The following is a 72,089-nucleotide window of genomic DNA, read 5'->3' as shown; positions in this document are numbered from 1 at the left end:
TGCCTGCTTCAGTATCTTCATGTGTGGAAAATTCTCTTTAACACGCGCCCCGGTGATCGATTAAATGCCTACGCTCGGGTGGGGGTAAATTTGACCCCTGAGATCTCAAAAACGAACAGAACTAGAGACACAAAACTCACAGGGTGTGCTAGCAGTACGCGAACTCACTTGTGTCAAAACTTGAGATTCTTGGATCCAATCCTTCGGGTCAAGTAAGGTCAAAAAGGTCAAAATCCAGATTGGTGTTCGAAGTGACCCATACCTTCGTCATGGAGCACTTCAAAGAGCCCCATGACGTAAATGGCGTATTCGGGAGCATATTGTGGCGCGAGGCGTATCTATCCGCTGCGGGTCACAATTTTTTAGTGCAGTTACGTCATTCTTACGACTTGTGTATTTTGTAATCCCGGGGGCGCGATTGAATAGGTTAGCTTCAGATGTCGCGCGCAGCGTGATAATCCGTCCCGGACCACACGCTGTTTTTTTCAATGTGCGAGTATTTTTTGGCTGTTACGTTTGGCCCAAGTGCTCGATCCGGACATGCGCGCCAGGACGATCAATAGGGAGCGGCCCTTTAAAAGCACCGACCTCGTCGGAGAAGACAGGTTCGAACAGTGTATGGACACGTTCAACCAGTGCATGGGCACGTTCGGACGGTGCATTGAAAGGGACGCGGTGATCGGAGACCATATCGGCCTGGCGCGCCGACGGCCGGCATTTGGCACCTACACCTCAGAAGAAGTAGGCCCGGCGAAGGAGTCACCGACCCTTCAGCGATTCTGAAATCCCCGGCCTTGTTTTCTCTTTTTAGGTAATTGAGAATACGTGTTCTGTGGGCCTTTTTGAGATTACCTACTCGCACATAAATTCTGATCCGTTATATCATGTGCGCTCCTCTTGTGCTTGCATCGCATCATAATGATTAGCATTTCTAATGCACAAACATGTCGCTACTTTGTGTTATTAAACGGCGCGCTCCCCCCGTCCGGTATTGCTCTATATGCTTAAATGAACAGTCTGTAGGAAAATAGCAGACCAATGACAATATGAGCCTAAATTTGGCGCCATAAGATAGGACGCGCTGTGGCCATGGGCGTGTTTATACGTCAAATTAATTGTCTTGCATAACTCGCATACTGCGCACACCTTAGGGCGAGTGTGAATTTCATGGGTTTTGTGAAATTATTGTATCACTATCGGCTAAATGCACCACAGATGCTTTGCGTTATGACTCCTCGGAGCCGATGAATGATTCCGGCATTATTCTGTGACGAGACAAGGTGGGGGCTACGCGGTGATGCCACGATGAGCCTTACACCAGGTGGCTGCTATTTACTGGGGATAAATTCCGATGTATGCGTGATGTATGGCTGTACAGTTCCGCTCATAATTAGGGGGTCCGTTCGTTGCACATAACCTGGGCAGACTGTGTGTAGCGACCATACTATAGGCCTCCCTTTATTATAACCGGTGACAAGCATGCATGAAATGGTGTGGATGTTTGAATGCTAGCTGCGGAATCTCAGTAAAGTGACGTTTGTCGCCCGTGTTAGGACGAAAGCATCCGTTTCGTAAAAGCCAATGCAATGTCGGTGCGCCAATGTTTTCGCCACCATTTGTAGACCCCCCTGCTAGCCGGTTTATGACAGGGCATTGATACGGGGGTAATCACCTACGGATCAATGCAGTGGGCCATCTAGCTAGCAGCCGTCATAAATAATTACATTCATGATTATTCTAAGCAGATACGAATATTGCCGGTAAACATATTACTCCCATCATTATCTTTGGAAAGGTATCATAGCATCCTGCCTAGCACAACGTCATATGCGAGTGCGTAACTTCAAAAACCGTACGTGAACTAAACCTAAATCATTGAGTCAGACACGGCTCTTGTTGCTTTTATCCAAGCTGGGCTTCGGGAATCACGCGATTCCCGTTTGGTGTCACTGAGAAATCCGTCGGGTGAACATGACAAATTTTTCTGAAAGCAGAAGAGCCAGTGGCCCTGGTTACGCGGACAGCAAAAATCAAGTTGAAGGAAACGACGACGATATGTTACCAAAAAATCACGCACAACATGATAGTGACCATTTGTCCATATATTTCGTAATTTTCCACAAGATCCAGTGGCTTTTTAGAAGTTACACGTCATCATTGATAAAACGGGCATAAAAGAGACAATGTGAAACCTAGTAAAAATAGCCTGACACGTCACACATCGGTCAAGGGATCATCTCGGTGAATCACACTACCGCATTCACATTGTGGCATCCACACACATCGAACTCACGCACGCACCCACTCATGTACCAACATTCGCCTCACTCGGTAGAAACTCCACAAGTTGGCGCTTGAAGCGGCCTAGACTCTGAACATTGCGCAAGTCGGGCGGCAGGCAGTTAAACAAATCCGATGCTCTGTGGCTAAATCGGCGAGTGCCTGAGTTGTTCACCGCTCGGGCGCCTCAGCTGGTTGGCCTGTCGCGTTTCATGACTGTGCTCAGCACGTGCGAACATCGCAGCTATATCTGGTGGCTGACCCGTGAGTAAGACTTTTTTGAGCACGCACAGCGTATGATATCTGACGAGCTAATCAGCATTAAGCCATCGTAGATCCCTGACAACATCCGATATTTGGTCACACCTTCTCCCTCCGCTCACCACCCGCGCACAGAAGTGCACGAGTTTTTGCACGCGATGGAACTGGGTGGCTCCGTGAGAACCATACAGTGCTGCACAGTATCTAATGGAGGAAAGAACTAGAGCTCCGACAATGCGAACAAGGGTGTCTCTTGGGAGTACATGCTTGGCATGGGACAGGGCCATCAGAGCGCCCGTCGACCTGGCAACAAGCTGATCAATGTGTGGTTTAAATGTGAGATTTCTGTCCATCACCACACCAAGGTTTTTGCCAGTGCTGCTTTCAGTGATGACAGCTGACCCGAACTTGACATGCACAGGGGGCATATGACGCAGCATTGCCTTCGTCCCAAAATCCATTGAACTGTGTTTTTGTTGCATTGACTTTCATAGAGTGGTTGTTAAACCAGTCCAATACAAGTGACAAAATACTCTCCATGGTTGCGACAAGCTGTTGCATTGCACTTTTCTTTCCAGTAACCAAAATCTGTGTGTCATCGGCATATTGGTAGCACTGTAAGCGCCTTCCGAATATAACGCCTACTATCGGTTTAGTATGGTGTAAGTGGGGTATGCCGCCTAAAGTGAAGCGATAAAACTCAACAAACGTAACTAACGATGTGACTGGAAAAACCGCGCGTGACATAATGGTGGCCAGTATGGGGATGCCGCCTCTAGGAGTGGAGAGAAGAGATCAGTCAAGAAACCTAACTAACGATATACCTTCTGATTCAGAAAATCTCACCGCTCAACGAAATTTACGCGTCGCTCTATTAGTAAGTAAGTAAAATATCGTAAGTGAGTAGTAGAACTTGTTTCATCATATCTGAACCTTGCTCCAAATCCGGCAAATGTACGATATTCCCTTAAACTGGGTGCCGTTACCTTTGTAATTCGCTGACGGTTGGCTGGCAAGTATTTAGCTAGACGGTCGCCAGGTTTCCGCATGAAATAGATAGCGTTAATCGGAGGAGTGTAATATACACAACAGCTACTAACCTTATGGCACTCTATCGAATGCACACAGACAAACAATCATCATGTCAAATCATGTCTAAGTCATGACAGACTGCCGTCTACTCAGCACAAAAGGTTGGCGCTGGCTGAAAAGTGACGTTGGTGTGTGTGCCTGCAACTAGATCCATGAGGTTTCACTGATCGAACGACGGTAGGAGGTACTTTGAGTTGGTGTCATCGCCATTAGGTAGTTTGCCGGGACGTGCGCAGGGACGTACGCTCTCCAATTTTCTGGCACGGGGGGGGGGGGGAGAATTTGTGCAATTGATTGGGGGGGGGGCCAGCTGACTTAAGGGCCGCTCTAAAGGGATGACGCACTGGAGGAACGCACCCATTCCGATTGGAAAGCAAAGGCGCCCCTCTCAAGACAACCGAAGGCACTCTTCTATGGCAGTCATGGCCGGTGGCGCGTAGTTTGGGTTGTAAGAGACGGGGGACAGGGTTTGTTTCGAAGGACTTAACCTTTTTTTTGTCATTTCACTTATTGGATCAGACGCGTCTGCTTTGACTGGTATCACCAGTTTTCTCGAAAGCCCTCTGAAAATCCCATGATTTTTACTTGAAGAGCCTTTCCTGCGTGAGAACTCTCAGTGGTTTCCATGATAACCACTGAAAAATTAGAACATTCCATCTGCGTTGTTCTCAGACGCATGTGTTCGTTAATGTTTGCAACACGCTAGCTTGTCAAAGTTGTTGTGTGATAAATGCCACGAAAGCTTGAAAAGCTCTTTGGAGTGAAAAACATCCAAATATGAGGGTTTTAATCCGTGAATCGAATGAAAACGCCATACCAGAGCTTTGATTTCCTCCTCATGGCATCTAGTGCAGCGGTTGTTGTTTTCGAATCGCACGTTGGCTTTGGGAAACGGGATATTACGCGGTCTGAGTGACACATTGCTTTATACTTCAACCAGTGTGTTTTCCCGGTAACTTGCCTTGCCACCCGCTGTGCCAATCACAAATGCTCATTTGTCCTGACGTCATTCATGCCAGTAGAGATGCCGCTTTTTAGGTCCGCGTTCCCGTCACGTGCGGATTAAGACAGCTCAAACATAGTACTTCAAACCTGCGAGAGCTGTCAACAGCCCCCAGCAAATTATGCCGTCATCATGATGACAGCGGTTGTCATGACAGCAGCCGTCACAACAATTGCGGTTGTCGCGAACTCGGGATACACGCTGGGGTTACCAAGAAAGGAAGACGTGTGGTGATGTTACAGAGCGTTGACAGCTTCACGTGAACTCGAAAATAATTGCGCTTGACATCCTTATTAAAGTTTCATGGTGCAGCAGTGATGCATCCAGTGTTATTATTAAACTAAATGGTTTGAAGTTTCACCAGAGTACAGTTTTGCAATATGCCCCAAAGATGAGATAGCCCTGTTAATACCTAAACTTTTGTTGGTCTGATGGCCCAAGGCGTGTTACGCTTATTACACCATTTGCCCGCTCATCAGTCAAGATTTTGATCTGGCGGTGAGGGTAACACCACTTTGTATTACGAGGGGAGATGTCCTCTTGTGTTGGTATGAGCACTGCCTCCACACGACGAACATATATGTTTTGTGTCTAAGGGGCAGATAACATGCAGCTACTTTGACGGATCCATTTACGTAGTGTGGGGGCCAAGCTATTCAGCCAAATTACACAGCCTAGTCCAGTTTTCGCTACTGTCCTTTGATATAGGACGTAGCACCCTCGTGTAAACAGTGCTGTTTATTAAAATTACGATTTTCACGTGACTCGCGTGCGGGTTGCGGAAGTTTGGTCCGAATTTGGCGTCACACCACATTTCTTAGCTGGCGTATATTATGGTATTTACAATTTTAATGAATAGCATAATCAAAATCAACAGTGTTGAAAAATTTCCACAGCTCGTTACAGACTAATCGCATTTGAACAATACTTGCGTAAGTGTGAGACAAAAAGCAAACTGCCTCAAGTAGATAAGTAAAAATGCGCTGTAAAAATAGTGCTGAAAATGAGTTCGAGATAACCGTGGCCTGGACAATGCATGTGCAATTAGTTTTTCCACATTTAGCCACATGCACGCATATCACTGAATTGTTGCTGCACGCCTGAGGTGCACGTGAACTTCGGTTGAATGGAAGTACGACATATCATGTAAATTTCATGATGCTAGTGCCTAATTAGCATGACAAAATAACAAACGCTCAGCCTACAAAATAACTGTGACTTAAATGCGTAAGACGGCACGTTATGAAATGGCATCATTCTCTGTCCAGCATGGTAAAATACTTCTTTCTTGTATTCTGAAATTTTGATAAACGCAAAGGTCACAGGATTACCGGTGAAGCTCAGACATTCTCCTAACATGGTCCCAAAAGCATAAGGGATGCTAAAGCAATACCACTGTTTCGATTAAATGGTGGCATGCATTTATTCGAGCTTAATTATGCTTCACTGTCGTCTAGGTCACAGGTGATACCTCTCAACAGAACGGTTAGTTACGGGACAATTCATATGCATCGTCCGTCTCCGAACCAGTTGGCTACAATGCATGAAATGGTTGCAAAAAGAACTACATTGCCGCGTAGACACACCAATGGTCACGGCGGAAGCCCGACCTTGGTTGAGCGCTGTGGTTTTCCTGACAACATTCGTGATGTGGCGAACCGCATTGTGGTAATTTCGCCTTCCAGAATCAGTGAACCTATATGAAGTAAGCATTTAGTGAACCCATCTCAAGCTCAGCAGAGGCCCATTTGGCCTTTGGCTTGATAGTGTCAGCTTGGTCACAGGACGGCCGACGGTCGTGTCGTCGCATGCCACGGCAAAGGTCACTCCTCACTATTGGAGTATGGGATCAAGGTCAGATAGATCCGTTGAGCGTGCGCTGCAATAATGGGATAGTGGGCCCAGAGTGCTAGCAATAAATCATGTTCATCCAGGGAACAATATGTTCAGGCTGTAGAGAGAAAAAGCGCGTGGGCTTGCGTTTGACAGGCAAAACGACAGAAAAATTGTCGGACATAAATGGTTCTCCTCCATTATCTTAAAATAATCCCCAGTTGTGGTTGTGGCGTCAAGTTACCCTACTGCATGGCGACGCCACTATCAGAAACAATAAAAAAGTAGCCCGTGCGTGGTGGGCCAACTTTTACCTACGCTTTTGTTTTACCCCAGCCAAAAAAATCGCAGGTTCCAAGCCAAATTTGGGGAGGCAACTTAACATGCACATGCTCAACCCTCATAGAAGCACACAAATCCACACTCGTAGCTGACATCGTCCAACGACGAAAGCAGGTACACTGGCAATCGATATAAAGCCGATAAGAGAGGCAAGTTAACACGCCCCAGGGTGGGCGGATGAATGCCCTTCGCCCGTGTAGAGTCTCAATTTGACCCCCTGATATCTCAGATACTAAGAGAGCTAAATATACCAAATTCACAGCGTTTTAGCATGCACGTGAACTTATTGTATCAAAATTAGAAGTTCCGACATTATGAGCCTCGGGTGGAAGCGAGGTTAAACATTGCCCAAACTCCAGGTTGGTGTCCAAAGTGCCTCCAGAACCTAGGTACCTGTTGTAAGCAAAAAGACACTGGTGCTCTTTTAAGGTCAGTGACCTTGTTTGACCTTTCAACGGTCATGGTGATCACAATCATACAAGACTGCTTTGAGGTTTGCAATCGAATAAATGTCAAAGATTACTCTGGGTAGTATTTTCCTAAAACAAAATGTTGGCATGGGTCATTTTAGGTCAGTGGCCTATTTCGACCTTTAAGAAAGCCATGGAAGATAAATAATGCGGTTCCTGATGTCAGTAAATTGGAAATGAGCACTAGAAATTACCTTATACAACAACCCCTAGGGAAACAAAATAGGTTGACTTGAGCGTAGTCTGACTTTCCTTCCCCAGGTGAGGGAAATTTATATCACGTGCCGTGTTGCCCAGGAATTATCACAGAGATGTATGGCTATGTCTAGCCCTCCGCTGTGACATCAGACTGAATGATTTCCTAGAAATTGTCTTCGCTGAATCCATGGCCTGATGTTTATCTGCCGTAGACCAGTGACCTTACAAAGCACATCCAAAAGTTTCTTCAAACATTCCGCTATTCAGCTGTCTACAGCTATGCAGAATTTAGCGCCGCTACGTCGCGCCGTTCGGAATCCATTCTGGAAAAACCTTTTGGGCGTCAAATTGACCCCTACCCGATTGTGCGTAAGTAAGGTAAACGTAAATTGTCAGTTGAAAATACGTACATGACATCACTTTGTGACAATGACACTTTACTTTCTTCTGTGATATGGTCGGAATTTGGGATTCAGTGGACTAATAGGCACATCGTGTACTTAGGGGTCAAGAGAACTATTCAGCTAACGATCTAGTTCAGCTCAATTACCCAGATAAAATAGAGATTCTCAGAAAAACGTCCATCAGCACATTCCTGTGATTTAAGGTGCAAAGTAAGACTCCCGTCCTACAACCTGAAGCCTATATCAACTAGAAAACATCACCACGGTCCTGGAAGCAGCGGCCGGCGAGCATTTGAAATACATGGAACTATACTAAGTCAGATTTCATACAATACAAACTCAGATTTATTTGGGAGAAAGTACAGAATTAAAGGGAAAGCACAGCACTAAAGCCTCGCCGGTGAGGGAGCGGGTTTACAGCGACAATCTACATCTTAACGTGAACAGGGGTGATCGCGGCTTAGCACCGGCTCAAAGGTCAAGAGAACTGTTACTCATGTAAGGCGGAATTCACATTTTGACTACTGCCGCGTGTGCACGCATTCTTCTGTAAATATTGCTCGCATTATACCCCACTCTCCCTACCCCTGTTACGATTCCTGCTCTTTAGATCGCTTGCCACAATGTCGGCCGGACATCCAGCGATGGTTCAGCAGACCGCGCGGGGCATGCGCGCGCACGGGCCGCGCCGGAAGAGCAGGCGAGGGCCCTGTCGAAAACAAAACCATTTAGGGGTGAGACATCCGGGTGGGAGTGTAGCAGGTGGGCCGACGACGCTGCGTCTCACGCCCAGGTGCTAGAGGCATGTCTGGAGCAGGGAGAAAATCTGCTACCGGGACATCAAGCGGAACAGCGCCCCACGCCGCTCGCGGCCGCGCCTCAGCGGGACCAAGCCGGGCTCATGCAGAGTAGAGAAACGGACTAGAGCAGAAGTGATCAAGTAGAAGGGCTGATCTCGTCCAAGGAGGAGGTGCAGTCAGTCAGAAGGACTCTCGTAACACAGGAACCTTGCTCACAAGGCGTTGGTGAAGGTGCGACTCGGCGGCGTCTCACAGGCTCTCATAAAGACTTTTCCAAATTTGTCGTGTTCCATGAAGCCGGCTAAGGATCCCAGTCATAAGTCCCTAGAGATTGGCACGTGGAAGACAGGTCCCCCTCACAGGTAAGGACGCTACCTGGGCAATTTCTGAGGGTGAGAGCCACCCTGCTTTCAAGGCAAAGGCGCTTGGTTTGGTTTGGTTTGGTTATATATACATATATATATATATATATATATATATATATATATATATATATATATATATATATATATATATATACATATATACGAGATCAAGTCAATGCGTTTGTGAGAAAGACCAGCACCAAGGTAATGGTTTTTGATGTTGTTTGATGATGGTAATTGAGACCAGCATAAAGGTAAAGGTTGTGTAATAACACAACCATAGATTATGTCATATCATATCTTATATATCATTTCACATCACATCATGTCATCATATCACAGTATGTCATGCATACTATCGTGAGGATAATCGACATTAAAGGGTGGGGGCGTCAGAGAACTGCAGAAGGTCTAGATCACGGCAGCGTCAACCCCCCTTCCCCCGCCTCCCGCACCCTCCCCCCCACCCCCCCCCCCCCCCCACCCCAAAAGGCCAAAGGAGACTAACGACCTGACGGCGACCTGTGTGAACTCGACAGCACCGCCGCCCACGACCCGGCGTTGACAGGGATCCGCGTCGGAGTCACGCAGCTGCAGGAGCTGTCCGGACAGCTGTCCGGAGAGCTGTCCGTGTAAAACACGGACGTCACCCCTGAACTAGCCGCTTGCGTGGCATTTGGATCGGCGCCCGCGGTCGCCGCGTCACCGCGGCTGTCGAGGACAACTGTCAGAGCTTCCGAGCGGCTGCACGTGTCAAAAGTTCGGTGACCTTCGCAAGTCAATTGGACCTAAAAGGTCAGTGTGGGTGTATTTGGATGTCAGCCTTAAGTGTAGGTGGGTAGCAGAGGTGATGATGGACTTGAGTCTGTTACCCGAAATATGATGTCTCAGATCATAACATAATTGGATCTGTCTCGTGGCGAGGGGGTTTAGGCACCTGCCCTCGCGAGATTTCTGGCTCCGATGCGAACTCATTGGACAGCATATTTGCTTTCACCATAGTGTTTTTGTGTTCTGGTCATCCCACGTCATTGAGCAAGACGCCTTTTATTTAAGACATGAGATCCTTGAAAAGTGGTGCAGGATTCCAGACGAAGAATCTTAAAAAAGCAAAAAAAACCAGCAACGGGGGGCGGAGTCGTTCACCGGTTGTGCTGTACACCTTATGAGGAGGATTCCTTCGCAAGGTGTTTGATCGGACGGCATCTCCCGCAACATTGCGATATTGCTGCCATTGCACATCCTCCATCCGACTGACATGGAAGATGTGAAAATGTCGCAAGAAAAGAGCGTGTGTCAAGGCAGCCCAACGCCGCCATGCCACAAGGCTAACGGATTCTGACAGAGGAGAAGATGAATAATGTTGCTGGCAAAAGTGCGGACCAATGTGTGAAGACGGTCGTGCGCTTTCGTGCACAAGCCATGGATCTCCTGTCTTGAGGCGTTTGTGATGGTTCATGACACCTCAGCAGCCATTGCAGGTAACTCCCAACTTGCGCGCCGCTGAATCAATGAATCGGCTTCAGCCTATAAAAGGCTCTCGAACTTGATGAGTGTGCGCGTCGGTTATCAACTGAAGAGCGGACGTTGTCCCCGTTTGTTTGTGACCCAGTGAAGGCAGCTGACGCTCCGACGAAGAGGTGACATCTGCGCCACGACGTTCCGACGAAGAGGTGACATCTGCGCCATGACGCTCAGACGAAAAGGTGACGTCTGCGCCATGACGCTCCAACGAAGAGGTGACATCTGCACCATGACGCTCCGACGAAGAGGTGACGTCTGCACCAGAATTGCCGATGCTGCACGTACTATTTCTACTCGAGACACGCAGACACTGCAGGTAGTACTTCTACTAAAAGTTTGCTGTGCAGGCTCAGACCGACCCTGACTCCGCGGGACGACTGTGGAGCCGTCGGAGAAGATCCTGCCAGTTACCACTTGGTGTTTTCCAGCTGCGTGAACAGAGAGCATATTTTTTCGCACATGCGTTTGCTGGCAGCCGCTGTCAGCGGTGTTAAAAGTAGCGTTGACGGGAATCGTCCAGCTCTTGACATGACAAAATGTTTTGTCTTACGAAATGTTGGGGATGATAAGAAATAGATTCAGGATATCATTTTGATATGCATTCATATTTTCCTGGGGTTCTACAACTAACTTTCAGGAAAAGCGAGAAACAGCGCATTGGAGCATAAATGTTCGGACCAATTAAACCTACGTTGTCGAACCTATTTTAGATAAAAGTGATAGGAAGACAGCAAAACTTCCCGAAATATTTTGTTTTTGCTTCTTTTAGTTGTTTCTATGCATTTTTAAAAGTAGTTTGGCTTCACACACAACCGTCCAGTGGTCATAAGGTTCCTAGGTGGTCCAGGGGGTTAAGATCGCATTTGGTTGCGAGTCGCGACTTCTCGGGCCCCTATCAAGTCACAGCTCAGCCCATGACTGTACGCTACGTCCCCCCCCCTCGTTCTTCCACTGCCGCCCCGCTTTCCCATATTTCACACAGTATCAGACTAAGCTGCCGTCGTCGATTTAGTGAAAGTCAAGCTTGGCGGAAATCGACGTGAATTGTAAATTCTGGCTGCCTTCAGGAAAGTCTGTAATGCACGTTACTTACTTCATCTTGATACACATTTTGCGATCATTTTCTCTCTTTTCATTCCATTTGAATAAGGAAATGCAGTGACGCGAACAGCGACTAGTGTTATTGGTTGTAGATAGAAGCTATTCGATGTTTCAAAAAACAGCTCGACAATTTTTAGCAACCTAATTTTTTTGAGACATGACTTGCGCATTTTTCGGTTGCACTTCTGAGGAATAAAGCTCGCGGTTTCATTGATATAGTCGTTTACATCATAAACGCTGGGCACGTACGCAAAAATTATGGTAAAGGCGCACTCATATACTGAAAGATACAGAAGCACAATGTTTAGCACGCGCCCGGGTGGCCGGTTGAATACCCTTCGCTTGGGTGTGGGCCAATTGGACCCGCTTGAGATCTCAGAAAATAGGGAGCTAGAGACACCAAAGTCATAGGGTGCACTGACTTCTATGTGAACTCACGCGTTAAAATTTGGGGCTCCTATGTCGGGGTTAAATAAGGTGGAACCAGGCCAAACTTCAGATCGGTGCCCAAAGCACCCCAAAACCTAGATACACGCTCCAAGCAAGACATAAACGGTGCTCGTTTAATGTCAGCAGTCTTGTTTGAACTTTTGGAGATCATGGTGACCAAAATTGTGCTAGACTACTTGAAGATTTGCATTTGAATAAGCGTGAAAGATTACGCTGGGGAGCATGTTTCTAAAGTCGAAATGTTGATCTGGGTTATTTTAGGTCAGTGACGTATTATGACCTTGAAGAAGCCTGTGGAAGACGTAGGATGCGGATTCACTTGTGAATAAATTAGAAATAAATACCAGAAACTATCCCATACAGCAAGCTACAGGGTAATAAAACATGTTGGTTTTTGACCTTGGTCTGGCCTTCATGACCGACCCTAGGTCAATGGAATTTGTTTATTTAATTGCTGTGTTGCCTAAGAAATGATCTCAGATATGTATGGCTTCGTCTAACACTCTGTTGTTGCATCAGATTGAAAGTTTCCCTAGAAATCGTTTTCGCTGAATCCATGGCCTGCCTTTGACCTGCTGTATGTCAGCGACCTTACAAGGTTCATCTCAAGTTGTTATACCAAACGATCCTATGTTTAATTTTCGACCGCTAAGCGAAATCTGGCGCGGCAAAGTCGCGCCACTCGGAAATCGTTCCGGATGAACCTACGAGGGGTTAAATTTATCCCCACCAGGTCTCGCATTTTCGTGCTCGTAGATGTTTGAATTTTCCCACGCTACCAGCGTACATTAAACTTTTTTCCGTAATGCACGTGTTGTGTTATATTTTCGAAACAGAACAGGCGATTTTTGTCATTTAAAAGAACCTGGAACCTCCTGTGCACTCGGCTCCAAGTTTCCATATCAATAACATCTATCCATTCGCCATATTTCATATGGACAGTTTCCGTTTAGGGCGACCCCTGCTGTCATAGCCTTGTATTTTCTTTTAGAAGCGCTTCCGCGTTGATTTAGACCCCTGCTAGAAGCGCTTCCGCGTTGGTTTAGTCCCCGGCTAGAAGCGCTTCCGCTTTTGTTTGGATCCTTTTCGCCAGAACGATCACTTTTACGTGAACGGAACGAAGGTCCGAACGAAGGTCCGAAGGTCAGGTATGTCCGTCCCGGTGGCCCAGTTGGTTAGAGCGCCTGCCTTCCGATCCACCCACCCGTGGCTGGGTGGGTTCGAGTCGCTTTAGGGCGCTCGCTATTTGCCCTTGACAGGTATGGCCTGCGGCCGGTGGCAGCGGACGCGCTAAAGGTCAGTTGACGTCAGAGGGCAGGACGGACCGTGCCGAGCATTGCGGCACGTTAAGCTTTCGCCACTGAATTCTGCCGTTGCCTAGGACTGCGCGATCGGATGGTGGGGGTCAGGCTCACACAACAAGCACTGCTTAGCGTGAGCGCTGATCCCAGAGATCCATCCATTCAAAAGGGTTCGGACCAAATTTATAATAAAAAAATTAAAAAAGGTTTTGCCCGGGAAACTTTGTCGTGACTGACGGAAAGTCATAATTAACAACTGCAACATATTCAGTCCCGCTGTAGCACGCCCATGATGAGAAAATCTAGGAATGAGGGGCCAAGAGAATGCAAGCGAAATTGCCCGACGTTCTGGCGGGTATCGGTATTCAGATTTCACGCAGGCATTGCCTGTGTCACAAAGAGCCGTGTTGAATGTCATCGCCTTGGCCCGAACGCCTGAAGTTCATAACAGCAATCAAAAGGTCAAAGGGGTGCTGGGGCGCGCCACGAGCGCATGCGTGTGTGTGGGTGGATGGGAGAAGGGAGACCAGTATAGTTAGCGTTTGAAGGGCAAAGCGTAGGTTGGGGGTCTGTGTCAGTGGCCCTCCTCACCTCGGTCTCACACGAATACGATGCTACCTCACTGCGAACATTACAGATCTGTGCGCCTCCCCGTGGAATTCAAAATAACTGGTTCCGAGCTAGCCTTCTCAAAATGTCCTTACAACGCAGCTAGATAAGGCAAGCAACACTCTTAGGTCGAGCTTATTGGAAACAAATTCCACGGCAACATGCATCGCGCCGTCCAATCCAAACGAAGTTGCGCATGCATCGGCAAATCATACAGACGTCACCGCAATTATTTAATCTCCCATTCAACTTCGGAGGGGTCTGCACCCGGAGTTCTACGTTCTGACTGGAGAAACAACTCCAGCACAATCTCATCCAATGTCTTCCGGCTACCTCTCATCTCAGTACGCGCCAGTCTCGGGAAGATGCAATGTCTGACCGGATCCAGAGCTCTTTTCAAATGATTGGACGGTCTGCACGGTCCTGACAAATACCATACAGCACCCGAGCACACATCTCCCACAGCGGTTGTTTAGGTCTGCTGGTGCCTTTTCCACCTCGCAAAGGTCACGAAATTTGCGTAGAGGTCAGCGGTTTCGCGCCAGAATAATTGCGTAACGATATGGATCACTGACTGTTCAAAGTAACAGAAGTTATTGACGTGGCACTTCAATAACAGAAGTTATTGAAGTGTTTAAAACACAAGACCGACTCTTGTTGGTTACAGAACCTCCCTGCCAAACCCAGGGAGTGTTATGACATATCTCTGAAACCCGACACAGAAATATGTCGTGTGCGTGGGAGTGAGTTTCCTGAAACACACGCTCGGGTGGGAATCAAAATGCCTCTCTGAAGGTTTTTCTGGAATGGTTTCCGAACGGCGCGGTGAAGCCTCACCAAATTTTCCATAGCTGTAGACGATTAATTAGCAGATCGTCTGGCATCAAACATCTAGTGTACCATATATTTTGTACCTCATATTTTATGTACCTTTATATTTGGTGGTTAATAGTGACGGGACTACGAGACTATATCAGCGTTTTCATTTCTATGAGCTTGCTTAAAAGCGTAATACCTCCATAATATATTATGCGCAGCATGCCTTTTAGGAGAACGGATTCTAAGGGTCGTTTTCTCATTTAATTTCGTATTGCGTGCAACGAGCTCTTTTGAAGTACTATACGCACTTGGCACGAGTAGACAGGTTTAGTGAAACCCCACTGCTGTCTGCAGACATTTAGATATACATATATGTATGTATACATATGCATACATGCATATACGTATATACATATACATATATGTATCTATATACATATATATATATATATATATATATATACATATATATATATAATAAATATCGAGAACTATTTGCATAGTTTCAGCATGTTTACAGTGAAATACTGAAACCCAGGCAACGGATGTATGAGCTGATGCCCAGTGCCGTGCTCCTTAGGCACAGAGTCAGATTTAACCCCGCCTTGTGCAATGACGTTAGAGCTTCTGGTACGTCGTGTTTGAAAATCTTCCGGAGTTTATGGAGAATGTTACTAGTCAGGTAGATGGAGACAATAGTTAAGATGTCGCTTACTTAGATCTTAGTAAGACATTTGATGAGTGGCCACGACAGCGTGTCTTGTATCAGATAAAATTGCATGGTAATGAGGGGAAAATTATTGGCTGGGTAGGGACTTGGCTGCAAGACAGGAAACCGAGAGTAGTGATTAATGGTACAAAATCTCAGTGGGAGCTTGTAGGGTGTGGGGTTTCACGAGGGTCGGTGTTGGGCCATTCGCTCTTTATTATTGTTGTGAATAATATGGAGAGAATTAGAAAGTAAAGCGCTTAAATTTCATGACAATTCTAGACTGACAGAGGTGTCGAAAATACAGACCAGGTAAAACTCGAATTAGAAAAACTAGCGAAATGGGCTTCCAGTATGGCAAATGCTATTTAATCATGACAAGCGTAAGGTGATGCATATGAGTGGTTCCGGCAGTGATGACATTAGCTATGAAATGACAGGTCGAGAGCTGGACCATATCGAGGAATGGTTTGAATTCCAGAGATGCAAAGGCTGAAAAACAATGTGGGGCTGCGAGGAGCGTGGCATTTCCGATGCTGGGACTTATTAACAAGAATGTCCATTACAAGATTTGGAACATTGTCAAAAATGTGCTCTCAGCTTATGTCAGACCACAGCTAAAGTATCGTAAATAGGCTTGGTCCTCATGCTTGCAAAAATATATGGATAGGCCGTGGAGAGTACAGCGAAAAGCAACTAGGATGATAAACGGGATTGGCAACTTAGGATATAAGGAAAACCTTAAGGCCTAGGATGTGTATTTACTGAAATAATACAGACTTAGAGATGATCTGAGAGAGGTAGTCAAGGTTATGAAAGAAACAGGTAAAGTAGATCTACAAGGGACACAAAAAATAGGCCGAGGACTTAGAGGAAATCAAAAGGTAGGAGGTAGGATTATATTTAGGATCATTAAAAAAGGTCTGATTATTAACAAAAGGTAGGGAGTGGAACTTCGAAGAGGCAGATTCTATTTAGTCAAAGAATAATGAATCATTGGAACGGACTGCCAAACAAAGTTGTGAAAGTCCCTCCCCAGCACCATTTAAAAACCGTTTCGACAAGTTGTGTAGGTCTAAGGATCTCATTTACAGCTAAACTCAGGCAGCTCAGGTAGCAAAATTAGTTCAAGGATGAGTGAGGAACCTGGGGTCAGCCAACCTCGGTGGGCTCTTGTGGCTCTTTGTCGGCTGATGCGTATATGTCTATATGCCTACAAATGAAAATAATAAATATATATGGTTCCCCCGATCGCGACGGCCCCGCATTTTTTTAAGACGTTTTGAGTTGGTCAGTTCTCACAATCACAACCAAATATTTTGCGTTGAATGGAACTTGGCCATGAACTTAAAAATACATACATATAACTATACATCCAGAGACAAAAGGCTGAGAGCACATAGTTTCGTAATACAAAGTGTGGCATTTTGAATCTCCACGATTTTTGGCAAATAATGAATACTAATAAAAACTAGGTGTCATCAACAAGAAAATATCATTGAAATGGAAAAGGAAGAAATACAGGACAGAAAAAAGACCAGTATAAATGCGAGACTTATTTCTTTCTTACCTCTGAGTCGATGCTAAATAAAACCTTATCATATCGTATAATCCCCGCGTGTAGGTCAGATCAACCACGAATCGCTACGGCTTGGTTTAAGCAATGATGCACAAGGAAAAGGCTTTTGGAAATTAAATTGCTCCCTGCTTACAAATTTGAACCATCTAGATCTGGTCAAAACTGAACACGCATCACGCCCTCGTTTCACTCAAGCATGCAAGCGAGCTGAAGCAAACAGGCACCACACATCACGCATCAATTATACATGCAAGCGATTTCAACTAAACAAGCATTGCGCATCATGCATCAGGCGTCACTTACACATGTACACGATTTAAGCTATCACACATTACACATCAAGCCACGTTTCACGTTCGCATAATCAGCAAATGATGAGACCTGTACGTTGAGATTTGGTCGCCGACTTTTTACAAAATCCTGGAAGGTATGGACCATATGCCCCTTTTAGAGCTCAAAGTTATCTACAGAGTACGGAAGTACTCAGACAGGAAACTAAGTGAATGTTTTCTTATAAAAGTCGACGACCAAACCTCAACACACAGGGCTCATCATGGCCGATTATGTAAACGCAATATGTGCCATGATGCGCGATGCCTGTTTAATTAAAGTCGCTTGCATGTATAATTGATGCTTGGTGTGTGGTGCCTGTTTACTTCAACTTGCTAGCGTGCTTGCATGAAGCGTGACTCATGATGCCTGTTTATTTGAATCCGTGTGCATGCACACGTATTTTCGCGTTTTTTAATTCTTAGATACGTACTGTATTGTGGTAATGACTGGCAATTGCTCCTTGTTTGGTTCCTGGGTGTTGGTGTCCAAAAAAACTGTGGCTTGCTATTTTAAAATAGAAAAAAATCGAGTACGATCATCGGCAGGTCGTTTTGAATTCACTTCTGATATTCTTTCGATTGAAGCATTTTGCCGAAATGTCAAGGCATTGACATTTCCATTCGCCTGATTTTTCTCCGAAGAACAAGGCTATTACTACTGTGTTATCTATGTGAACACCGTTCCTCGCGCATGCACTCAACAACGTACGTGAAATACTCAGGTAGTATATGGTGTGTTGTCGGATGTGTACACAAATGATAAAAAGGAATCCTACTTTTCCGTAGTTTTTAAGTCTACATTTAACACGACGAGTTGGAACGTTATATATTACTGCTTACAAAAGCTCAATTTCGGCACCAATGCTCATAAATGTTTTTCGTTGTTCGCACAAACATACTGTTTCCTCACATTATCTTCAATGACCACTCGTCGAAACACACAATACGTCTGGAGAAGGGTTGCAGACAAGGGAGACCCCCGCACCACGCCATTTTTTCAAAACAGGTCCTGAAATTCGGCCAAGTTTGAATCAGACAGAATAATACCATTCGAGGATTTATATTAAGCGAAACACCCGTTAAAGTCATCCAATGCGCCGATGATAAAACTTAAGGCATTTACACGTGCAAAACACATACCCTGACGTTAATTTGAACATTGATGTGAATGTGTTAAAAGATCATGAGATGATATTTCTCGATATCTGTCCGGACATGGCTTGGGACACTTCAGCAACAAAGTAAGAGTATTCGGCGACTGCAGCAGTAAGTTACAACCCACATCGTCACAACTGCAAAATATGTCATATGCGATGCGAGGCGTCGATATATTCACCCGTACTTCAATTACTTTAACACATTGTTCAAGCGAGACTTTGACACTGAAAAAATACATAGCAGAGAGCATGGTAAAATGAAGAACTAAAGAAAAAGTAAATGTTTCATCGGGAAATATAAATTCTGTCAATGAATAAAAGACCAGACAAAGCTTTCGGCAAGATTGTTAAAATCATCTCTATTCTTCCAACAGCGGATTTTGTGCCTTCTCTCCTCAACGTCCCCCTAGCCATGCTATTCGCTCAGTCTCTCAAGCGTGCCGTTCGGTCCTGCCGCGCCTGGCCGACTGGCGCTCTGGCCCGCGCCACTACGCACCCCGCAGTGTGGCCCTGTCACTGCTGCCGCTGCCGCCTCGCACCTGTCAACATGCCCTTCCCCTCACCCCCCCCCCCCCCCTCGACTTTGCTGCCGCCCCCTCTGCCGCCATAGCTGCCGCCGCCGCCGCTCCCGCCAACTGTGTGAAGCCGCGCTGGGTCACACGCTCGTGCCGGAATCTCGTGAAATGTCTGTTTCGTACAATTGTGTGTCTGTAGCTGAGTGAAGGATGTCGCAATGTGATTGATGTTCGTTGGTTTCCTGTTGTTGTGTAGCTTGTGTCTTTCGCCGACGATATCATTAGACCTGCAGCGCAGATGATGGGACAGTTTTGCTGAAGATGTGTAGCTGGTAATCGTCGGCTTATGGAACTGCAGAATTTGAATTACGCTGCTATGTCGTCATAAATGCCAAAGTGACTTCGAAATACTCTCCTCGATATACCTTTCCCAATTTTTGCGGGCGTGTAGCTCGAAAAACAGAGGGGCTTTGGTCTTCAGAAGGGCAGGACCTGTAACAGCACCAAAAAGCATTTAAGATGACTATGTTAGTTCAAAACCTCACATAAATGTGGGACGCCCCCTTTAACTTATTCGATTATTACAAGTCATATTTCCGTAATAAATAGGAAAAATGTCCAGTTTCTTATACCATGCCGAACAAAACGCAATTCGTGATTGAAATTTGCACAGATTGCTCAACGTTGATGGAGAGCAAATTGATGCCCATAAGATTTGGAAATCACGCTCACGGACGCTGGATCTCAACGGCCGGACGATAATATTACTTGTGGCATTGAGCGCAGCCTGTTGCATGGGGTGACAGGATTTGAATGACGTTGCTAAGGCGTCGTGCACTTGCATTAATGCTTTCAAAATAGTCTCCACAAAATAGGCTGCACATCTCGCAGGCGTGCAGCTCAGAACTATAGGAAATATTTGTTAAGAAGGGAAGAGCTGTGAACTGCACCGAGTAATCTCAAACTGCTTCTTTAATTTTCAAACCCCATACAAATGTGGAACTTTACATTCATTAAGTTTTTACGCTCAGTGCAGTAGATTATTGATGTACGCAGTGCGTTCGCTTAGCGGCATTCCATGTGCAAGACATTGAATTGACACTTAGCGGGGAGATTATCTCCATGTAGTTTTTCACTTTACACTTATAATCAGCCGAATTTGTTTTTACCATTTCGCCAGAATAATTATGTTTCAATGGACGAAGGTTTCGTGTGGGCCGCAGTTTCTAAAGACCACAAGTACTAATCTAATGTCGCAAGTATTGAAAACTGTCACTAGAGCCTCTGAAATGAGCAAATTGATGACCGTTTTGGTATTTGACACATACCTGGTGAAGCATTTTGTTGATAACAAGGTAGTACTGCCCACAAACATGCTGTGAACATTTCTGCTCAAGGGAGATGGCGTCGGCGTTTAAGTTGATGAAGGCGTCGCTCATGCCACACGGATCTGTGTGGCATGAGCGACGACTTTATGGCATGGCATGGCAATGTCATGTGCCACGCCTCACTACATGAAGGCTAGTGCAACGGTCAAAGCGGCGCACGGGCACACTGGAGGCTTGTGTAGGTGGGTAAATGTCGGGAGTGCGTGTGTGGGGGGGAGGGGGGGGGGGGGCGATACCGCGCATATTTGAAGGGGCACAGCGGTGGGTAGTGGCATGTGACAGTGCCGCCCCCGCCCCCCCCCCCCCTGGTCTGACAGGCATGAGATACTACAATATCGCAGCGAAATACTCAGCTCTGTAGAGCCTTCCACTTATTTTATATGCAATGTTTTCCCATCTCGCGGTTTTTAGAATGTTACGATCGAATAGGTATGCCCAAGACACCCACTGAAAAATGTTTTGCGTTATGTAATGTTATGAAAGAAGTTGTGTGTTAATGTAACGGGTGTCGCTCCATCACATATCTGCAACTGCACGCATCACGCCAAACTGAACGCCCTTGAGCACCATTATTTCTTCTCCGAGTAAACAAAACAGTACCCAATCCATTGTGTCTCAGTCGGACTAGTCATATCAAAGTCAACCAAAACTTAAGTGGCGTCTCTCGGCAGTCTCCCAGTCCATTCCAGTCCGCTTTGCTGGACGATCAAATTCCTCAACATCTCTAGCGACATTTGTGAATGCGAATGCCAGTCCACTTTACTGGACGATCAAATTCCTCAAAATCTCTAGCGACATTTGCGAATGCGAATGCCAGCCCACTTTATTGGACGATCAAATTCCTCAAAATCTGGCGACGTTTACGAATGTTACGTGATTTATTTGGGAGTGCGCAATCTGCATAGTCCCACTAACCACGACCAGGGCGCACGCAGTTCCGCCTGATGTCCTGCACAGTGCCGTGTTGGACACCGTACAGCCTCCTGCCAGCCTTTGACAGCCGGTGACATTCCCGCAGAGGTTAGAGACTCTGCGCACAGAAAATTGACGACAGCTATTGAACGTGTCAGGAGTACTGACGTTGCACTGTGGCCCTTCCTGGCTCGCCAGTGCGTATATAAAGTGGGCGGGGGCCTGGTTGGGCATCAGGTTTCTCTTCGGTCGCCAAACATGCGCCTGCTACCTCTGATCCTGCTGCTCTGTCTGGCGGTCTTCGCCGTCGAAGGTAGGTTGCCGCACACGCTGATAACAGGTTGTTGGTTCCAGTAAATAGAGGAGTTGAGAGCAGCAGCAAATGTAGTCTGCCGATATGGCGCGGCAAGTCCTCAAGTACAACACCGACTCTTGTCGGTTGTAGAGCCGCCCTGCCAACTCCGCGGGATGTTATGTCTTGTCTCCTCCGAAACCCAGAACGAAAATACGGTGTGCGTGAGAGTGAGTTCATATAAGTGCGCCACAATACGCCCAGGAACTAGGTACGGGCTCGGCAACAACAGCACGGCAAAAGCAGCCGGTAGAACCGCGCAGTGTGTCGTGTGACGGATTCTCCCTTCCAGGCAGAGGCAAAAAGGGCTTTTGCGGCAAGGGTGGCCTCTGGTGCCCCAAGGGCCAAGTCTGCAGACCCTGTGGCAGGGGAAGATGCTGCCGGCCCGTAAACCGTGAGTACTGCATGGGTGACAGACGGTATCCTATTGATGCGCATGTCTCCGCGTTGCATGCAGATGAACAACACCGCCATATAATATCGCTGTCGGTAAATAATATCGGTATATAATATCGACATAAATGACGGCATTGACATCAATATATTTCATTCCATTTCAAATCGCATTATCCAGTGAACGAAATGCTGATACCAGGTAGAACTGAGGCTCAGTGAGGCAAGTGGCAAACTATAGGCTCCAGGTGACGTGTGTCGGAGCGTCGTGCCCACTTATGCTGGCCCACCTGGCCACTTATCGAGCCATACTAGCCGCGATGCCCACTCTATTTCAAATGTAGGGATGCAACGCGTACTTATGGTGCGACGCAATCGCAGCATAGTCTTGCCAGGGCATGTATCTCCAAGAAAAATCAGCAAAATCAGCCCCCGCATTTGACGACATTTTCCCTGGCCTCCTCTTATCCCACATCAAGTGGGGTGAGAGGAAGACGGGGAAAGTCACCAAGAAAGACAGGGAGCGTGGAAATCACATTTCCCCGGTGGTTTCGACGCTCGCTCTCACCTGGACATGCTACAGCAGCAGCTGTCAGCCGTGGCTCAGTTTCACGGTCGCCCCGACGGAGGCTCCGTCAGAGCTCTACGCAAACTTTTAGGAAATCTGACTGTGCGGGGCCAGGCTTGGTGGCGGAGGTCACTCACGATACCCGCGCCACCACCCCACTACCCTGCCTCTCTGCCTAGTCCCATAGCCCTAAAATGGTCAAAACTGACCGACAGGGCTATTATCCCCCGATCCCGATAAAAACATCGATGGTAAAATTTTCGTGTGTGCGCCCTGGGTGATTTTTAAAAAAAAATTGATCGAGTGCGCGAGCCACAAACGTACCCCGCCAAAGCGACCAGCGGCGTTGTTCTGAATTCGATGTCAGGTAAACCCTCGGCCATCCTGTGGCTGGTAACAAAGGAGAAAAGACGCCTTTTCTGTCATTAACGTAATTTGGCACCATCTGAATTGTCACCTGGAGCCAAAAATTTCACAAACCGTTGGAATACAACTCTATATGCGATATACCACAAGAACGGAGACAAATTAAATGAAATGCGGTAAACCCATCAAACATTTTCGTTTTGCGAGTTTATTTGCACGAAAGTATCATGTAATGGCCGTAAAATACTAAACGATGATTGAGAGTTGACTAACAAAAGAATGAGATAAAGGCCTCATTGACATAACCAGTCTAGAGATGTGTAGTTTCCTGTCCATTTGAGGGAGGGTGGGATTGTGCCCCCAAACCAATGGTGAGGCTGCCTATTTTCAGTTATTATCTATCTATCCATAATTTTCACTTTTTATACCTTGTATGGTTTAGCCCCCAAAACTAATTTTGAGAAACTACAACCACTGCTCCCAAGGCAGTGAAAAGAAGCGCATCAAATCTGGGGAAAAACTTATTTGAATGCATTTCGGAGGCAGTTAGCCATGTTTTCCTACTTGCATCCTCTTAATTCAACCTACCTCTTCTGTCAAAATCCTCTTCACACGACCCTCCCTCGCTTAACCCCTACGTATTTTGGAAACTGCATCCCTGGAGACTTTCATTTACCCGAATCATGGTTCTACACAGCCTGGAGACAATATCACCTTTCGTTTTGTGATATCGTACAATCAGCTGGAAACGAGGGCAACCTTCACTGTCTTTGCATAATCGTTACCGGTGCAGAGCTCTCGCCCTTCGAACATGACCCTAACTATTTGCAATAAAACCCATGTAATCTTGGTATCAACAGAAAATCAAATACTTTTGGTCACTTTTAGCACCTGATCATCTTTATGTGCAATATGATGAGAATGAAAGTGTTTAATCTCATGCCTGTCCACTGATCAATACGCTAAGTATGAGGTGCAAACGGGCAGTGTGAGAGTCCGTGCCAGCGACGCTTGGCTTTTTACCTCAAAGCCGCTGTTCCTCTCAGCAGCAAGGGCCCCGGATGAAACGCTTACAGGAGTCGCCCCACGTTCCTCCGTTACCACGCAGCACGGCTCATTATCCACAAACAAAAAAATCCTCATAGATCAGCAAAAAACCTTTAACGATATGCGCTTTAACGCTTTAACGCTAAGCAGTGCTTCGAAAAACAAATGGAGCAGTAAAAGCACCGATCGTTGTTGCAGTGGAAACTACACCGCTACCTTGCCTTGCACTGCGAAATGATAACGAAGAGTTGCCATATCAAAGTGACCTATCGGTTGCATTAATCCTGAGCATTTCGCTGTTGTAACATGGATGCCTTCACACACCAATGCATGTGGAGGAAAATGCCCAACACGCGACATCCTGTAACTGTTGTCCTGTAATGGTTGTCCTGTAACTGTTGTCCAACCTGTAATGGGTTGTCGAGTCTGACGGTGGCCCTACGCTTCAGTTGCCTGCGGCAAGCCGGGAGGCTTCTGGTGCCGTAAGGGCTACTCCTGCCAGTACTGCAAAGGCGGCAGATGCTGCAAGCCCAGTGAGTCTTGGGGCGGACGAGCGCTGTTGGGCTATCCAAGCATGATATGTGTTCTCTCGTGTCGAAATGCAATTTCATGATGCTAAGGTTGAACATAATGTAAATAACGTGCGTTGCAATTGCCACGTCCGATAAATATTTGTTTTAAGTAAACGCATGGATCCACAGTGTATGCCGTATACATACATTGCTTTCAACTGTTCTTAAGTTGTGATGTGTCGAATAGGTGAACTTTGCGTCCGATCTTCCAAAATTAGATATTGCAACACAACCATAACGTCCAAGTAAAGTTCTATGCGATTGCGATCTGGTGATAGTTGGGATTAATGCTGATAGGACTAGACCTACATATTTTATTTTATGGGCTCACGTAACAGCACAAATCGCTCCACAGTGCGCTATGCGCAGCATATGTTTTTACATAAATTGATTCTATGGGTTGTTTTCGCATTGAATTCCCTATTGCCTGCAACGAGCAGCATGCGCATTTGGCACGAGGTCAGTCATTTATGGCACAACAAGGATTTGCACAAAGCATCGACTATCAGTACTTCGAAATCAAAGGGAGCAGTAAAAGCAGCGAGTCGTCGTTGCAGTGTGAAAATGCACCGCCTTGCACTGCGGAATGATAAAGAAAATTGCCGTATTAGAAGTGACCTATCGGTTGTATTAGTTATGAGCATTTCGCTGTTGTAACATGGGTACCTTCATACAAATACGCATGTGGAGGAAAATGCCCAATACGCGACATCCTGTAACTGTAATGAGTTGTCGAGTCTGACCGTGGTACTACGCTTCAGTTGCCTGCGGTAAGCCGGGAGGCTTCTGGTGCCGTAAGGGCTACTCCTGTCAGCGTTGTGGACGCGGCAGGTGCTGCAAGCCCAGTGAGTCTTGGGGCAGACGAGGGCTGTCGAGGGCTGTCGACCCATGATGTGTGTTACCGCTTTGAAAGACAATTTCATGATGCCCAGGCTGATTGTGATGTTGATGGCGTGCGTTGCAGTTGCCACATTTCTTTGATAAATATTAGTTAGCGGGAAGAGGATACATCCACAGTGCGTGCTCTATCTACAGCGTTGCTTTCGACTGCGCTTATTTTGTGATGTGTCGGATAAGTGCATTTTGTGCCATATCTTCCAAAACACAATATCGCAACACAACCATAATGTCCAATCCAAACTGTATGCGATGGTGATCTGGCGATAGTTGGCGGTTGATAGTGACGAGGCTAAACCTACATATTTTGCTTGATGAATTTAGATAAAAGCACAAATCGCTCCACAATGCGCTATGCGCAGCATCTGTTTTTAAAGAAATGGATTCTACGGGTCGTTTTCACGTTGAATTCCTTATTGCGTAAAACGAGCGGCGTGCGCATTTCGCATGAGGTCAGGCCTTTATGGCACAACAAGAATTTGCACGATGCATGGACTATCAGTACTTCGAAAACAAAGGGAGCAGTAAACGCAGCGTGTCGTCGTTGCAACGTGAAAATGCACGGCCTTGCACTGAGGAATGATACTGAAAATTGCCTTGTTAGAAGTGACTTATCGGTTGTACTACTAATGAGACATTTCGCTGCTTGTTGCATGAATACCTTCATACAGCAATGCATGTGGAGGGGAAAATGCCCAGCACGCGACATCCTGTAACTGTAGTGAGTTTGTCGAGTCCTGACTGTGGTACTACGCTTCAGTTGCCTGCGGCAAGCCGGGAGGCTTCTGGTGCCGTAAGGGCTACTCCTGTCAGCGTTGTGTGGACGCGGCAGGTGCTGCAAGCCCAGTGAGTCTTGGGGCAGACGAGGGGCTGTCGAGGGCTGTCGACACATGATGTGTGTTACCGCTTCGAAAGACAAATTTCATGATGCCCAGGCTGATTGTGATGGCGTTGTTGCAGTTACCACATCTCTTTGGTAAATATGTGTTCGCGGGAAGAGGTACATCAACAGTGCATGCTGTATCCACAACATTGCTTTCAACTGCTCTTATTTTGTGATGTGTCGGATAAGTGCATTTTGCGTCATATCTTCCAAAACACAATATCGCAACACAACCATAATATCTAATCCAAACTGTATGCGATGGTGATCTGGCGATAGTTGGCGGTTGATAGTGACGAAGCTAGACCTATATATTTTGCCTGATGAGTTTAGATAAAAGCACAAATCGCTCCACAGTGCGCTATGCGCAGCATATGTTTTTACACAAATGGGTTCTTGGGGTCGTTTTTGCATTGAATTCCTTATTGCGTGCAACGAGCAGCGTGCGCATTTCGCAGTGAGGTCAGGCCTTTATGGCACAAGGATTTGCACAAAGCATGGACTATCGGTACTTCGAAAACAAAGGGAGCAGTAAAAGCAGAGTCGTCCGCTTGCAACGTGAAAATGCACGGCCTTGCACTGAGGAATGGACACTGAAAATGACCTTGTTAGAAGTGACTTATCGGTTGTATTACTAATGAGCATTTCGCTGTTGTTGCATGAATACCTTCATACCACTACGCATGCAATGGAAAATGCCCAACACGCGACATCCCGTAACTGTTGTCCTGTAATGGTTGTCCTGTAACTGTTGTCCAACCTGTAGTGGGTTGTCGAGTCTGACGGTGGCCTACGCTTCAGTTGCCTGCGGTAAAGCCGGGAGGCTTCTGGTGCCGTAAGGGCTACTCCTGTCAAGCGTTGTGGACGCGGCAGGTGCTGCAAGCCCCGTGAGTCCTGGGGCAGACGAGGGCAGAAAGGGCTGTCGACATATGATATGTGTGTTATGGTTTCGAAAGACAATTTCATGATGCCCAGGCTGATTGTGATGTTTATGGCGTGCGTTGCAGTTGCCACATTTCTTTGATAAATATTAGTTAGCGGGAAGAGGATGCATCCACAGCGCATGCTCTATCTACAGCGTTGCTTTCGCCTGCGCTTTTTTTGTGATGTGTCGGATAAGTGCATTTTGTGCCATATCTTCCAAAACACAATATCGCAACACAACCATAATGTCCCATCCAAACTGTATGCGATGGCGATCTGGCGATAGTTGGCGGTTGATAGTGACGAGGCTAAACCTACATATTTTGCTTTATGAATTTAGATAAAAGCACAATTCGCTCCACAATGCGCTATGCGCAGCATATGTTTTTTTACAGAAATGGATTCTACGGGTTGTTTTCGCACTGAACCCTTTATTGCGTGCAACGAGTTTTTTTAACGTACTATGCGCATTTGGCACGAGGTCAGGCCTTATGACACAACAAGGATTTGCACAAAGCATGGACTAACTGTACTTCGAAAACAAAGGGAGCCAGTAAAAGCAGCGAGTCGTCGCTGCAACGTGAAAATGCACCGCCTTGCACCGCGGAAATGATAATGAAAATTGCCGTATAAAAGTGATTTATAGGTGCATTAGTTATGAGCATTTCACTGTTGTGACATGGATGCCTTCACACAACAATGCATGTGGAGGAAAATGCCCAATACGCGACATCCTGTAACTGTAATGAGTTGTCGAGTCTGACCGTTGTCCTACGCTTCAGTTGCCTGCGGCAAGCCGGGAGGCGTCTGGTGCCGTAAGGGCTACTCCTGTCAGTCTTTGTGGACACGGCAGGTGCTGCAGACCGAGTGAGTCTGGGGCAGACGAAGATTGTCGACTATGCACCAGTCAGTGATGTGATGTGCTTGAAACAGGAGAAGCTCTTCGACAAGCAAATGCAGGACAATTGACATGTGTTTTTTGTGCCAAACGGCAATTTCATGAAGCTAATGTTAAACATGTTGTAGATGACATGCGTTGGAATTACCAGGTCTCTTTAATAAATACTCATTTAGAAGTAAAGGCATGCATTTATAGTGCATGCACTATCCACAGCATTACCTTCAGCTGTTTTTAAATTGCGATGTGTCGTTTGAGTGTTTTGTGTGTCATGTCTTCAAAAACTCAATATCATAAACAACCACAGTGTCCAATGATCCCTATGGCACAGCGAGCCAGCATCTGAGGTGACCTGATTGGGTAATTACCCTTTTTCAGTCAATACTTGCAGATATGTCAACCAGAGTTGCGGTAAAGGTCGCCGGTGCCTCCCCTGCGGACCGTTCAAACGTCTCTGCTGCCAGCGCAGGGTCTCGCTGTGTAAGACTGAGCATCCACTGGTTGCTGGGAGCAGTACATCAGCACATGCACATGAATTGTGGCGTTCCGTGCCCCATCATTTCAGCAGTCTTCATTCAACTCGTTGGCCAAGCCACCCCCTTGTAGCACAAGTCCATGACAGCGCAATCTGTCATATTAAATACCATTGCATGCCTGCACCATTACGACCCCTTGATCCTCGAAATATATCTTGACCCTTGAGATACATCTCGCGTCCGTTGGCAGTTTGTAGCTACTTGCATAATCGTGTTTACCTTGTCTGATTACGGAGCTTTCTATTTGTTCACATTCTTCAGATATTGCCAGTACTATCGAGCCGCACCCGTAGCATTCGTTGTCGAAGACATCCCATCGAAATTGAGCCGAGGACACACCAATAGGCCTGACAGTGGAGACGTGCCCATAACGCAAATTGACTAGAGCAAATCTGAAATGGATTTGATTGAACTGGGTCTGCGTCATGGCTCGTTTCGTCTTTTTGCAGTGTTATCTGTCTCTCAATATGTAATCACGCTTTGCCTTGACCATTGCGTAGTGTTATGTCGATTCGTTGTGTCCTTGCATTCTGTTAGTTCCCTTACGAAATGGCAAAATTGGTTCAGTTCTATTTCCGAAGTTCCGCTACATCGCAAGTGACCATGGAATACGTCACGCTTACAAATGCCGCGTATCCCGTTTTAGACGAATGCCAACGGCGTTGCCGGAAGCCCAACCACTGCGTCAAGTGCAAGATTGGCTACTGCTGCCGCAAGGCCTGCTATGGCAAACACTGCAAGCACTAACTGTTACTGGCACCAACTGCAACAGACTTCAACAACAGAACAGCTCGACAGATATGGCGCTAAAGCAACGACACATTCAAGAATATGCGTTTTGGTCTCATTTGTTCAAAAAAATGCGCTATAGTTGCTTCTGAATAAACCTATTATCATTCGTCCGCTTCTTGAATGCTGACAGGTCCGCCATGATGTACTTTTTGTGTTGGGGACGAAGGCAGTTGCAAATAGTAACAAGATTTGACGACATTATCCTCTATATGACAACCATAAATGATACTGCGGAAGAGCATAGAAGCTAAGATGCTTGTCGCCAGCAATGCTCCGTGATACTGCTTAGCAGAGCACTTCACGGATTGGGTCGGCCACAGATTGCGCATCAATCCGCGGACCGGATCGGACCGGATCAGGTATTTCCATCAAAACATGGATTAGGACCAGACCTGATTTTCAGACCAGGCCCACACACATTGCATGAATTGAAAACCATTGTAATGGAAGTAATCACTAAATAGTCCCTGAAATGTTCCATTAAGTGATCAACTCGGAACGAAAACATTTAGACTAAAAATTGCATTAGTTTCAACTCTAAGCCATGTATGGGCACGCTGGACAGCACACAATTCAGCTATAGATTACAAAAATAATGTTTTTGGTCAACAGATAACACCTTAAAAAGGTGCAACAAAGTTACTTTTCTCAGCAGCAAATATCCCTAGAAATATAAAAACCTCTATGTGTCTAACCACTTCAAGTCTTTAAATTCCTCAAGTCTTTTGAACGTAAAAAGTACTGGAAGACATTTCAACATTCTTAGATAGAGCTCTCTCACCCCATGCCATTTGTTCCATTGGAACCGGAACCAAGCCTAACTTCCGAAACAGCATTCGATGCTTCCTTTAAAAAGTCGCCTTCAGTGCCTCATTAGCTGTCAATTGCACCAGATAATTCTAGGATCGCGAGGTGATGCTCTACTTTGTGGTAAGCTTAGCCGGTCATCGTACTATGTCGTACTCGCTTTCTACCGGCTAACTATTACATCATTTCCGGAACCTGTGACCAGGAATCGTTTCCAATGTGGGTAGTAGGTAAGGCGCACCGTTGGTTACCATGTAGGTTAATACTCTCTCTGGGCTAAAAAGGAGCAGAACCACTGTTGATTGTGTGAGTGAGCATTGTGGTGTGAATGTTGGTGTGTGGAAGTGTGTACAAAATGGAGGTTGATGAGTTACCAAGATCTCTCTTTGACTGACTCTCGAGAAAGGCTGGCGCGAGCGAGGTCTACACTGGTATAACTATCACACCAGCAGTAAGAAATTGGGTACGCATTGGTGCCATGATCCGGATTCGCAAATATCCATTTGCAAGTCGTCAATCTCCAAGTTTTCTTAACCCATCCTGAACCTATCATTAAAAGCTTGAGCCAATATCTAAGTGTGTGAAAGGGTTTCTCACGCATTCTTATATGTTGCTACTTACTGATTCACCCGACTACATCCGCACCTATACCTTCTGAGGGTCAGCTTATTGCACAAGCTATGCAAAAAAATTGTACACGAAAGTGGGGTTCAAGGGCGTACACAACCCGTTATAATATTCAGCGAAGAGAGTCCGTCAAAATTTCAAGATTGGGCAAGGGATGTGGAGAGCATTTTTTGCACAACGGACGATGAACTCATGCGACTTTAAGCAACCCGTACTCCGAGTGGACCTGCAGGAAAACATGTCTCTAGGGTTATTGATAAAAATACACAAATAGGCCTGAATGGTCTCTGTACGTAATTGCATGAGAGAAAGATCCCTATTGCGTTTAAATGCAGTTGCGTCAAGTCAAACAGCATTCTGGAGAACTTGCGCTTTTTCAGGAGGATTCAGGCGCATGCATGCGAGGCTTTTCATGATGTGTCTAGTCCCGACGGGCAACGTTTTTCGGCGGAAATTTTCCAAAAAAGGAGAAATTGACGATACTTAGCCCGTGGTATCACCCGTTTGCAATTTTACACGTTTCAGGAAGCAGCTTTGCGTGTGCGGAGACCGCAAAAACCTACTTCACATTTAAAATGTGTAGAATGAACAATAAGTCCCACTGCGGAACCCGGGATATCGAAATAGTCCGCAGCGTACCTGGTTCTGGAATAGTGGAAAAAATAGGGGAGGCGCTTAAAGAACTAGGCCCAAAGTTGGATAGTCTCGAAATAGGTGTCAGCTTCAAAACGGAATTCGCATCCGTGCGTAACAAAGAGTCAAGATCAACCGCAAAATCGAAGATATACAACCCGAAATGGACCGCCGCGGAAACATCCATAAATTTTGCACAATCACGTCACTTTCAGCCGTCTCAACGGTCGGGAAAAGCAGCTTACCGCGACGGATTTTCACTCCATCTTCGTTTCAGCCTCCGCATCAACCTCCAAACTTGCAGCAAAACGAGCCTTATGATGCGCGTTCAAGTTATTAGTGGGTAAATGATGGTTGTCCTGCATGGCTATTTGCACAAAAATAGGCCGCTCTCAACGTAAAAGTCGTGCTGGAAACAATCCTCAGCGCTCTAACGTCAAAATAGTCCGGGAAACTAAGTCGGTCCTCTGTTCTTAGAACTGAGCAAAAGGAAGGCCAATGTGAAAATGGCTTACCTGGCAAAAGTGCGCGAATCTTTATAAAATCGAACACTCCTATATGCTGGACATAACTTGGTAATCGTAGAACGTACTCGCTGGTAGATAGGGGCGCGGACTTCCTTATCTCTCTTATTTTCCGTGAAGCATTTGACAGAACCTCGCTTGAAAATGTCTACGATTTTTCGACAAAAAACTACCCTCTTTCAATCCATTTTTGGACATAGCCTTTAAGCTTTTGGAATCGCTATTCTTCCTGTAGCGATTTCAAAGCTCCATAAAACATTCAAGTTCTAACTTGCAGAAGGTCCTAAAAACCACTGTGTTTTGAGAAATGATGTTCTCAAACGCTTTGGCGCAATTGAATTTTGGCAGGAATACACATGACATTCAAAATAGCATCATTCCTCCACGCCCTCCAAATCTGACATGTCAGTTAGTGACATCTTTAGTCCGGACTCCTCAGAGAGAAACAATTCTTGCGCAGTCTTACGTCAATTTAATTTCGTCAATTACGTCAATTAGCCAGGTTTCATCAACCGTGCACAGCTCAAAGAGCAGAACTGTTTAATCGAACCGCTGAGTAGCGCTCGCTGTCTCAGTGAACAGCCAGGTCTTTTTCCGATGAATCCCGTGGGGGTGTCCGGATAGAAATGGACGCGCAAAACCGTCCTGGTTAATACCACTACCAGAGACCATACTTTGCCAGCCCGACATGTTATGGGCATTGCTGAAACGTTACAACAAGCCGAATTGCGCACCCGTAGAAATAGATAAGGACTCCGGACATCAAAGGACCACTCTGGATCCTACTTCCAAGCTTCAAAAGGCCGATCTGTTACACATGCGTGTCTTTGAGGACAATACAAAGCGGTGTATGTCTTTACTGAGATGTGTGAAATCATCCGCACGTGTATCCCTATTCTCGAATACAACGGCGATGTGTTCGAGGGTGATGAAGAGCGAACCAACTGCCTAAATGAGCATTTCTCCCGAAAGTTTAGTGACCCTACAGTCAGGGCTCTATCCGGCCAGCCACTGTCTGATGCGCTTGGGCTAAACTGCTTTACCGTGCCACATGACCGGGTAGTACAACTGTTGCACGGTGTGTATGCGCAAAAGGCCTGTGGTCCTCATGAACTAAGCGTCAGGATCTTGCGGGAGTGTGCCGATGAGCGGCCGGAACCGATTCAAGGGGCATGCCAACTATCAGTTAGATCCGGCACCTTTTCTAACGAGTGGAAAGAGGCTAATGTGATCCCAGTGTATAAAAATGCACCAAAATGTTACCTGAAAATCATCGATCTGCATCGCTTCTGCCAATTTGTTCAAATATTTTAGGGGGTCGCTTATGATAGCCTGCTACCTGCTTCCCTACCGGTCGTACCATCATCCCAGTGTCGTTTCCTTCCGAAACGATCCTGCATCACCAACCTCTCCTGCTTTCTTGAACATTGCTGGACCTTAATTGCCTGAGGCAAACAGACTGACGTCATCTGCACGGATTTTTCCTCGGCGCTCATCAGCGTCAACCATATGCTTCTGTTGCACAAGCTTCGACACTCTTTCGGAATTACTTGTGTCGCGTACGACTGGCTTGAGTCGTACCTGACCGATCGCAAGCAGCGAGTCGTCCTGAATGGCAAGCAGTCTGACTAGGTTCCAGTCCTACCCGGCGTACCAGAGGACAGTACCTTACGACCGCTTTTGGCATCTTTTCTGGGGAACCTACCCAGTCGCATGGCAAACGAGTGCATCATGTGCGACGATGATGTAAAACTCCACGGATGTATTGAAAGCAGCGCAGACTGTGCCCCCGTCCAGTTGGACTTGAATCGTCTCCGCCACTTGTCCAGAACCTGGCGACTCGGCGTCAACCCAGTAAAGTGCAATTTCATTTCTTTCATGCTCCGGACCTCTCCTCTTGTCCATCAGTGCAAAACAGACGGTCACTACCTGTAAACGAGTGATCAGATCCGTGACCTCAGCCTTCTATTGGACGCAAAGCTCACTTTTGCTTCACATGTTGACGCTACGATCGCCATAGTTAAAGGAATGCTTGGATTAATCGTACGGGGCATGCAAATGCCGAGGTGCGCACGCCAAACGCGTTTCATCCACACAGCCTTGCTGTGCGCGTTCAACGCTCGTGTGAAAGCGGCAGTTGTGCACGGCAGTGTCATCTGGAGCGGGCTACCATCACACACCTAGCTCGCTTCGAGCGACTCCAGCACATATTTCTTATATGGATGGCTGCAAACACCCGGGATAAGTGCCCTTTTCTGGAATCTGAGTTTTCTCACACATTTTCGCATGCTATCAGTCAAGGCCCAATTCATCCAGTCGAATGTTTTATTCACGCACGACATATCTCGCCATCAACTGGACTGTGCTCAGCTGACCACACTGTTCGGGCTGGCAGCACCAGTAAGACGTCCGCGCCATACTGGTCTCTTCCACGCGCCGCTTGGAAGAGTCAGCACCGTAAAAACAGGATTCCCTGTCCGCATTTCCGTCACCTGCAGCCGCCTTCTTTAAGGTACACCAACAGCTAAATTTGTTCATCTGCTGTAATTCCGTTCCCATGCACGCAGGTGTGTCAGCAGTGAAGGCACGTTCACCGAGTTAATCTGCTCGTCAAAGCACTTGACTAACTCTGCAAGCGTGGTAGTGAGTGTGCTTGTGTTTTGTGTTTGGGTGTTTATTGTTCTTAACTTATTGGCTACATCCATCACTGGCTACCTATTGAACCTGCGGGTTGCTCATGCAGCTTAGATAATTAGCTAAATGAATAAATAAACATAACTTGCCATCAAAAACAGCATTCCGAAAACCCGCTGGACAGACCTTCGGACATATTTGCCAAAAGCAATTTGGATACTGATCGTGCAGACCTAGTAACAATGAATATAGATACAACGAATCATCCCCCTATAAGACAAAATCCATAGGCATCATTTCAGTCAGAGACAGATGGTAGAAGACCACATAAAGTGTCTGTTAAAGGCTGGAATAATTGGTCTATCCCACTGGAATCCGTGGTATAGCCTGCTGGTTATAGCTGACAATAAAGATGGAGGAACAAGGTATTGTGTAGGTCACAGAAAATTAAACCGAGTAAATCTAAAGGACTGGTACCCCCTCCCTTACATCATCGACATCCTCGCCTCCCTTGGAGGATCAAAATGTTTCACTTGTTTGGACCTACAAAGCGGTTATTGGCAAGTTGCTATGGATCCTGATTCTATCGACAACACTATTTCCACTTGTTTCTTAGGGTTGTATTCCTTTCAGCACCCCCGTTCGGTCTCTGCAATGCCATTGGACTATTCTCTGAGCTAACGAGCAGAGTTTTGGCATGTATCCAACGTATTTTTGCAGTTGCGCACGTTGATGATATAATAATGTCTTCAAAAAACATATATTTCTATTGATGTATTTCTATTGATGGCTATTCATCCCATGAAGAATATCCCAGTCACATCGAAGCAATGTTTGAACGTCTACGAAGTGCAACGTTTGAAGCTCAACATATCAAAATGCGAATTACTGAAATTGAAGCTAAGTACTCAGGCCATGTAGTGTCACAAAGTGGGATCAAGACAGATCCTGCTAAAGTAGAGGTCACTAGAGACCTGAATCATCCCTTCTATGTGAAAGGCGGTCGTTCTTTCATTGGCATGTGCTGGTATCATCGCCGTTTCATTCCAAATTTGGCGAAAACGGCCAAACCTCTCACGGAACTACCAAAGAAAAACGACCACTTTATCACAATGAAGGATGTCAAATAGCATTGGCAAGTCTTCGCGAAGCTCTCACCGAAGCTCCTGTGTTGGCTTACCCAGACACGTCAAAGCCATACAAACTTAACGCCAATGCATCTAACCAAGTCATTGGTGCAGCTCTCGTGCAATACACGGAGCAAGGCGGAAGTGGGGTTCAATATCTCTCACATCAATTGAATGCCACATAGCAACGATGGCCTGTCCTGGAAAAGAAGCACACGCGATTGGTTGCGGCATTCAAAAAACTTACTGTCATAACGGGCCAGAAACTCCTAACACACCTTTTTACCGGCAGAGTGAGAAATGCAAGAATCCGACGCTGGCCATAATTCTCGACGAAAATGGTTGCTATGTCCAGAACATTTTTGGCAAGCAAAATGTTGCTGGCGCACTCCGACGTCCCGAACCGCCATCAGATAAAAGTATATAGACTCCGACCAAACACCTAGGGTATGACTCCAGAGTGAAAATTGCTCAGCAGAAGTGGTGCACCATCCGAAAAAACTTCAGGAAATTTCTGTCCTACAATCCAGACGTTAGGAGTTTGCAGAAACCTGACTGTGATATCATGATGGTAAGCAACATCCTTGCGAGTCAGGAACATCCCAAATTTACTGAAATCTCCGTCCATTTTACGATGTTTGACGTTTCAATATTTCGTGTTGCAGACACCCAAATGTGCATTCCACTTCCTGGCTTGCAGGCAGTCATTTTTCGCATCGTTCAAAGCCCTCTTGTCGAAGAAACCCAGTCAGGATATCTTGATGCTTATCTAAGCATCGGTAAAACATTTGATATACTCCGTTCTTGTTATTATTGGCCTGGCATGTGCCGAGACGCAGTTCAGTACTTGAAAACTTGTGTAACCTGCACCATGCGGAAATTGCGAAAAGAACAACCTCCTCTGCTAATGTGCAGATTCGAAAATACCTCTTATAAATTATTGCAAAGACACTTCTGGACCATTTCCACGACGCTATAATGGGAATCAATAACTTAATGAGAAGCGCATTGTGAAAGAGATTAAATAAGTATAGTTTTGATTGGGCACAGGTAGAACAATTTTGCTTAACGTTTTCTTCTGTGCCCTTTATATTCATCTTGACATGTTGACAGACATTTTAACTTAATCTGTTAGAACGGCCATTTTTGACCTTCGTGACCTCTGGTGATCTCACCTTTGAACTAAGGTGAAATATTTGTGTGACTTTTTCATGATTTGGCGAGGGGTTCACAACGGTATCTTATCTTTGTTTTCTCGCACGACATTGAGGTTTCTCGGCCAGGCGCGCTTTTCTCAGACCCACGGCTGGGACGCAGGTTAATATATCAGCTTCCAGATCCATCAAAGGGTCTCTCTGTCCCAAAGCAGGGCCTTCTGATGTGGAGGTGGCCTTCCAATCCTAGAGTATGATCATCCTATTCACAATATAGAACCTCCACGTCCATCAAATGACCTTGACATCTCAAAACCTGATACTCCCAAACCTTATTATCTTGATGCATAGCGGTTGCCTCTTAACCCAGAACACGGATCTCCTAATTCATGATAAGACAGCCAACAAAGACTGCCTTCAGCACAAAATAGGGCCTTATTTTCCCAGGGCTCTAGTTATCTTAAACGGAGCGTGCCACATTTTATGGGGTTTTGAAATGAAATAGTCTTTTTGAAGATCAGTCGTTGCAGTTCACAGCCATGGCTTTCTTAATACCCAAACCTCCCTAGTTTCTGACCTACATACCCGTGAAGATGAACAGACTATTTTCTGAAGACTTTTTCAATGCCACTCAGGCATCCATGACGTTATAAAACCGTCACAAATTCTACCATTCTATTCGCCATGCGGCGATTCAGACCGAGCAATATATAATTGTCGAGTTGTCCATATCTTTCGTACGTAACCGCCATTTCCAGACACAATATTCGTTAATTTGCCCCAAATCAATGTTGTGCAAGGTACTATGACGGAATCAGTCAATGGAGTAAAGAGAAGCATACTTACTAGATATAACAATTTTGTTGTCCAGGGCAATCTTTTCCACTTAACAGTACACAAACAGTTACAAGCAAACTTATTTCATTATATCCGATGCTTGCTCTAGTACTTTCAAATTTGGAGCATTCTCATTGATGATGGAGGGAGCTTCTTGGCTTCATAAAATCAGAAATCAAATGAAAATTGAATCAAATTCAATTAAAACGAACAAAATTGATCCAAATCTTAATCAGTCAAATCAAATCTTAAATAAAAAATGTTCGCTCCATACCTCAAGGTAAACCTTGAGGCGTGATTTACAGTCTTTCATGGATTTTCTTTGATATTTTCCGTTTGGCAGATACATTCCAAAGATTGAGGTGTGCAGGGCAAGGTATCACATTTCGTGAATGTTAAAAATGAGAGCAGGATGACAGTTCTAGTTGGCAAGCAGAGTCAACTCACTTTAAAGGTACCAACATGATTTATGGTGCCGTGTAAGTGATCCACCGATCTTGCGATGCTGATGGTTACAGTAGCTTGTTCATGCATTGCATTCCAACAGAATGAGAGGTTGTCTGGGTGAAAAACGACACCATTAATCGGTAATATTTTGGAGTTACAAATAGTTCCTGTTCCATGACGTAATGCTATTCAGACAGCCCTAGAATTGTCTACTAAATGTTGATGTCATGAAATAAGTGTCACGATGAGGGTCATTAACACACAGAGGCCAAACTCCCTAGGATAAAACTTGACTAACTCACTTCCCACGCACTGAGCCTGAAGGCCCCAGTGTTTGCCGTACACTATCTAAGAAAGAAAACAACATCTGAAGCATCAAAGAATGGTTAAAAATGTAACCTACTGATCAGCCCCCCCCCCCCACACACACACCCTCATCCATATGGAACATATTGTTGTGCCTCTGGTTATGATCCAATGCTAAAATGCGTCAGTTGTGTGTCATTTCGCTAAAAGGAATGATTTAGGTGCGTTCAGCTGGCAACAGCGCTATCAACGGTGCGCTTACACTGAGAGTGGGTAAAGATAATGATAACGTCAATGCGTGCAAAAAAAGCGAGAATATCTCTCATTTCACAGCGTGGGTCTCGACCGATCAGCAGATAGAGGGCGCTGATGGAAAATACCGTGGTCTGTCCGCTTCAAGGCGCCGGCAAAAAGCAGGGACATATTCCGCAGACAACCGGTCCCTGCATCTGTCACACTGTGGCACACACTGTGTTTGCTGGCGTCTTTTAGGGATGGGTTGCATCACTCCTCACTGATCCGGCCTCCGGGCGCTGAGATGAGCGAGGTGAGTGGAGTATGAATCGAGGACACCAGCTCATTTGACGCTTCTGACCACAGGACACTTGTGCAGTAATCACAATATTGCATTAATATTAGTACTAGTGCAATTAAAAACACGTTTGATCGACTGCATTCCAACGACGATATTTTGGACATCGAAGCATGGTAGATGTCAACCTGCACACAAACGCTCATTAAAATATAATCATTGGTGCGTAGTTGACCGTAAGTGTTCTTATGCCAGTAGTCTTATTACTATGGTGCGTGTTTTTACCAGCCCATCTTTCTTGGTCGGACTGGAAGAACACAGAAAGGGGTGAAACTCCAAAGTTTGGTGTGGCAAAGTATGCATGGTCAGACAGTGATCACCGGTCCTCATAGCATCAGATAACCATCATAGACAGAGAGTAACACTGGAAAGCTAGGAAGATTAGGAAGACGCTGGCTGACAACTCCATCCGTAAGCTAAGCGTGAGCGTCAGCCCAATAGAACACCTATTTTTTCTCGGAAAAATCCCAGAACATGTCGATGAATGACACCAATTTTGAACATCGAGACATTGTCTTTCCGGTCAGCTCAGTTGGAAGAGCACCGTACTCGAAACCAGAACACTCTGGTTCGAATGCCGCGAAGTCCCAGCGCCTCCTCGTGACCAACACCCGGCGGCGGAGGGCACCGTCTGGACATCACAGCACGGAGGAAGAAGTGCCGACGAGCGGTCACTGACTGAGCCCTGGAGCACAGCGACGTCTTCTGGCGGGGCCGGTCAGGTTCGTCACGACCAGGTCTAGCGCTGTTAGTGTCGGGCGGAGGTGCGCCACCTCTCGCTCTGCTGCGGCAGACTGATGTTAGAGTCCGGTCGGTGCTCGTGTTATTTTTACATATATCGTGACCGTTACCGTTTTTTGCATATATCGTGACCCTTACCGTATTTTGCATATATCGTGACCGTTACCGTTTTTGTTGTGTGTGCTTAAATGTCTGCTACCTTTGTACAATGTAAGCCTGGCTAGATTCATGATACTCACAATAGGGATGAATCTTTAGCACGCGCACGCGTGTTTTGTTGAATGCGCGCTTACACTGCACTGTAGGCTTCGTCGTCCTAATATAAGGCCAAGGACATCAGAGTTATCAGTGCATGCCAATAAATCACTCCCTGCCAAAAGCACTCTGGCGGAGAGGCTAAAGTCAAACGTAGGAGCGTTCGTCTTATCCCGCTCTCGCTCCAGTTCCGCCCACTTCAAACGTTCGAAACAGCATACGTGTGACCTGTATTCGCCGTGGTGAGGAAGATATGACGGCGGATATGAGCATTACTATCGCGCAGATGATATGGAAGTCCAAACAAGTGGTGCCAGACGTCGATGGGGCCACCAAGTCTACGTCTGTCATTAGTCATGTCTGCCTGTCACGAGAGCTCACGGTCAAACGGGCTCTTGGAGGTAGAGTTAACGGAAAACACGGGCTACTTTAATGAAAACAATGACTTTCTGTTCAGGTAAATGGGATTCCCGGCGCAGAAAAGAATCTTCTGAGCCGGATCAGTGCCCTGACTGCTTTGACAAGCTCAAGTATGATAACCTCCTTAACCTGAACTTTAACAACACCTTACAGCTACAAAGCCATCAGTTTGTGCAAATGGGGTCTCCCAAAAGCCTTGAGGGGCAAAGACACACTCCATTTCTCCCCATGTCTGCTGGCAAGTTTGGGCTCGACATTTAACCCATAACAATAGGAACGTATGCCGGGTCTATCAAAACTCATCAATGAGGCTTGATAACACGAGACAAGCTCCGTATTGTGAGAATGTCACACTGCCATGTTGGTGTTGCAAGCGGCGCTGGATGAAGCAGCGAGTGCAGGGTCGATACGAGTCCATTTCTCGATTAAAATTTTGGAGTTAAGGTTGTGCAAACGCAACTTCGCGAGATAATATCTTCACTTAGAGCGATCCTTCTATTTGGCGGAAAACTTGAAATAAATATGGAGAAGGGTAAAAGATGGACATACGGAGTTTTCCTATGGTAAAACATGCCACAGTTTGTATCATACGTTTATATGTAACTTATTTCAAGAGCGTTCGTACTTCGCTGTTACATACATGCCTCTCGGTGCTACAAACGTTGAACTCGATCTCGAGATGCAGTCCGCGATGCCGGCGTCTGCTTTGAATGGAGAACCAATGTGTTCTCACGTCAAGTCCATTGATTCGCCGCTGCCGCTCAACATCAGCGCGCAATGTCCCGTCTCCACCGGAAGCGAACCAAACGAAACAGAGTTCTCAGAGAACATGAGCCTTTACGGTTGTACTTTCCCACGGCACAGCATGTGAGCGGGCGGTGAAAGCTGGGTGTGGTCCGATCGGTGACGTTTGCGAATGGTGAGACGTGGGCGTGGACGCAGTTGGCAGGCAACTCGCTCCACAGGCCCTCCAGGATTTAGGGGTGGCATAAGTGATCTATCCATCGTACAGTGCTCATCGCTGTAGCTTTTTTTCTCAACGATACGAGAAGTGGTGTGGGTAAAAAACAAAAAAAAGTTAATTGGTAACATTTTTGAGTTACAAACACTTCCTGTGCCCTTGCACAATGCAAAGTTAAGACAGCCCGAGAATTGTCAGTTAAATATTGATTGAATGCAACTTATTATTTTGATGATGGTACCTGACGCCGAGAGACTTGATGCAATCCACCTGGATGGTAAGCGAGGCCTGAGATAGGTACTCGGTATGGCTGTGGTAATCATCAACATGTCTACAGTCAGGTTCCCATTGCATTTAGGCAACGTTAATCGGGACCAAATGACACTGGTTCCACGTGTACCCCTGTCACTTCGCAAAAAGCAGCGACAGTCGCAGAGGCGCTGATCTCCTCGTGCTCGTCACGCGGCGCAGAGTTCTGGGGCCACATCAGTGGACCAGCGCCGGTATTCATAGCACATCTGTAAGTGTTAAAACGTCAGAAATTGCATACCTTATTTGGTGTACTCTATTTATGCCTCTATCCTCACAGACCTCAGGAAACCAAAGTAAAATCTGACCTTACGTCGTGTGTGTTTATGAAATAGTGCTTCCTCTCGCTCTCAGGATCACTCTGCACCTCCTACTTTCTACCTCATATTATGCCATCATCCTTCACCTACCTTCATTGCCTTCCACTTTCCTCCCCTCCCTTTTATCCCGACCCCTTAGCCATATTTCCGTCCGCTCATCACCACTTTCTCCTCCCAGCCCATTCCCTACATACACACCGCCATCCATTCCACCCTCTTTCATCATCCCACCCACGTCTTCCTCCCTTCGTTCTCATCTTGCTAACCCTTGCCCCGTCCCACTTATCACTTTCCTCCAGTTTGGCCTCATTTATTACTCCTTTCCACGTGCTGGTACATTTTACTCTTTCATCTGGTCCTGTTCAGCTTCTTTGAGCTCGTTAACTTTATTCCAGCTTTCCTCAACCGTTCCCATCTCATCATACACCCCATACATACATGCATACATACCCCCATACATCCGTCTCTCCCCTCCATCCTGGATCTTTCACCTCTTCCTCAATTCTAAAACATTCTTCTTATAACACTCCTCCTTCATCAATCTTTCTTTTTTCACGCAATCCCTGTCCCGTCGTCCCTTCCCCTTCCTTTCATAGATCCCTGTACACTCCCTTTAGTGCTCCCTCTACACTCCCTTACTCCCTCTACACTTTGTCCGTCACCCCGTCTCCCCGAGGCTGCCTCAGCTCCACCCGCAGGTTGATTTGGCCCGAGGCGGGTGCGAGAGACGGCGGAACGATGGCTAGCTCCAGCGGCTCGCTGGTCGGCAGCAGCCGGTACCGACGCAGCGTGTGACACAGAGCCAGCTTGATCTCCATCATGGCGAACCGCATGCCGATGCAGTGGCGCGGCCCGGCGCCGAACGGCATGTGGCTGCAGGGCACGATGTGCGGCTTGTTTTCGGCGCTGAACCGCTCCGGGTCGAAGCGCTCCGGGTCGGGCCACAGGTCAGGGTCGTGATGCATGCAGATCGGTATCACAGCCACGAAGGCGCCGGGCGGCACGCGCATCCCCTGAACCTCCGTCGCGAAGCTAGCCTGTCGGCCGTACAGCGCTGGGATCGGCGGGTAGAGACGCAGTGACTCCTGAATCACCATCTCCAGGTAGGGCAGGCCGAGCACGGTTTCGTAGTCGAGGTCGCCGCTGGCCGGTACGTTAGCCACGATCTCGTCGTACAGACGGCTCTGTACGGTTGGGTGGCGCGCCAGAAGGTACGAGGTGAAAGCTAGCGCTGTACTTGTTGTCTCATAGCCGGCCCCAATGAACACGAACGCGTTGGAGAGTAATTCTTGGTCAGTGACGGCTTCGCTGCCACTGTCGGCGCGCTGCGCCTCCAGCAGCAGCTGCAGGGCGTCCGTGACCGTCGCACCACTCCGTTGGCGATGCTGGATGACTCCGCGAAGCCAGCGCTGCAGCTGCTGGTCCACGTGGTACGCGCGCGAGGCCGGCCCGAAGGCGCGCAGCAGGGGCAGCATCAGACGCGTCAGCGGCTGCAGACCGCGCAGCACACCCATTAGCGGAGCGGACCCAAGCAGCGTCTTCATCATAACAAGGAGCGGGTCGCGCTGGTCCGTCTGGCAGTGCACCTCCATGGCCAGCGCGCACTTGCCAATCACCTCCAGGGTGAGGCTGCGGAAGGCGGCGTATACGTTGGTCGGCTGGCCCTGGAGCCTATTGCCCTCTAGCACGTCCAGAAACGTCTGAATGGACACGTTCATAGCCGGCGACATGCCCTTCAGCTTGTTGGTGGTGAAGGCCGGGTTCAGGACGCGGCGGACGTATTTCCAGCGCTTGCCCCTCAGCGTCAGCAGGTTATGGTCCGGAATGGTCAGCACAGGGCTCTTGTTGTCCTGCCGGTCAGGAAACGTGTCCACCCGCTGAACGAACACCTCGCGCACCAGGTCTGGGTCCGTGGTGCACAGCGTGGGTTTCGTGCCGACGTACAGCGCCACCGTCTTGCCTCGCGCTCCATGCTGGACCCCGTAAGCGTCGAACAGACGCTGGAACTCCGACGGACCGGCGGTGCCCTTCAGCTTGCCGGCGTGCCCATAAAGCAAGCTGTATGGTGGTATATTGTATCCTAGTCTCTGCAGCGTCTGGAACTTGTAAGCCGTCGTCTGCAAACCCGCAGAAGATATTTAGTACATGCAGAAGCGACGCATGGCCAAAATGCATATCACTGCCTGAAACAAACGACCGTGCGTGAGTCCATCAAGCGATCAACCGACGCTATTCCGTCAAATGTGAATATTCCAATTCCTTTTACTGTAATGTTAAAAAGCCGAACAGGTAACATGCGAATAGCATAATGACATGTCTTTTACACGACGGACAAATTGTTGAAAGGCTAGCTAGCTTAAAAAAACAAGCATCCGAAATGTGTATTAGCCCAATATCAATAAACCAAAAGGAAATGGGGTGAATGGCAATTAGATGATTGAAAACTCATCGAATGGTCATTTAACCGAATGTAAAATTGTCGAATGGTCAAACAGCCTAGTCCATTCTGTGCAATGTGACTTGGGCATTGACAAGATCTGTATTGATGCCTTAGGAAGCCTCAGAACGCCGTCCATAAATTACGCTTGACATTGAAGAGGAGGCGAATGGAAGCGTAACGAATGTAATGAATATAAGAGCATCGAGTAACCATGACTATGCGTGTAAAAAAGATGGAAGAGGATGGGAGCTTGTAAATTACCAAATACTTTATTACCAAATACTTTAAATTACCAAATACTTTATTTGTGAATGTCCCCTGAGCGTTTCTACCAAATCCTAAACAGAAGAATAGGGAAAACATTTTCTCGCTCTCTGTCCCTCCAGGCAACGGCATGACACCAAAAATAAATTGCTAGCCTTAAACCTTAAACCTTAAACACAATATGAACCACATTCATTGCAGGAGGTTTAACAAAAACTTTGTGGGTTCGGTCTTCCATTCGTAGGTGTGTCAGGAAATAAAACGACAGTTTAGGTGAAATGTATCTCTTTACGGCCAAGTAAGCATAAAGACGTTCCTTTTTCATATCCATCGCTGGAAATTGGCATGTTAACATCTATAAGAACAAACACAATTGTCATCCAAGGTCATACAAATTGTTTGACGTTGGAAAAGCCAATGACCTGTAAAAACTCAAACGGAGTTTTTACCCTTGAGATTTTCTTGTCTTTCTTGCCGTTTAAGTGTTTTGGGGTTTGTATTTTACCTGTCACAGATACCCGTTCGCCGTTAAAAGGAATGCTTCACATAAGAAAATACTGAAGCAAGCATTCATATCATGAATCAAGCTTGCTAATGACTATTGTTATGCCTTTAAGCTGACAACACTGCTCTAGATATTGCAATTACTCTATTTACTAAATATGGTCCTCAATACGTCACTGATTGAGTGCGTCATGGAATGTCTGTGAGACGTTAGAGTTGCTGCCAAACTGACCATGCGAAATCGACACCCTAGTATTCCCTTGAAGTTCTCCAATCTCCCAACAGGTGGCCGCAGCGGTGCCGGATGTTGAGCCAAGTATCGTTAGATACTCGTGCTTTGGTTATTCTCGTCGTTTTCTTGCATATTTGTCGATAAACTTAAGTTTCTTACTAGTATCCAAATAATCATTTATGGTGCTACTCTTAAGCGACTTGATTGCAAGTCATATTTCTGTAACAACTAGTAAGGATGGCCAGCTTCTTGTATAATATAACACAAAACGTGATGCGTGCTTGAAACTTCCACAATTTGCACGACATTGGTTGGGAGCCAAGTGGCGTCCGTCATATCTGGAAATCCTGCTAACGAGCGTCAGAAATAATTAAATAGTTGAATATGCTCATCTTCGGCTTGAACGCCGCATGGCCAATAAGGTAACAGAATTCCAAAGGCGGTTTTATAGCGCCATGCATAATTCAATGACCTTAAAATAGTCAGAACGTTTTTACGAGCGTGCATCTTAGAAACTAGAGGGTGTAAAGTACTCAGTACGGCATGGCTGTGAACTGCACCGAATGTTCCTCAAGGTGGGCGTTTCATTGCAGAGCCCCGTGCAAATGTGAAACACTCTCTTTAAGCTTTTGGCCTTTTTAACGCAGGGGCCAAAATACACGCCAGCAATGGTGCAGGCAGGGTGCACTGGGGCACGTCCCCCCCCCCCCACATAAGTTCCAAGGGGCCCAAAGGGCCTCTAGTCCGACGACTAATGAGAATGCTCAATGTCTCTATGATGATTTTGAAATGAAATGGCCATCTTGAAGATCATTCGGTGTGGTTGGCAGCCCTACCTTTCTTAAGACCTAAGCCATTCTATTTTCTGAGCCACACGCCAATGACGATGTGCAGGCCTTTTCGTGCAGACTTCCTCAACGGCACCGAGGCATCCATGACGCCATGATAACGTCATCAACATCCTGTCATATCGTTGGCCATGCATTCATAAAGATCAGCAGAAATATAAATGTCGGTTTGTTCTTATCTGGCATTCGTGAGCACGAATTCCAAACATAACAGCTGCCAAATGGATCACAATTAATGTTGTGCAAGGTACAGCCACGCATTCAAGCAGTGACGTATGAAGCAACATATTTACTAAGTAGAGAAATTGTGTTATCTAGAGCAGTCCTTTCTACTTTAAGGTACACCAATAGTTATAAACGGTCGCATTTTATAGCATCTGCTGTTGGCTTTAATATCACCGAATGGAGTACATGCTACGCAATATTCCCTTTAAGGGCTCGAAGGGCCGTCGGAGACCATATCCAGGGGCCTGTCTCGCGGGTCTGGGGCCTCTAAAGCCGGTCAGTGCGCCCTTGGCGCCGATCACGCCAAACGTTCGACTCAGTTCAAATGTTTTAAAGCTTGTTCGAATGTCTGAAACTAAAGCTTGCAGAAATTAAAGTTGGGAAAAATACTGAAATGCTGGAATACGAACGTTCAGCGGCAGGTTATATTCCAGGCATTATTTCTTTTAGGAATTCGACAGAAGCAAAGCAAACCCTGTAACAAGAATCGTCTTTTAACAAGTGTAGTTAATTTTGGAGTGAAAGACAGTGATGCATAGATATGGCACCAATACCTATTGCTACATTTTTGATGTTGAGAATGTGCTTGGGGGGGGGGGGATAGTCTCGGCGGTCTAAGGTCACATTGAGTGCTCCCATTTTCGTGGAGACCCAATGCTGCCAAGGTTGCAGGTAGTGATATGTTCTCAAAATCTAGCTTAGATGCTCCTTTCACTCCAGCTGGTTACATATGCCCGCCTTGGTACTCAGCTGGGTGGAAAACATGAGCATATGTATAGTCATATTCGGCCACCAGTTTCGTAAAGTGCATGTTTTTTTCTGACAGCTAGCTTTTGGTAGGCAGTGAAACATTTGAACATTTTGCTTGATCATTTAGTGAAGCTCACGGAAAACATTCACACTTTCCTCATGCCGACTTCCACCCTACTTGTTTTGAGCTTGATATGGTTAGATAGGTCTTTCAGGTCTTTCAATGTTTCCACATCATTCACATAAGTTTTCAGGTCATCACATTTCAGGGCGACAGCATGCCATGCCGTGCAGTACCGCCTAGCTTTCAGGATGTTTATTGCTGTAATGTGGACCGTTCTGCTATCAAGCACAGCTGCTCCCCAAACAAGGGTGTAGTTGTCTATTTACTTTGGGTGGATGCTCCCCCCACCCGCCCAGCTTTCAAAGGAATGTGTTTTAAATTGGGAAAGCAGAGTTTATTTTCGTGCAATTCATGGGTTAAACTTTGCTACTTTCCCTGACAAGCTGCACCACCCGACAACTTATTTTGCGTGCCTACGCCCCTGTTCACAAGGCCCTAAAAAGAAGCGTCCCAGTGGCGGCAGACTATCCACCGGGGACAGCGGTCCGAATGGACATGCTGTACCGGAAGAGAACATCGCTTGTGGTTGTTGACATGGCATGTGGCCGCAGACCGACTGAAGACCGTCGACGCTCTTCGGACACCCAGACCTGGTATTCCGGGTATCCTCTCGCCTAGCATTCGCGCCGCAGTCGCGCTAGCTGCAGACGCGTGCAGCGCACGAGCGAGACGATGCATGGCACAGTTCGGCAGCGCCATGACAGGCCAACGCATCTGCTGTCCCAACTGTTAGCGGGCACATGGGTTGACGACCATGACTTTAACATGTGGGGAAGGGATCGTGCCGGGGTCGCGGTGGCGATCGGTCTCCGCCGGTCCTCCCCGTGAAAATGTCATGTCGTGGGGAAGATAGAGCTCGTCGGCTAGAGCTTTCATGAGCCAGTACATCACTTTCATGATCACTTCCCCACACCACAATGTCAACATGCACAACCAAAAAACAGCCTTACGTCTTCGAGTCTATGGGAGTATGAGCATGCTTGGTAACCAGGGCAATAGAGCCCTGGGCACTCCAAACTTTTGCCTTGTGGGTATCAGAACATACCACAAGTATACCAGAATCGGGATTAAGACCAAATTTGGGATGTTGTACCAAAAGTTGGCAATACTGAGCTAACGGCATCTTTGGTGTGGTTGTGGCGATTAACTGCATTTGCGTTTACTAGTCGTAAGACGCTTAAAGCTCGGTGTAGTGGTGGGACTTGGGGCTGCGGGGTCGGGTTGTTTTAAAGCAATTTCACATGCACCTAGGTTAAACTGATACTCATCGCTCTGTGCCTACTCACATTATGTTTGAGCTCGCACATCATGACTCATTTTAAGCAATCTGGATCATAATTGACCGCATAACGGCTCGGTGACTGCACGGCGAGTCAGTTATGAACGGTGTGGCATAAGCTACCATCTGTCAATTGCTACATGATCAGGGACTGGTCAAGGTGCTCTGAGGTATACTTTAATGTTGGAGCTAAGCATGTTGTTGCTTGTCAACAAAGAAACACTTGCATTGTTGTTGCCAGATTGGTATTGGAACATTCCACATAAGCAGGCATCACATTACGTCATTATCTTTACCGGATCGTCATTATCTTTACCGATCGGATCGGGGGGACATTCGAATGAAGTTTGGTGCAATCGAGGCCACGCGTTGAATAGCAATGCAAATGCAACGTGGTAACGAACAGCATACCGCAAAGTGAGTGGGCAAAAAGTCGCATGACAATTTATCGTATGCGGTGGATTGTGCGTCAAAAGATCAAACAATATTGATACCACAATAGCGAAGGATTACTCAGAATAACAAAGACTGCATGACAAAATGCCGTGTGGAATATATTTGGGAAATCCCCATGGAGTTAACATGACAGTTGCGCTAGGAGCTCAATATGTTGTCATGGTCTGCCGACTCGGTTTCGGGCCATTCTGGGGTTCTGTATCGTTGAACAGCAGTACAATTCATCCAAATATATATGACGCTTCCTTTTCCAGAAAGTCAAAACGATCCATAAACCAACAGCTAAGTTAGTAACACGGTCCGAGAGATCGACATGTTATTTTGGTTATTTCAGACGGCGATTATGGCTGATTTCCCCTGCTCCACGTCCCCACTTATCATGCTACGATAATGTGTTTGAAACATAACGGTGACACTTTCGGCGGACGTCATCACGTACGTTTTGTTGACGATTTGTTTTCAAGCGAATGTTCCGCATTTTGCGATGTTGAAGCAAACATCAAATACGATGACATAAGGTCACATAGAACTATTGGTAAACTTGGCGGGAACGGTTGCTCTAGACACAATTTCTCTGTTTAATGAATATGCTCCCCAATGCCTCATCGTTTCATTTCGTCATCAAACCTCGCCCAACATTGATGGCGAGGCCATTACCACTACCAAGCCGTTATATCAGTAAATCGTGGTTACTACGCCAGATATCAACGACCCGGCAATATTTTCTTGGCATTGATCGCTGTATGGTCGATGAAAGGGCAGGATTTGAATGGTGCTATTATGGTGTCTTGGACGCACATGTGTAGCCTAGAAACTTAAATGGTTTAGCTTTACAGGGGGGCAGGGTTGTGACCTGTACCGAATGATCTTCAAGATGGCAACTTCAGTTTAAAACCTCATACAAATGTAGAACAGCCCGTTTAAATTAAGTCCATTTCCAACGATCTTTATCTTCGCAAAATTTTGCCTAATGAAATCCGTCCTACATGGCCTATTAGTTATCGTGCTTTGGGCCCATCGCTTTGTCGTAATACCTTTGTTTTATGATCCACTGCCGGCGACCCTTTCCAACCGATGTACTGTCGTGAGACCACACACATATTACTTCTCACCCTGTAGTTTCACAATATGACCCGCTGGCTAATTGCACGCGCTTCCCCCGACGCGCGCGGCTATGTGCACTCACACGAACAGGAAGATGATCACCACGGCAATGAGCGTCAGGACGCCGTGCCACGGCACGACATCAAGGGGCGAGAGCGCCATCTGGTGGGCTCCCGACACGCCGGGGGTGGCGCTAGTGCCGCCGGTGGCACGTCGAGCCTGTCCGGCTCGCCCTCCGTACACAGACTGGCCGGCGGGCGTCCTGCGCCGCGGAGACTTTGTGACGATTACGTCGCGGAGTGTGAGATTGTGTTTGAGGGGCTGTGTGTGTGGGGGGGGGGGGAGGAGGGGCATTTATCCGACGATGCCGAAGAGGACAGGCTTGTCCTATCGCATCTGCTCCATCCCGTGACCGTTCCCTAGGCTCAGAACCTTCGTCAGGGTATGTAAAAAACAGGAAATCACTTTTTGTTCAAATTGCTTCTTTACAGCGAAGAGCTTACAGCGACCGGAATTTAATAAATATGATCATACTGTAAGATTGTGGCTTGGTGCATTCGATAAAACTGGGATAGGGCTATTACGTGCGCGGGCAACGCACTTGTCCGATTTCTGGTTTGGTCTTTTTCGGTTGATCCCGGACAGCGTATGGCCTTATGCTGGCGGGCTAGCTGCACAGGTGATATGAAGGGAAACGGCGTGCGATTTCAAACGTTTTTATATATGAAGGCGCAGGCGCAGCAGGTGTCGACAGTGACGCATCGACTGGTAAAGGTTTTGTGCCGATCGGTGTCAAAGGCTCGAAAAATAGGGTTGTCAACCAAGTAATTTCACGTGTTTCGGGCGTCTTTTGGTGACATTTGACCTGGGCCAAGGTCATCGCGTTCTAAAAAGGATAGAGTATCAACCATGGCGCATCGATTAGTAAAGATTTTGTGCTGATCTGTCCCATAGCCTTGGAGCATGGTAAGCAAATTTCAGGTGGACCCAAATGTCTTTGGTGACTAAAATGGTGACTAAAATTGCAAAACATTGGGGGAGGAAGTCTTGGCTATGTAGGATCCCGGGTGTTTGACAGGAAACAAAGAAAAGTGTTAAATGGTACACAATGTCAGTGGTAGCTAGTAAAGAGTGGGGTTCCACAGGGGTCGGTGGTGGCCCTTTGTTCTTTATTATTGTTGCGAATCATTTCGAGACTAGACCGGAAGGCAAAGTATTTGAATTTGCTGACAACACTAGCTTCGTAGGGGAGTCGAAAAACACAAACCATGTGAACTAAATCAACCTGACTTACAGAAACCAAAACTTACCAAAAACGCTTTAGGCGTTTTGGTAAGTTTCGAGCTCACCCAAGGTCACCTCATCCTGCCAACAAGATAATACTGACTATGGCACATCAATTCATGAAGCTTTTGTGTTGTTTGGTCCCATTAGCTCTGAGAATGGGGTTGTCGGCACCAAATGCTAATGTTTTTGTGTGTTTTGGGTGACATTTGACCTGACACAAGGTCACCATGCTATAGAAAGAGCAGGAAAACGACTATGGAACATCGATTGGTGAAGATTTCATGCTGATAGGTGACTCGAGCTCAGTAATGGGGCCTCTTTGATTTGAATTTTTGCAATTTACAGGTAGTTACGATGGTTGTGGTTTGGGAAAAAGGGACCTCCCAAACATTGCGGGGCAGAAATATAACCGACCGGGTTTCAACGCACGGGAGCGGGAGCAGTTGCCCTATCCGCTCCCGGCAGGCAGGTGACAAAAATATGCCTGGCCTGAATAACATATACCTGGTGACCTGGCCTGGCAACCTGGACCGGACAACTCGGTCTGGGAGTTACGGCTCGATTCCGCAGAACGGTGCTCCACTCTGGGCCGAATCCTTGGGCTTTCTCCGTCAGATGGAGACGGAGGACCGGCTGGGGGGCGCTTTGAGCCAGCGTGCCCAATCCTGGGTGGTGGAGGGGAGGAGCCATGGATGGGGCCCTGTCAGACATCTGAGGACCAGCGGTGGTCTTCTGGGCGATAGAGCACAGCTGCGGGGGACGGACTCCTTGCCCGCCCCAGACATACGGTTCGCCGCCTTTGCCCAGCGCGCCCGCTTGGCATCGCGGGCGTGCCTGTCCGCCTCGTGCCGTTCCAGCGTTTCTATCGCCAGCCCGCATGCTTTCGTTAGTGGTGTCGGAGGTGACGAAGGCAGCGGAGCACACGAAGCGGAGGCGGACGAGGGTGATGAAGAAACCGATACGGAGGCCGGTGGAGCCCGCGGGCCGCGGCCTCGCCGGACCACCGTCCAACCCTCCTCTCCGGCAGGAGACAGCGGTGTCGGGGGAGTCGACAACACGGAGGGTGCTGACCGGCCAGGCGCCGGGGATTTACGACGCCTCTAGACGAGTTTTTTTGTGGTGTGTAGTGCTACTGTGAAAGCCACGGTTCTGTTATGTTTCCGGTTCTCATCACGAATACTATAAATTAACTCCTTTGCGTCTAATGCACGCTTAGCCTCTAGACCATTGGCGAACTCTACCTCGATGTTGCCATCCGTCACATCTCGTGATGTCTCCAAACTTGTCACAGCCGTTGCGTCGTTGGAACGGTGGCAGGGTGGAGAGCTTTACATCTCCGCTGGAGAAGATCAGAATCCGAGGGCACGGGAGACCGAATCCCCCAAGCACCCGGGCCCCAGCGCTGTCCGATCTCCTTTCGGGGGCCGGGTATTTGCTGAGTTTTGAGAACCATGCGATTTCTAGCAAGCATTCGGCACCGGGGCTCCCCACCCACCTCGGGGCCCAACTGGGTGATGGCCCAACACTCCCTCGGGAGGTGGTCGCCGCCAGGGCTACCCCAGTGCTATACGGGGCGGACGACGCCCCCCACACGGCCAAGTGCAACCGGTGAGACCCCTCGCCGTCCTGACTGTGGTTCAACGCCGCCGCCCCTTGACCCCTTAAGTCGCTGCGCACGGCCAGGCGCCCCAAGCAGAGACCCGCGCGGTTAACCGACCAGCACGGTGTCGTTGGTTTCCCTTTCTCATTCCTAGCGGGGACACAGTCGATTGCGGATTCACGCAAACGGGGGCTTTCAGTTTTGACATCGCGCGCTCCTGTCTGCAGCAGCCCTCAGTTCCGTGCAGCACTTAGCAGGATGTAGAGAGTCTCCACCAGAGCATCTTGTGCAGGTGTCCGGACGGTCCCTCGAAGAGCTATCTACAGTCACCCGGAACAACGTACATCCTGTAAAGACCACCGGCGACTGATATTCATCAGCCAGCGAAGTATCCTCGTCACCCTTTGTGTACTTGGGATTTAGGTAGCTGGTCAGTGCTCTTTTCGTCGCTCAGAACTCTCCTCTGCCGCTTGAAAACTTAGGCATAACGTTCAGCCTGTGCTGTGAAGCACATCGTTTTTCATTCTGCTCCCGCGAGCCAGGTCAAGTGTCCGGCTGTCAAGCATGTACAGCAATCTAAAGCGTCATCATGACACCCTTGACGATTTTCATGTACACCAGGTTAAACCACTTTAATCTAGTGCAGCCATTGCACGTAATGTAAGAGTCGTCGTTAACCTATCAGACTCAGTCTTTGGTAGAAAGGTTCTTAATCATGTTATAGGCACGTTATTTTAGGTCTCGCCAAGCGCGTGCACTTAGTGTTTTCTCCTCTAACATGTTTACACAGTCGCTTATGTGTGGGCAGGTCAAATTTCGGATACACTCACACTTTTCTGTCGACATCATTCTTCTCGACTGTCCGGTCTTGTCTTGCGTGTCACCCCCTTGATGATGTTTTCTCGCCGTCGACTTGTTCCGTTGTTTTGCCGCCTTCTTCGATGACGTTTCCTTTCCTGCCGATGGTTTCTGTTTTCCTTTCTGTCGTCGGCGATCTCCAACCCTGCAATCTCCCATCGTGTCGTCGTGAACGGCGTCGTTGCTGACGTCACCTTCGATGCCGGACAATCACTCACTGTTATGACGTCACAGCCTTCATGCCCGATCCTGAAACATGGTAGTGTTTAGGTCTTTCATAAGAACGCGAATGACAGCCGCAACGAACGATATAGAACATAAAAAGAAACATATCGGAAGCTGTGAACTGGAAGCGGTAAAATGCTTTTTTGAACTGATTGCGAAACGTTTTGTCTATAAAGATAGCTTATGCTTACGAAAGGTAATGTAAACGAATGGTAACGAAAGGTAATGAACCGCGAGCACGGGCATCCAGCGACAAGGACGAGAATCATACGGGCGACAGAGTACTGCGATCCCGTCATGATATCAACTCTCAGCAGCAACCCCTCACCTGCCGCTGCCGAGCGGGCCGGCGTCGCGGAGGGGGCCAAGGGCTCCGACCGGGCGCCAGCCGCCTGTCCCGCTGGCACCACTGAGAGTCCGTGAGACCTCAGGGGCGAGGTGAGCTAAAGAGCTGACATCTGGTCGACGGTAGTGGGCCGTTGTGCTGAGCTTTGGGCTTTATCTGCGTGAGACGTCGTAGGGTGACTGGCCTCATATAGTCATGAGATGTTTTTAGCAGTTTTCACCAAGATGATTTCCTTCTCTTTCATGAATGTCGGACAGCTCCGGTCAAGGGTGGTGGGAGGTACCTGACCAGCGCCACAGCTCACACACCAGGACTGCACAATGTCACACTGGACCCTCTATCTCATCATCTTTTCCCTTCATGCTCGAACGACGCGCATTTGCCACAGGCTGGTCTGTTTCGGCAGTGTGGTTTGGTGTGGCCAAAACGCTGACACGAAAGCAGCGCATAAGACTGGGAACATACACCCAAACCTCGACGACAGCGTAGCCAACACGGATGTCTGAAGGTAGATGTGGTCGGTGGAAAGACATAATTATGTTGTTCGTAGGTATCTGGTCACCACTTCTCATGATCCGGTGGGCCGTGACCACCGCAGTCGGCGCGCCCGTAAACTCCCATAAACAAGAACAAAACCCTCCGCTACAGCTGAAACCAGTCGTCACTTGGTTACACCCACACAAACGCGCGCACGACACTACAAACGCAATAGGAAGGCAGTACACGTGCAATACGCTATGAAAATCGCCCATGGCCAAATTTCTAATAAAGCCAGGCACCTACAGGCAAGAACCACACCAGACATTCACGCGGGCAGGGTACTGGCACCGAACCATTCCCTGACGCACTTGAGCTTGTCGATCTGCTCGGTGACCTGCGTTTAAAGTCTCACGGCGGAGCCGGCACACCCCGTAAGAGCGGCGCGGTACCGGCCGTCTCCCGTATGTATGTATGTATATTGTTTGCGTGTATGTATGTACGTAAATATTTGTATGCATGTATGTATGCAGTGCGTGCATGTACATGTGAGTACGTACGCATGTACATGTGAGTATGTACGCATGTATTTGTATGCACGCATATGTTTATGCATGTATGCAGTGTGTGCGTGTATATGTATGTATGTACGCGTGTATGTATGTATTAATGTATGTGTATGCGTGCGTGTATGCGTGTAGGTATGTTTGTATGCATGTGTGCATGCATGAGCGCGGCACATGACATTTCATTTGGAAGTCAGTCCTCTACTCCGCGCATGTACTGCCGACGCGGCCAGAGACTGGCGCGGGCCGCACCGCGACCTCGCCACGACACCGCGCGGCAGCGGCAAGGTCGACATGGCCGCATCTGGCTGGTCAGCCTGCGGCAATGGCACGATGTCGTGCCTGACCACGTCCTCGCTCTCGTGGGCTGTTTCGGCGGCGGGGCGTCGGCGGCGCTGGCGGCTCGCTGCCGCTTGAGGGACAGCTGGAACATGTGCTCGTGTGCTGATCCGCACTATGTGTCGATAGTCTGAGGTTCTTCGACTCGGTTGCGCCGTCTGCGACGCTCTACGATCCCTGTGTGACAATTCACTATACATCGGACGTATCTTCAAATTTGTACGGCATGTTAAGCTCTGCGCTTTATGTACACCTCCCTGAGGAGTTAACACCACGTGTAACAAGTTTGCAAGATTTTGAAGAGTTTTAATGAACATTTTGTGTCGGGCGCGGTACGACCGCGCAATCGATGCGCCCGAAAGCTCTCATAACCAGATAACCAACAGGTCCGTTATAACCAGATAACCAGTGACCCGCAACTCCGGCCGATCCACTGCGACATAGTGCGTCACATATGATGCATACGCCACATAGATGCCGCCACATAGATGGTGTTCCGGATTTTAAATTGTGCGCACAAGAGTTTTAGATTTGAAGTCTTAGTACGTGATCAGCCGCATGGGCAAGCCGGCTACGTCCGCAGCCTGTAAACGGTGTTTTCGTCAATCGGCAAATGCTCCACCAATGACGCTGGCTTACAGTGCCTACTCACAGTGGTACTCACGTGCGGTGATTCGACAGGTCGTCACTGACCCGGGCGCTGAAGGCATCACCGTCGGAGCCGTCCAGCACACGCCACCAGCATCCAGACAGCGGGATGTCGCACGTTCGGACAGCGACAACGTCTACAGAATGATTAACGTTTTGCTTAACCTTGTGCGTCCGCGATCATGAGCGCGGCACGGAAATGTCGGGTTTGCTCAACATAAAAGTTTTTGCCCGATAGCGCTGTTTGACTAGCACCTCTTGACATTTCTAGGATCGGTTGTTTTCAACATAAGAAGTTCCACCTCGTGAACGCATTGAATTTCGTCATTTTCTCGCCTGCTTGGTATAATTATAGTGTATCCATCACTACCTGTTGTATGAAAAGAACGGTTCCTCATAGTCAGACCTACTACACTAGTTGGTAGATTTGTTATCTGGTGTGAGGAGTTTCACAGTTTGCATACTTGGATGTTCTTATTTGCAGATGCGACCTTTTCATTCTCAAGAAGTTTACACGCACAGACCAAGGCAGAAGTCCAAGAAGAAAGAAGGAAGTACGGGAAGGAACAACACATAATATCTGCTTAGTCTCCAGGTTAAACCAGCAAACTCTTAAAAAGGTAGATATGCGAAACAGTGCACATTGACCTAGTGTGTGACCTAATATGCGACCACGGTGACCTCACTGAACGTGGTTCTGCAGTTGCCCCCCAGACTTGCAGTGAGATGTCCACCTGCCACGCGCTGTGAACTGGAGTTGTGTGCACAGAACATAGATGGCGCAGCGAACAGTAATTTGCACTTGGACTAATCAGCTGACCGGGGTGACCTTGGGCGAGCTGCGCGGTATGGCTCGCTGGCTACCGTCTCTCGAAAGTCTTCAGGATTAAGGGAAACCGCGAAGAGGACAACGCGATACTTAGAACAAACTTAGTTATCTATCTGGAACTTCCGCCTGGACTGCAGTAATTATCAAGGGCATCGTGTTGCGTCTTTGCCCCAACACTCGAACACAGCTCTACTTTAGCAGTCAACTAAAAACTAATGCGTGTGGATGCACAAATGTGGGAAAAAATACTTCCTTCGGATGATGCAAACATTGGCTGTCCCTCGCTCGTCCAGCTCAGAGGAATTGTTAGGCATCCTCGTGACTGCTCCATCCCCCCCATCAACAATGTCAGGGTCCTAACCCGAAACACCATCCTGTCTTCACCCGACACACCTGCGATCTCGGAGGACTGCGGTGATGGCTGGAGTCTCCCCGACGCCCGGCAGGTGTGGCCCGAAACGCCGCCAGCCGACAACGTCGGCACCGCGCGACAGTCTGAGAAGTCCTATTTCCGTGCGTAGTTGAAAGGTGTTGGTCCACAACTCCGTGGTGCAATTGTGGTGGCAGTGAATTAACACCGTCGCACGGTGTAGGACGTGACGTCATATGTTTTACAATTATCAGTTCTTCAAGTCCTATCAGCTCAATAGCACCCTAAAGTCGCCGTGCGAGTAAAATGTGAGGAGAACGCAAAATGGCCCCAGTAGCTGACGCGCTCTATAATATCAATCACCATCATCATATAGTGATAGTCAGACCGATGCCTGCTTGGCGGTTACGTCTTGGGATAGCACATTTGTCCATTGTGTGTCATTGGTTAACTACCTGCAAAAAACGCCTTTCGAATGAATTTGTCGTTGCGTCATTTGTCGTCGCGAACGAGACCGCGGTCTGAGCGGTTTCTATCATAACGTAAGACAATTCCTGCGCATAACTCCTCACATCTGCTTTTTCAGCATCGGGTGTGGTGCGTCCTGCCCTAACGCCACTGGAGCGGTACATGGGCGCCCTGGAGAAGAGCTGCGAGGGTCAGCACGAGGCCCGGGAGGCGCAAAGAATTCATGGTTGCCCTGCTGACCAGCATGCCGCACGGCGGAGGGATTCCGAGACATAAAGCGGAAGATGCTCGACGAGGAATTTGCGGATCATCCTGTTCGTCCTTGCCTGAAAAAATTAAAAATGCCTACGCGAAAAAGCCTCACTCTGCTATGGCATTGGTTCGGTTCATACGCGTCTTACTTCCGCAACTGGTGTCGTGAAAATCCCACACGATCCTGCAAAGTGTATTTGTGCAACTAAGCTGCTTCTGCTGGCAGCCGACACCCTTTATCCGTTATTAAACTGCATGTCAGTTAACGGATGCTTGATCAACAGCGTTGAACCGAGGCTTTTGCAAGCTGCCTATCGTAAATACACGTAAATGCCTGCTTACAGGTAGTGTTACTTGCACATCGATTACGAAACCCTCAAAACTCCATCCCCGGCCTGAATGGAGACGCTTCATGGCTCCAAAATGGGCCTTTAACTCTGTGACTAGCGTCGATGCCATCGCACTGGCCCGCTTGTCGCGCGGGTATACGCATCCGCCCATTGAGCGAAGCGATGTCACTACCAACATGCACGAATAATTCTGAGGGAATTTTCTGGAGGCAGGTCACCAGGCCCATGAAAACCAATTCCAGTGGCTTCGGCGCGGACCATGGTCCCGAGCCCGCACATGACCGCGGAGCGGGCGAGTTTTGAGTGGCAAAAAACAGCAGCACTGCCTGCAAAAATCTGCAACTGTGCGATCCAGAAGAAGCCACCAGAATCTGAGCCGTGCCACTTTTGCCAGCTGGGCGGCGTTTAGTGCTCTCCCGCCCCGCACGCGCCCCGGCTTGTGCATGCCGGCGATGCACTGTAATGCCGTCTTATGGCGATCTGTATAGTTTGTATGGTCTAACGAGTAGCGGTGGTTTACCCAACTACAACGTTTCATTGTCACGTATCGGGCCTGAGCTGGCAGAAAAGCCACTCCGGTAGAGTCGCCTATCTGTTTTGTTATGTTTTTCTCTAATTGTCGCTCCTTCACCTACAAGTGGCATTTCGACCCCAAAGATTATCAAGTGCCGCTAACCTAGCTTCATGTAGAGGTCGAACTGTCTGGTTTCAAGGTGGCATACCTGTCTCGACGACGTTTACTTTTCTCTTTACCTGTACTGCCTAGATCGGCAATCTCCAACTGATATCCCACATAAAGACCGAGGGCTGCAGCGTTGCAAAGATGACTGCACCGCTTTGGTTCGCCGTTCCCATGGCAACGATCGAATGACGCAACGTCTGTGTCGGTATGAACCGCTCGTCATACTGGCGAGGAAAGGTCAACCCGACCAGAGGAAGACTCAAACAGCGATGACTTGTCAAAAGAAACCGGGTCCTTTCTCTTCGTCATGAATTATGACGCATTGCATCAGCATCCTTCATGGCCTTAAGCCCAGAGGCATGAGCCAGTGGACGCGAGAGGGGCATATTCAGTTCGGTAGATAACGAGTTAAAGCAAACGGCCAGAAAAAGAGTGAACACGAATTTGGGAACCGGGTAGAAGTTAGGCACACAGAGACGTGGGTGATGCACCAAGAGCGTAATCTGCCGCTTGCTTCAGGTGCCATTAACCGGATGATCGGACCACCCGTCCGGCTCCCTCCATTATGAAAACGACGGCTTACGAGTTGAGGCCTCCCGAATTCGACTTTTACTGCACTCATTGCGCCCGCAAAGCCGCCACATGCATCCTCGGCACGAACCAACACGGCCACTTTTTTATTCTTCGCAAGCGTTGGCGCATGAGGCGGGAATGCGCCCACCCATGATGCTTCTCCTCAATCTGCACGATTGGATGGTGTCGTTGAGCCCGACGTTTGCTATTGGCTTAAATGACTTCCGGCGCACGGAATGGTCTCACGTGAATTGCAGAGCGAATGCCGATCTTCAGCAGCCACCTTCATCTAAACCAGTTCATTGCCGATTATTCAAGTCACGACCCAACCTTTTCGATGCTTGCCGCGTTGTATTTTAACATTCGGTTCCGGCTCCGGCAATACATGACGATAATTGGTGAACACATTCCACGGTAGGCAGAACACACAAGAACATTAGCAGGACAGCAATGGTCTTCAGCTTCTCCTTTTTCATCAACGCAGTTCCGGTTCTAAAGACATCCGTTCAGTTCACTCGCTCACATCTTTTCACATTATATTTAGCAAATGACAACTACACGGTAGCGACCATCAAGGGCGGATTTTATCGAGTGGTTCACGTATAAAATGGGTGCCGAACCAAGCTAGGTACAGATTCGGGGAAAGATGTGAGTATGGGGACGGGCTGGAGCAAGGTTTTCACGAAATGTCGGATAGATGCATGCAGACATGCCTGCACAATCCAGACATACTACTTCCAGACGTACTTAGAGACACTTGCCGCTTATAGTTTTTTCAGTCACAATTAGTGCACACTGCTTTTGCTCCGCTCACACTACTTTTGTAATTCGCAACGCAAAGGAGTAAGTGATGAGCTTCCATGAAACTCCTTGATAGTTCAGGGCTATTTCATAGACAAATACAAACGAATGGATAGCAGGTGCGCGCAGCTGATCGGGAACGGATAGGGGATGGATATGGATGGACACGGCTAGAGGACTAGCGGGAGCAATGGGTAAAGGCGCTCCCGAGTACAGCAACGTCCACTACACGAACCTCCCCGTGCACAACTCCCCAAGCAAGTACCAACAACAGCTACAGAACTAACGGAAGCAATGGGTAAAGGTACCCCTGAGAGCAGTGACGTCCGCTGCACGAATCTGCCCGGCACAACTCCCCAAGCAAGTACCAACAAAGCGTGCAGTAGCAAAACACCCCTGTGACAGCACACAACGACCAATAGCGATCACTAGCAGAGCTGAGCCTGAGCCGGACAGAGCCAGCCAGGGCTCGCCCCTTATAAGCCGTCGTCTGCGGCGCTGGTGGCGCCACCTGCAACGGGCACCGCTCCCTCGGCGCTGGCAATGTACAGCTCGTTGTCTACCAGGTTCTCTGTGGACAGAAGCTCCTCCCAGAGCAAGGGCTGCTGTGGTGGTGACGGTGGTGGTGGTGGGACCTCATCGGGAGCCCTTGTTGATACGGGACCCTCTGGGCGCGCCGTATCAGCTGGCGGAAGTTGGAAGAGATCCTCCTTAATCTCCTCGTACATCGCATCATCAAACTCTGAGTCACCGGCGCCACTTGCTTGCACGTTTGGCCCGCCTATCCTGTCACTGTCTGCCCCATTCCGAGGTCCCCCTGCTGGTGAGACGCAGGACGCGGCCAGCACGAGGCGGCTCCTGCGACGTCGGACGATCAGCACGGCCGCCAGCGCCACGGCCAGCACCAGCAGGACCCCGAGCCCGCCGAAGAGCGCCAGCCGGTGCTGGCTGTCCAACTGTCCGGGTCCATGACCGGCGCTGGCGGCTCCGGGACAGCGAGGGTCGCCGCTGGCGGGAGACGTCGCGGCGTCGGCGTCGGCGAGACACATGCTCTGGAGCTGCCAAAGCACCTGGCTGCGCGGCTCGGATGTGCTCGCGGACACCAAGCGACGTGTCTGCTTCCTCGCCGGACACGCGGGCGGAAAACGCACGTCGAGGCCGCTCAAGCAGACCAGCGTGCCCTCAGAGAACGTCAGTGACCCGCGGAAAGCGTTATGAATCAGAAGGTCCCTTATGATTAGTGGCTGGTCAGCACCCACGGTGCTTTTGCTTACACGGAGACCAATCAGACCGCGGGGCTTGAGGTGGTTGATAGTGTTATTCGCGAGCTCGATCGAACCGCTAGCGTTCACGCTCAGTCCGTTGGAAGAAAGCGTCCCAAAACGTGAGTTACTGATCTTCAGCCAAGTGACATTCACGTGAATAGCGTTTTCTGGCAGCTTTGTGAAGTTGGTGTCGCTGATGATCATTTCTTGAATGTTACCAGAGAGGGCGAAAGGCGCAGTGTCAGAGAAGAGCACGGAATGAATAGTCAGCTTTGCCCATCCATCCGAGCCATCCAAACATCCTTTATCGGCGGCATCTACTGTCATATTGGACAGTTCCAGATGGTGAATACTCCCAGCGAAGAGCTTTTCTTCGCAGCTTATTCTCCCGCCCGTCATGAGCAGATGACGGACTGCTGATGTGAACACTTGTGGTGCCGTCAACAGCCGGACGCGAATCAGGGCCATGTCGGGTCCCAAAGAGCTGGAAGTGTATGTGAAGGCGTTTGGCGAGGCAATGCACTTTTGAATGTCTTCAAAGGTAATTGTAGTGTTTTGTGACCAGAAGCCAGATAGACCTGAGCTTTCTATACGTAATTTTTTCACAAAGCGAATTCCCAAGGTGCGCATGCTGTTAGATTCTTGAAGCCTCATGCCTTCGTACCGTATGGTGACATTTTCTACTTCTGTAATCGTGACAGCCTTCAATGACGTCAACTGTTCCAAGGCGAGACTCTGGATTTTAACAGCTGACGAGTTTGAAATCTGGATGTTTTGAACAGTCGGTGGTATCTCGTTCTTGATTAGGGGGATCTGAAACAAAATACGTTTCATGCAGCATTATCAAGTGTAGCACTATTGCGTCCAACCCACAGCCCGGTCATCTGGCTGTAGTTTCTCACCCGATGACGAAGTTATGACACTTAGAACTGACACTATGACACTTAAGAAGCTATGACACTTAGGCTTTCGGCAGCCAGGGCAGCCAGCAGTATAAAAAGCGTCCGTTGTCTGGTCCGAGGTCTATTTCCAACTATCATTATTGGTTTGGTTTTGTTTAGCTTTCGTTTTTAATTTGATGGTATCCTTCCTTTCTTTAGTGTTCAAAAGTCCTAGGCGCATTGCCCCGTTTGTCTTGGAACCCATTTCGTGTAAATGTATAATGACCTGGCATGCTTTTCATGTCATTCCCTGGTGCGCTTTAGAGTCCATGAAAGCAGCTGGTTGAAAAGCAGGTGCACAACAGACGTTCTCAGCCGCTCATTGACTTTTTTGTTTCTTCTTCACACCTTTTTTTCTCCACATTGTCGCGTTCAGTTTCAACAGGCGGTGCAAATGTGGGAGAGCCTTGGAATTATTGCAATCAGTTGTTGCCAATATCATATATACAGCTACACAAAAATATCCCACCTACGCCTGTCGCCCACAGGTGTGTAAGAAATGAATTATTATTAAAACAAATGATGACAATGAATTAATATTAAAATAAATTATTGAAATGAATTATTATTGAAATAGATTATTAAAATGAATTATTATTTAAATAAATGATAAAATACTGACCGCTTTTGGCATCAAACGTTAGTAGCCCCACTTTGCGTGTCCAGTTGGCCGCTGACCAATAGCTGCACATAACCAACCCGTTAGCCGGGTGTCGTCACGCTTGGGCGGGCAGCGCGCGTTGTGTCAGCCTGACCGGGCGGGTCGTACGCAGCTGTTAGCATCCACCCCGTTCGAGCTCCGGTGCTTGGAAAGAGCACGTCATTCAAACCATGCGTGGTCTCTGGTCCACCAGAAGCTGAAACAATGTATGTCCTCATGGCTTCACTAGTAATGTACCAACAGTAATGTGACTTGAAACTCCCTTCAGAAGTTGTTGTCGTCGCCTAACGAATCAACCGCTGCATCAGCTAGTCCTGGGGATCGCGAGGCTATTCCACTCTCTGTGATTGGCTTAGCCCACCAGTCTCGGTCATCGTACGATATCGTATACGTTTCTCATTGGTTGATAATGGCGCAATGTCACACTGTTTCTGTACCACGTGTTCATGACCGTTTACGTCTGAAAGCAGTATATAAGGCGAGCGGCCTGTTACCGTGCATATTCATTAGATGTAGAAATACGCTGAAGCACAAGGCTGCTGTTGGCGGTACGTGTCGACTCGTTGGTGTTGAATGGGTGTTAGTGAATGGTGTTGAATGGGTGTTGAATAGGTGTTAGTGATGGTAAGATACTGCTCAGTAGAAGCCTTGGACTTAAGGATTTGTCTTTGCCCGACTTGCAAGAAGGACTTGCACGACCCAAGTCATCACCAACATAATTATCAGACAAACATTAAACAGTTTTCTACATGCATATCTTGGCTGTAGCGAAAGAGCATGCGCCAGAAGACAAGCTTTTCATGCAAGGTCAAGTGAAATTCGTTTTCCTCAAATGCTATGCATCAAGGTGAACATCAAATGCCAGTGAACTATTCCTATAAACCTCAAAATTTGATACAAGTGATATGCATGCACACCAGCCCGCCTCATGAATTTGATGCATCTAGCTCTCTTAGTTTTTGAGGTCTCAGAATGTTCAAATTCATCCCCACCCGAGAGAAAGGCATAGTGTAAGGGCACTGAGCCTGGATCGCTATGATTTAGCTCAAATCCACCAGTAATTGTCAACATGGTAATTACCACGGTGCACCTCGTTTCCCGACACATTCACAACTATAACGCCAAGATCTGCGAAGTTCAAGGTCGTTACACCCTAACCTCCACGATGTTTCTCAAACTCATGTCAGTGGTGGTGTTAAACATTATTATAATGCTGCACATCGTTTTCCGCCACACTAAAAGTATGATCAATAAATGCATTCAAAGTGAAAAGTCACTCAACCAGTACCATTACGATTCATCTAAAGCTGGTGCCATTGGTTAAGTTTGATATGCTGAATACGATGGCGCAATTTGGTTGGAGTCGAGTTAAAAAGTATGGCTTCAACAGGTCCTCAAGAGTCGATATCATTGAACTCGCACCCTTCATAATCTTGTTCCATCTCTCATCATAATCAGTTCTCAGCATGTAAGCATAGTGGTAGCATGTCCAACACTACTAGTGACATTCATATGAGCCAAATCACATAAATCCGGTTTCATTTATATAAAATCTCAATGGGATCTCTGGATCACAGTTTAAGACATAACAGTTAACGACATGCACCATTATAGTCGCTATGACCTTGAATTTTGGACATATGTTGAGGTCATAGCTTTGAATGAGGTGGTATATGAAATAGCCATCATCGCCAGCATGTTGAACGCTACTAGAGTTATTAAATGGAGCAGTATCACATAGGCGCGTCTTCGCTGATCTTGAATTTCGATGACTTTTAGAGGTCATAGTTTTTAATATGGCCGTTCACGACATGCACCAGCGTGATAAGCACGTGGATCATAGTGGTATGCGTTTAAAGGGAGTGCTTCACATTTAGATGGGGTTTTGATTTGAAATAGCTGTTTTGAAGACCTTTCGGTGCTGTTCACAATTCTGTCCTTCTAAAGACCTAAGCCCTCCAAGTTTCTGAGCTATATTCCCGCGAAAATCGGGGTAGCATATCGGGGAGAGTATTTCAAAGTCACCTTCTCATTCATGGGGTTATAATACTGCCATGTAGATCCTGCCATTTCATAAGCTATGCGGTGATCGAAGCCAAGAAGAATATCATTGTCAAGGCGTTGATATGCAGCGCTCGTGAGTGCGATTTCCAAATAAAACGGCCGCCAACTGGCTGTCAGTTAATGTTGTGCAAGATGCGATGAACTTATGAAAAAATGACGCATTGAGGAGCGTTTTTGCTAACAGAGGATTGTGCCGGCTGAAGCAGATTTTTCCACTCAAAAATTATACCGGTAGTTGGAACTCAACTTGTTTCGTGATATCTGGTGCTTACTTCAATATCTTCAAATGTGAAACATGTCTTTTAAGTAAAAATATCTGGGTCAGTTTTGAAGGTAACTTGAGTGTGGTTGCGGGCATTGCGCTGTCGTGACAGATATTTGTGCAATTTACGCATTTTGACATGCCATTAAACAACACAACCTATTGCTATGTGGACTTTAAGGACTGCTGAACAGAACGCTTGCATAAAAAGGCTCCTTGCCTGGAAGCAATCGCTGTCATGGCTTAGAGAGCCACCAGCTTTCAATTTGACGGGAGGGGAAATGCGCAGTTGTTTTCCCATGTAGGTTGCTGGTGATGCGATATCAAGAAAATTATTTTAGCCCAAACCACAAAGACGTCTCTGCATAAACGGGGGCGGGGCGCTGAGCCTCACCCCGTGCTGACTTCAGTATTCCATCACCCCCCCCCCCCCCCCCCCACCTTTCCTATGGCTTCTCTGAGCTAGGTGTTACACCCTAAAGTTTGTTAATCATTGGTATGCTGGGTAGCTGTACAAGCCACCGGCAGCCTCATGTTCATTTTGTATCAGATAGCTTCCTACAGGCTGTAGGTACCTAATGCTTTTGTTCTTCATATGTTACGGAAGTGTGCGTTTGAGAAGTTTTTAAGATGATCTACCTGGATTGGGATAACAAACAATTTACTTCATTATGCAGCAGCTTCAAAAAGGCAGGGTGAGCTTGATAAATGGTTTATACATGTTTCCCCGACATTGGCAAGTGTACTGTCACACAGTTGTGGCTGTGGTGGTATCTGAATACAATTTGAATGATAATGCACAGTCAATAGCAGCGGTAGCCATCAGCAATACCTCAGCAAGATTTACTGAGATGTCTCGCAGTAAACTACACTCCATTCCAAGCTGTCACAAACAGTATGTAGTTGTCATGTCTATAGTTGGCCTTACCTGCTTTAAGGAGGGACACTGGCAGCTGACAGAGGTGGCTCCATCGCAAGCGGGAGTGAATTTGCAGCATGGAATTTCGCACATAGCGAATGGTTTGTCGCCCCGAACACCGGTGAGCAGCACCGACAGATGAACCAGTGCCGGCAGAAGCACCCCGCTGCCTGCAACCAACATGGCCGCAACAGCTGTGGTAACCGGGACGCTAGAGCTGTCCACCGACTGGTGAGTGCCCCTTTCCTGATGTCGACCGACTGGTGATGCCGGCTGTCAGCGCCCGCTGACTGGTGATGCTGACTATTGGAGTCCGCCGACTGGTGATGCTGGCTATTGGCGTCCGCCGACTGGTGATGCTGGCTATTGGCGTCCGCCGACTGGTGATGCTGGCTATCGGTGCCCGCCAGCTGGTAATGCTCACTACTAGCTTCCGCCGACTGGTGACGATGAGTCCTGGCGTGCACCGTCTGGCGCCTCTCCGAATGCCTGGTGACTGCTGACCAGAGCTCTCTTGACGTCCGCTGATGGATGACCTGGACCCCCAGCTCTCCACCAGCTGTTACCAACCCTGCCGTGCACCGTCCGGTGGGGTGGCGGCCGTCTGGCCGGTCCGGCACCGAGACTGTACCTCACTGCCGACTCTCAGCCGGGTGGGGCGGACGCCAGACCACAGGACGTGCGATAGGTGGTCAGACGCCATCCGGGACGAAACCACGGCACTGGGCAGAAGGGGAAGGGGAGGGGGAGGAGATGCGTCCTCCCGTGGGGTCCGGACCAATGCAGAGGCGGGCGGGTGGGGGGTAAAGAACAAGAGCAGGGCGCAGGATGTGGCGGCCGGAGAAGTAAAAGGGTGCCAAGAGGCGAATCTGAGTTAGAGAGAATGGTGAGATAGTCAAGAAGAGCTATACCGAGGCATGCCTCAGGATACATGAGCTCTGGCTCCTCGGGCAATGCCTCTGGCTCCTCGAGTAATGCCTCTGGCCGCTCGGGTGATGTTTCTGAGCTGCGATGGAACATCTCACGGCTCAGAAAATCAGTTGCGTGACGCGGTTTGAGATTTGCGGTTTGGGCTGCTGAGCCACCGCCATACCGAGCCGCTCCAGGTCCGCTCGGTGGCCGTGTCGCCACGTCTGATATCCGCCAGCATCGTCGCTGCTCCAGCTCCGTTCGGCAGCCGGCTGCACGGACACCCTATCGGTCACTTCCGCCGTCGTCTGACGTGGCGGCGCCGGAGACCAAGCTTTGCCGAGACCCTCGCTGGGGTTAGACCTCCACTGGCTCACGAACGGGTCCAGTGGAGCGTCACAGGGTGTCACAGGGTGTCGACTCGGCGGTGCTGCGGCGCCGGAGACCAAGCTTAGCTGAGACCTCGCTGTGGTCGCGACCTCCACTGGTCCACGAACGGGTCCAGTGGAGCGTCAAAGGGTGTCACAGGGTGTCGACTCGGCGACGCGGCGGAGCCAGAGACCAAGCTTAGCCGAGACCTCGCTGGGGTTGGACTTCCACGTCCACGGTCCACGAACGGCTCCAGTGGATTGTCACAGGGTGTCACAGGGTGTCACAGGGTGTGGACTCGGCGACGCGGCAGCGCCAGTGAACGCTGTTTTAAATCTCTGAACGTATTAAGATGTGCTCCGCGCACATCGTATGGCGGAGATCGGAGCACGCTTTTGCTGCTGTATCGGGCAGTCATGCGCTCGAAGCTGGACTATGCATGTTTTATTTATGACAGCGCGCGTGAATCCGCGAAACGGATCATTAACACCATCCACCACACCGCTTTACGTGCCACCACAGAGGCGTTCCGTACATCTCCTACCCCAAGCCTCCTGGTAGAATCTCACGAGCCGTCGCCGTCAGCGAGGAGGAAAATGCTTGGCATGCGTTATGCACTTAAGCTGCGACAGTTCCCGTGGCATCCCGCATATCACGCAGTTTTTCCGCGGTCCGCTGTGCCTTTTGTTCGTCATGCACCTTGGGCGCATGCTGTGACCTTTGGCTCCCGGATACAAGCCTTGCTGCAGGAAAACGAAATTCCCATTTGAAGGGTGAAGCGATCAGGTCATCTGGGCACTCCTCCCTGGCATTTGATCTCACCCTTCACAGACACATCTCTGACTGAAATTAAACAAAAAATGTATCACTGCCAGATATAATGAGATCCAGAGCGCTTGAGCGTATAGCGTTATACGAGGGCCACACAGATACTTACACGGACGGCTCTAAAACCTCTGATGGTGTAGGCTGTGCGTTTGTGAGCGGTGGCGTCATCCGGTCGTTTTCACTGCCCCCAAACGCTTCGGTGTTCACATCGGAACTCATAGCAATCACTAAGGCACTATGTTTCATTGAAGCAGGTGACGAACCCTTACATCTCATGTTGACGGACTCTGAGCAGCGTTTTGAGTATAAAGTCATTTTTATCCATCATGTCACCTTATACAGAACACTACGCAGCCAGGCATGCACTGGTATTGGAGATCAGCGACATGCTATGTTTTTTTTACGCGAAGAAACCCGCGACACCCCCTCTTGACAAGTATATCTTAATTTTTTTGCAAAATAGTTGTTACGTGAAGCTGGCACCATTGTACGACAATATTTGACGACGCGAAGGAAGAGCAAGCAGAGTCAAAAGTCGCCATATTTTGTGCCATTCTTTGATGGACTTGCGAGGCGGCGTTGAAAATGCAATGGTCGCTTTCTTCAGATCGACAAGCTGGAAAGCTGTTTTGATGGTCCCAATGCATTGGTCAAGTAAGCGCACGCCCACACTTTTCATCTTCACATGTCAGCTAGGCATACATCACTACGCATTGAACTCGAGCGCAGATATATCCGCGTTTCTCATCCTCGCAGCATGTGCTACCAGATACACATCATGATGTGGCAACCACGTCAGCAGAACATACCTCGACTACTACCGCGCCAATTGCCTGCCAATGTCGTCGTCATACCAATGGCCTACTCAGGAGTGTTCTAAAATCGGCTGGAGGGGCTTAGCTGACAGGGTTGACATAATTTACCAACAAAACCCGATTTCTCCTCGGGTTTCAGCCGCTGTAAGTTGTGCCCCGGCGTTTTTGTGAAATATCCTTTATTTTTTATTGAACCAAAAACTATATTGCCAGGGAGAAATCAACGTACTGCACTTTGCAATCGCACTTGTCCATCGCATTGTACTGCGCTTGCAATTGTACTTGTCCATCGCATTGTACTGCGCTTGCAATTGTACTTGTCCATCGCATTGTACTGCGCTTGCAATTGTACTTGTCCATCGCATTGTACTGCGCTTGCAATTGTACTTGTCCATCGCATTGTACTGCGCTTGCAATTGCACTTGTCCATCACATTGTACTGCGCTTTGCAATTGCACTTGTCCATCACATTGTACTGCGCTTTGCAATTGCACTTGTCCATCACATTGTACTGCGCTTTGCAATTGCACTTGTCCATCACATGGTACTGCGCTTTGAAATTGCACTTGTCCATCGCATTGTACTGCGCTTTGCAATTGCACTTGCCCATCTCATTGTCTTGCACTTTGCAATTGCACTTGCCCATCGCATTGTACTGCGATTTGCAACTGTACTTGCCCATCGCATTGCGGTGTGCTTGCATTTGCATCCCCACTGCAACCCAATGCTAAACTGCAATTGTATGAGAAGCTTGGCGTTCGTTGTTCACAGCAACATATGTACGTAAACGGACTAATGTGATCGACGAAACGGGTACCGTTTATCGGTCACCGAATCTGGTCCGAGGGGCAAAACGACGGTTTTCTCAGAATAGCGGGGCCTGACATCTGCGAACGAGAAGCCACAAGCAATATTTTACACTGACAGTAAGTACGCTTTTATAGGTTTATTCCGACTGCTTTGCATGCGTGGATTTTGGGCCCCAGGCACATGCTAAACACAGGTTTTTGGGCCCCAGGTACATCCTATACATAGGTTTTTTGCGTGTACCCGGAACCCACCACCAAAACCGTGCCATCTAATTCATCGGATAATTTTGTCTGCGCCACTGCGCCGGACATGACCTCTGAGGGGAGTGCTGACCTCTGAGAGGAGTGCTGACCTCTGAGAGGAGTGATGACCTCTGAGAGGAGTGATGACCTCTGAGAGGAGTGATGACCTCTGAGAGGAGTGATGACCTCTGAGAGAAGTGAGACCTATGATGACCCTGATGACCTCGAGGGAGTGAGACCTCTGAGAGGAGTGATGACCTCGAGAGGGAGTGATGACCTCTGGGGAGTGATGACCTCTGAGAGGAGTGATGACCTCTGAGGGGAGTGATGACCTCTGAGAGGAAGTGCGTGCCGCACAGTGCTGCGGGCACGGCCGCCCCAGGCTCGGGTTGACCCTCGTTGGCCAGTTGCCAGCTGACCTTCCCATTTCAGACGGGCCAAACAATGCGACAGGTTTGGAACTCGTACCCAGTGCCGCTGTATTACAAGTCCAGCACCATTCCCTCGGACCCACATTCTTGTCCGTCTTGACTAGCTACTCAAAGATTTCACGAGACTCTCAAGTACAAGTTCTCACCAAAGAAAGTTCTATTTGACTGCCAACAATGGCAGCAAAGTACGCATCATGCGTCTCTCAGTCCGTATAGATTTGTGATATGGCGACCGAGTTAAATATGTGGCCATGCAGATGTACATTCTCAGCACCACACTAGTACCTATTGCTTATGGGGCGGGGCAGGG

The 72,089-nt window shown here is 47.9% G+C and overlaps 3 protein-coding genes and 1 long non-coding RNA gene across 4 annotated transcripts; 2 read left to right on the top strand and 2 right to left on the bottom strand.

Moving 5' to 3' along the window:
- The first annotated feature begins 21,688 nt into the window (after positions 1–21,688).
- LOC119113466 (lectin-like) lies at positions 21,689–26,533 on the top strand. Its single transcript, XM_037237777.1, has 5 exons — positions 21,689–21,757; positions 22,089–22,190; positions 24,620–24,703; positions 25,504–25,587; positions 26,400–26,533. The coding sequence occupies exons 1-5, from the start codon at positions 21,703–21,705 to the stop codon at positions 26,531–26,533; spliced, it is 459 nt and encodes a 152-aa protein (XP_037093672.1). The 5' UTR covers positions 21,689–21,702.
- Positions 26,534–28,284: 1,751 nt separating this feature from the next.
- LOC119114370 (uncharacterized) lies at positions 28,285–29,779 on the top strand. Its single transcript, XR_005096024.1, has 3 exons — positions 28,285–28,313; positions 28,723–28,824; positions 29,527–29,779. It is a non-coding gene; the product is annotated as an uncharacterized LOC119114370 (long non-coding RNA).
- A 13,042-nt stretch (positions 29,780–42,821) lies between these two features.
- LOC119113465 (cytochrome P450 3A9-like) lies at positions 42,822–51,956 on the bottom strand. Its single transcript, XM_037237776.1, has 3 exons — positions 51,952–51,956; positions 50,677–50,854; positions 42,822–44,483 (listed from the first exon to the last, which is right to left on the bottom strand). Exons 1-3 carry the CDS (start codon positions 51,954–51,956, stop codon positions 43,011–43,013), a joined length of 1,656 nt encoding a protein of 551 aa, XP_037093671.1. The 3' UTR covers positions 42,822–43,010.
- A 9,783-nt stretch (positions 51,957–61,739) lies between these two features.
- On the bottom strand, positions 61,740–67,931 carry LOC119113464 (uncharacterized). The gene is made up of 2 exons (XM_037237775.1): positions 67,385–67,931; positions 61,740–63,341 (listed from the first exon to the last, which is right to left on the bottom strand). Exons 1-2 carry the CDS (start codon positions 67,556–67,558, stop codon positions 61,740–61,742), a joined length of 1,776 nt encoding a protein of 591 aa, XP_037093670.1. The 5' UTR covers positions 67,559–67,931.
- Positions 67,932–72,089: the final 4,158 nt, after the last annotated feature.

Source organism: Pollicipes pollicipes, unplaced genomic scaffold, assembly GCF_011947565.3.
Source record: "Pollicipes pollicipes isolate AB1234 unplaced genomic scaffold, Ppol_2.1 Scaffold_7262;HRSCAF=8765_pilon_pilon_pilon, whole genome shotgun sequence".
NCBI classification, from domain to species: Eukaryota; Metazoa; Arthropoda; class Thecostraca; order Pollicipedomorpha; family Pollicipedidae; genus Pollicipes; species Pollicipes pollicipes.
This window is presented reverse-complemented; position numbering and strand designations above follow the sequence as displayed.

Coding starts and splice junctions, on each gene's coding strand:
- LOC119113464 (XM_037237775.1), bottom strand. CDS start 67,558: ATGTTGGTTGCAGGCAGCGGGGTGCTTCTGCCGGCACTGGTTCATCTG. Junction 63,342..67,384: donor AGTGTCCCTCCTTAAAGCAG/GTAAGGCCAACT, acceptor ATTTTGTTTCAG/ATCCCCCTAATCAAGAACGA.
- LOC119113465 (XM_037237776.1), bottom strand. Junction 44,484..50,676: donor TGGTGATCATCTTCCTGTTC/GTGTGAGTGCAC, acceptor GCGGGTTTGCAG/ACGACGGCTTACAAGTTCCA.
- LOC119113466 (XM_037237777.1), top strand. CDS start 21,703: ATGCGCCTGCTACCTCTGATCCTGCTGCTCTGTCTGGCGGTCTTCGCC. Junction 21,758..22,088: donor GGCGGTCTTCGCCGTCGAAG/GTAGGTTGCCGC, acceptor TCTCCCTTCCAG/GCAGAGGCAAAAAGGGCTTT. Junction 22,191..24,619: donor ATGCTGCCGGCCCGTAAACC/GTGAGTACTGCA, acceptor CCTACGCTTCAG/TTGCCTGCGGCAAGCCGGGA.